Here is a 64,021-nt window from a genome sequence, read left to right as displayed (position 1 = left end):
GTGTTTTTATTAACAGCAGTGTAAGACAAGAATACCTACTGCCTGATATAGATCATAAAGGACAAGAATAAAATTTAATTTGCAATAACTCTTTGGAGCCAGAGTAATAGTTGCCCAGGAGTTCTTTGTCAGAGCATCTTGGCTTTCCATTAAGTACTCAGCCACTAAATTCTTTTCAACTCTGGCAGAAGCAGCCAGGGAACACTCTGGGAGCTCTATAAAAGGCATTCTCCTAATCTTCAAATCGTTGGAAAGACTCTTTAGCATCTGTTAAAATATTTTTTTTTCCTCCTAATCTGCCTGAAACTAATAGGGAGAAAATCCTGAGATGTTTCTTAATTAAGCAATAAGAAATGGTGACGGGTGGTCTGTGCTGACTTAATCACAGTTGTAAAGCACGAAAAAGGGAAAAGAGTCAAGTACCCCTACACCCTCAGGCATCTGGTATTTCCCTGAATGTGCCTTATCGCTGTTATTAAGAAGTCTTTTCTTATTTCAAAATAGGAAGCTCTAAATGTGGAAAAACCCAAAATCAAAGGGAGGGTCAGGGCTGTGAGTGATGCAGGAAAAAAGCCAACAAATTCTTCCCTGTGGCCTGGAGAGGAGAGGAAGGAGTGAGGAAGGGGCCAGTGCTAGGGCAAAGGGCCCTTGCTCCTGCCCTGTAATGACTTAGCCCAATGGCTGCGGGGGGGGGGGGGGGGGGGGTGACCTGCAGAACCGCCTCCTTGACCAAGCAGGTAATGCAATTGTAGGAACTGCAAGGTGAAAGGCAACAGGGAAGGTGCTGGCTGTGGCTAAGAAGCATGAGCCAGCTCCGCCCAAAGGAATTCCTCTGCAATGCCCAGGTATGCACTCAGCAGACAGCCGGTAAGGAAAACAGGTCTGAGAGCAAAACTCCTGTTCCCCTCAAAGAAGTTTGCAACTCCCTTTTATTTTCTTTATTTTAGGATATTATGGGGGTACAAACGTTTTGGTCGATTTTGCCACATCCAAACCATGATTTGAGACTTTCTCCCGCTATAACGCTCACTGCGTCCATTGGTTGCAAGTTTACTTGTCCCCAAGCCCCCTACCCCCAAAGAATATTACTACTGTGTGAGCACCTTAGTGTTGATCAGTCAGGGCCAGTTTGACGGCGAGTACATGTGGTGCCTATTCTTCCATTCCTGTGATACCTCACTTTGGAGGATGGGCTCAAGCCCTACCCAGGAAAATATAAGAGGTGCTAGATCACCGTTGTTTTTTTATAACTGAGTAATATTCCATTGTATACATATACCATATTTTATTAATCCACTCATGGATTGACGGGCACCTGGTTTGTTTCCACATCCTTGCTATAGTGAATTGTGCTGCCATAAACATTCGAGTGCAGATGTCTTTATTATGGAATGACTTTTGTTCCTTTGGGTAGATGCCTAATAATGCTATTGCTGGATCGAATGGCATTTCTATTTTTAGCTCTTTGAGGTATCTCCAAATTCTTTTCCACAGAGGTTGAACTCACTTGCAGTCCCACCAGAGTGTTCCTGTCTCTCCACATCCTCACCAGTATTTGTTGCTTTGGGATTTTTTGATAGAGGCCAATCTCACTGGGGTTAGGTGATATCTCATTGTGGTTTTGATTTGCATTTCCCTGATGATTAGAGATGTTGAGCATTTTTTATATGTTTGCTGGCCATTATTCTGTCTTCTTTTGAAAAGTTTCTGTTCATGTCCTTTGCCCATTTATTGATGGCGTTGTTTGACTTTTTTCTTGTTGATTTTTTTTGAGTTCTAGATAGATTCTTTTTATCAGCCCTTTATCAGATGTGTAGAGAGCAAATATTCTCTCCCATTCTGTAGGTTGTCTATTCGCTCTAATGATAGTTTCCTTGACTGTACAAAAGCTTTTTAATTTGATCAGGTCCCATTTATTTATTTTTATAGCTGCTATGATTGCTTTGGGGGTCTTCTTCATAAATTCTTTGCCTAGGCAGATGTCTGAAAGAGTCTTCCCTACATTTTCTTCTAGGATTCTTAAGGTTTCATGCCTTAGGTTTAAGTCTGTTATCCATCTTGAGTTGATTTTTGTAAGAGATGAGAAGTGGGAATCCGGTTTAAATCTTCTGCATGTAGCTATACAGCTTTCCCAGCCCCATTTAATATTTTACTCCAAGAAGGGGCCAAAATCTGATGGTTTGAAACACTACATTAAACACTAGAATTAAGTACAGAGCTGATGTTTTTGTAATCCATTATTTGTGGATTCCATATTTGCAAATTCACCTATTTTCCAAAATTCATGGCACTTTTACAGTCATTTGCAGACATGCATATGTTACAGAGCTGGGAAAATTTTGTCATTTGATGCACACATCCCAGCTGAGGCTCAACAAGGTAATGCTCTGCCTTCTTATTTCAACTCTCATAGTAATCCTAGTGCCCTGTCATGGTCTATTTATTGTCATGGTTTTTTTTGCATTTTTGTGCATCATGTTGATATTGCATTTTACAATGGGCCCCAAGCATAGTGCTAAAGTGCTATGTAATGTTCCTAAATTTAAGGAGTCTGTGATATGTTTTACAGAGAAAATACATGTGTTAGATAAGCTTTGTTTAGGCACTGTGATAGTGTCCTTAGAGGCAAGTTGAATGTTCTCTTTAAAAAGAAACACACACGAAACAAAGTTGTGTGTTGATCCCTTAATGAAAACGTTATGACCAGAGGCTTACAGGAACCTAGCCCTGTATTTCCCCTAGGAGCAATGAGTCCGTCTTCACTGCAACTTCATAAAACGTAACTGCCATGAATAATGAGGAACCAACTGTATCATCAAAAGTATTTGCCTCGTGTTCTTGGCTACTCAGCCAACTCTAACCAAGACTGATAACCATTGCAGGGGTCTGGAGGTTGAGTCACATCCATTTTAATAGAGGTGCCTCTCTAGTTTCCTCTTTAGCAACTTAGAGATTTTCTAAAGGTCTTCTGATCCCAACTACAACTAGACCTCCCCAAGGCAATGGTTTCCAGCCTCCCCTTCTATATATGTGGCTTTTGATGTCAACAAATGAGATTGCTACAGCCCAGAGGAGCCCAGCTCCTGCAGTTTTGACCAGTTTCATCCCTGCCCACAGCCCTGGGGCTGAGAAAATCACTATCTTGGCCTGTCTATAACTCCACCCTAAGGACAAAGAGGGAATAAAATGAACTATCATGAGGAATACTTGGGAGCCTTCTGCTAGACTTCCAACGGATATCCTGGATATTGCACTAATGTTATACCTGCTTTTGTAGCATAGAGTGAATTCTCTGACCTCAGTCAGTACCCAGCAGGCAAAGCTGTGTAGTTTACCAGGCCCCCAGAAAATGAAAATGTGGGTACCTTGTGCAGACAACAAGTATAGGTATAGGTACTACAATATAACCTTTTTCTTTCATAGTCCCTCAACTTGTCATGATGGGTGTTTTTTTTTTTTAATTTGCTATTTAATGCTGTTCTAAGAAAAAAAGAAGAAAGAAAGAAAGAAAGAAAGAAAGAAAGAAAGAAAGAAAGAAAGAAGAAAGAAAGAAAGAAAGAAAGAAAGAAAGAAAGAAAGAAAGAAAGAAAGAAAGAAAGAAAGAGTTAAAATATTAGCACAAATTTTATTCTTCATCTTTATATTGTGCACTGACAGTTTACAGCATTTAACTCGTATGCGGAAATCACTGAAATCTCACAATCTGTATTTCACAGTTTGCACAGGCATATGGATTCTGTTCTTACCAGAACAGTAAAAAACACTGCACAAAACTAACGTCAGGGTTTTCATTTCACTTCTTGATACACAGAGTCTACCACCAATGCGCTCTATCTTCCACTTAACCAATGAGTAAGGAAGAACTGAAAGGAAAGAAACTATAAATAAGAGTTGTTCTATTTTCCGTTTTTTTCTTTTTTAAATATCATCATTTGCAGAGTAAGTGGTTGACTAACAGGGAAGTAACACACATAAGGGAAAATATGGTAGGGTTCTTTGGTCATTTGTCTTACTTAGAACACAGTTGCCTTCTTTCTGCGTTGGAAGCAAGTGGGCTTTCAGATGGAAGCATGGCCCTTCCAAGCATCAACAACACCTGCACTTAGTCATAGCTGCGGCTTAATGGTACCCACTTGGAGTCTCACTAGATTCCCACTGGAATTTTGTGTTCATGGAGTGTCACAAATACTACATGTGAAAGAGGTGACAAGGAACAACAGACACGCATATTACGCATCTATTCTCTGCTCATATACATGTTACATTGTCCCATCAGACTTTATATACAAAGCACAAGTTCAAAGGTAAAATTATCAAGAGTTTCAAGCAGGTGACAATAAAGCATCGAAGTGAACCCCGGGCCCTTCTTAGCACGGGATCCTGGGCAACTATACAGGACACACACCCATAAAACTGGCCCTGGCACACACCCAAGGCTGGGCCGTGCAACTGAGACTCATGTGTGGCCTCTAGAGTTACTTATGGAAAATATTCACAAACCTAGATAGGAGAGTCTTGAAAACAAGGACCCATTTCCTGGAAAATAATGAACCCTTGCAATAGCGCATGTAGTCATTCAGCTTGGATAGTTGCCAGTTATCAAAACGGAAGCTCCGGACCTTTGCTTAGAGCGGGCTGAGCAAATTGCAGGAAGTCACTGAGATGATCTCACGTACAGAAAAGGAAAATCCGAGATCTGGATCTGAGTGAGAGGCCACACAGGCCAGCTCAGCTCTGAAAAATACACGCATCTTTAGAAAGAGATGAGTATTGGTTTCAAAATCGATGGTGCCTGCAGGGAGTGATCTGTAGAAAGAGGGGATTTCTGGCTTATAAAGTGGAAAACTGCTCTCAAGGCAGGAAGATGCAAGTCAAGGCAGGGTGGTAAACAGAGCAGGAGGAAGGAAGAAGGAAAGGAGCTTGTTTTAGAAGCGGCCACCTGAGTACCTCTGAGAATGAGGGACTGTAGATTTCACATGAGGTGAACAGCACATGAGGTGCTGCTAGTTGAACCTCAAAGGGGAGAATGAAAGTTTAAACTTTCAGAAAATGGGAGGAAGCCATTGCCAAAAACTGAGACTGCAGGTGGCGAGGGGAGAATTTAGAGCCAGATTTCCGCATCTTAGTTCAGTGTTCTTTCTGTTGCATCAGGCAGTTTCTCCCCTTGAGCGTGAGGGGGTCTTGAAGATCATTTGATCTCAATAACTCTCCCCCCAGTTTTACAGATGGACAAAATGAAGCTCAGAGAGATCCACTTGGTCATCCAAGATCACTCTGCCAGCACATGGAAAACGTGGGTTTGGATCTCCACAGTCTCTGTCCTCCCAGCCCACAGTTTTGGCCCTCCTCACACTCCCTTTCCTGCCTCCTTGCCATTTAGTCCTCCCATCTTCCTGATCTGTGGGACCATGTTGCTGATCTCATCACTTTTATTTTAACGGTTTGGGGATCGCTTCCTGCAAATGAGTTTCCAAACTAGCAGTTCCGGCTCTGAACTTCCTCCTGAGTGCCGGTGTACACCTTTAATTGCCTAAAGGTCACTAATTAAAATAATCAAAACTGTCATTATTTATTCATTCAATGATTCAGCCAATATACAATAAGTGACTTCTATATGCCAGGCACTGGAAATGAACAAACATCCATGTATTCACGTTGCTTACTTTGTAGTGTGGGAGACAGACAGTAAACAAAGTGAATAAGAAAAGGGATGGGTATGTTAGATAATGTTAAGGGCTAAGAAGAAAAAAACGATCAGAGAGAGGGATATACAGTGCCAAGGTGAGGAGCTGAACTTTTATATAGGATGGTCAGGGAAGACTCCGCCAAGCAGGTGACTTCGGGGTAACAGTATGGAAGAAGAAAGAGAGCAAGCCCTGCGTGTGTCAGGGAGGAAAAGTATTCCAGCACGTGCAAAGGCCCTGGGACAGAACGTGCTACTGAGGAAGAGCTAGAAGACTGGCATGGCTGGCACAGAGTGTGCAAAAAGACAAGAAGAGTCTTAGGAATGAATTCAGAGAGGGAAGGAAAGGGGCATATCACGTGGACCTTTTAAGTCATTGTACGGTTTGGGCTTTACAGCAACTTATAAAAGAGTGAGGAGAGTGATGGGTGTGGCCCGAGAGGGTCAGTGGGGATCAACAGGACGACTACTGTTGTCGTGGGGAGAATTTCGCGGCATATTGCATATTACATATTTCGCTTGTTTGTTTGTTAACTGTCTCACCCGTCCTCCTGAGCCCAAGAATGCATAAACATAAAGAAATAGATTTTTTCCTGTTTTGTTCATTGTTATATCCCAAGCTTCTAGAATAGTGTCTGACACGTGATCAATGCTCAAAACACAAATATGTAACACGTGCATGGTGTCAACTCTGTTGATCTTTTAGTTCATGGTTTCTAAATTTGGTGTGGTACTTAGAAACATTTCTTTCTCGTCATTACATTCTGAAGATATTAACTTATTTCTCTTCTAGCACTCTCATAATTTCATGTCTTAAATTTTAATCCATCTGCAATGTATTTTGGTGAAAGGAATAAAGTTAGGAAGCCAACTTTATAATTTTCCAAATGGCTAGCCATTTATCCAAGCTCCATTTATTATGTAATCTGACTTCCTCCTACTGAAAATCTGCTGAGATTTAGTTCTCATTCTGATATAGATATGAGCTATTAATAAAAAAAAACCTATTTCTTATGCCTACTATGCTCAAAAGCAGAAGCATCTATGTACCATATAAAGTGATTGACTATAGATTACTAACTAAATTATTAATACCTACAAACACAGTGAATAAGAGTTATGTCTTTTACTTTTCATAACCGACAATTACTCCCTTCTGATTAAAACACTGGGAGAAAGAAAAGGGACAGACAGGAATAGAAGGAGTCACAAAATAGCCTGTAGTCTACATAGGGACAAACTTAGGTGATTCACTTCTGCTTCTGTTGAACAGGAAGAAAAATCAAGCAAGAAGGTAGAAATAAGAAGAAGAAAAAATACCTTTTCTCCCATCCCTGTGAAATATTTCCATTTAACACTGAATATTTCTCATTTCATTGAAAAGAAGAAATGGGGAAAATAGCATAAGTGACCCATCAGGAAACAAAGCCTATGGGAGTCAAAGACACTTTGCTAGAAAGTCAATCACCAATATTTATAGAGTTCAGAAGGATGTAACAGTCCTGGATGAGATTCAGGATCCAAAATTTGGGTTGAGTTATAAAACCAGACACTCCATCAGAGATTTAATTTATTTTGTTGGCTTGAGTTGATTTTTTTTTTTTTTTTTTGCCTCCAAAGAGAAGGACACCTGAATATCTCTTGGGACATCCTAGGGAAGGTGAGTCACTGAATGGAGGTTTCTTTGGGAGTGGATGCAGGGTCCCATGAAAGACCTTGTTTGGCTTCTCTTGGAAATAAGAACAGGTGATGCCATTGACCCAGAAAAAAGTGTAATCAGGCATTTTGAGTTCTAAAATTTATGAAAGAAAAACTGCCAGGCCCTAAGGGGAAAACACCCCACTTTCTCCGCAGGAAAGAGAGGCCAAACTCCATGTTCCTGAGGCAGCTGGTACTCTGGGAGATGCCTGAATGTGACACAGCTGCCACCTGAGAAAGCCACATCTTGCACAAAGGGGAGGGGACAGCGCCCCTCAGAGGGTGACAGTAAACAACTATGCATGCCTCCTTTCAGAATAGAGTGCACCAGCGTGACCTGCTAAACTGTTTACAACCAGTTTTCAAAATCCACACGCTGATGGAATAATGAGAAGTAACAGCAAGAGTAGGTTAATAAATCACCGGTGCTTTTCTCTTAGGGGTGGAAGCCAGACTGAGGACCACACAAGCCCCAGGCAATTTTGAGTCACTCAAGAAGGAAAAGCTAAGAAAGAAATTCTGGATTTCTCACTAACATAGCAAGTGGGACATATTAATTGGAATCGCAATTAATTCGAAAAAAAGAAATGTGATCACGTCTGGACCAGGTTGCAATCTCAGTCATGCCTGTTACCTTTGGAAAAACCTTTCCAATTAGGGCTAGAAATATGATTTCCATTCCTTAGGTGTCAAATTGGTAACAGTAATAACCAACAAAACAGCCAAATTATTTCTGCCTTTGTTTCTTTAAATTTTGTTTCATGTGTATATAATCTCACGAAAGGGAAGAATGTAGCTTATTTTTTTTTTAGGTTTAACAGTTTAAATAAATAGACATTCTTCTGATATTTTATAGCCTAATGGAAAGAATAGTCCAGGCTGAGATTGTAGATTAAAATTAGCCTCAGCCAAATACCATGTGCCTGACAGTAGCCAATTCTATTAATAATTCTAATGATAGTAAGTATCCAAAGATGTTGGAGAGAAAAGTCCAATATATATTCCCAGGAAGTTTTAAAAAAAGATTCTAAAATTCCTAATTATACCTTATCATTTTGATATAATTTCTTTGTCAGAAGTAGAATACAAATTGATATAATTTCTGATGATATGTTTTCTGGATTTTGTATTATTCTCTCTATTCTTTGCTTTCACAATTAAACCCACAGTTAACTAGTTTACATTCCATTGGGGTTAAACCTACCCCAATGGGTTTGAGTTTCCATCTTTGTCCCAAATGTATTAAGTTTGTGAAACTTATCACTAGTATTCATCTTTCTTCTCCATTTTTGCTTCATTTTCCATTCACTTTTCTAAAATATTAAGGGGTAAACATTAAACATGCAGCTAGGCACACAAATACTGCGGGGGGGGGGGGGAGAAAAATCCAACAATTCCGTGGAAACCAAGCTGTGGGCTAGGCACACAAATACTGCGGGGGGGGGGGGGAGAAAAATCCAACAATTCCGTGGAAACCAAGCTGTGGGCCGGCAGGCAGCACCGGGTGCAGGATAACTCACAATGTTCCTGGGTTCAATGACATATGCAAATCCAATGTGCAGTCTGTAAGGCAGGCTGAGAGTGTCAGTGCATAATTTCTGGAAGAATGTGTTCAACTACAACAATCAAATGTGTGAAAGACAACAAACCAAATATGCATAGATAAAAACGACCTCCGGAAAGTTAAAATCAAAGCTGTAAAGGATTTGGATGTGTGCAAATCTTCTCACCTGGGGAGAAGGTGCATTGCTTCTCTTGCCTGTTCTGCAAGGCAGTAAATAGCTCAAGCTCCCGAGAGGTGGGGAGCTAGTCCGCTGGCTCTCTCCCTCCCGATTCCCCAAACCCCTCTGCTTCTCTCCCACCCCAAAGCTAAATCAAAGATGCAAACCAAGAAAAGGGCAGGCCCCGATGTATGTCTGCGGTAAATCCACCTGGGTCGCCATTCAAGTCGCTCACCTCTTAGCAAGAATTGGAAACCGGGAACATTTTCTCTGGCTTCACTAGCAGAAAAAATGAAATTGGTAATGAAGCAGAAGCACCATGCCAATTGCTTAAAGTTCACTCACATTTAACATTTCACACACCATTTACATTCCAGTTCTCTCTCCACCAAGTGGAAAAGGCAATGGTGCCCTTCGGGGCTGAGCAGGAGGGTGGGCTCTCCTTGAAGTGTCTTCTCTCTGTGGCTCCCTTCCGTCCCTCTGCTCCTCACTCGGTGGTGCGAGGGCTTCACGCCAGCTGAAACCACCCTGTGCCTCAGTGATCCACCTGAGCACCAAGAAATCGCACAGTGGCTTCCATCGCGAATAAAAGAGCAACAATCTCCCGGAGCCACGCCCTGCTCAGCTGTTCAGGTATCTGTACATGCGCTGCAGAACGCCAGGATTCCCTGTCTCATCTCCATCAAGGAAATTTAACCTGCAGCACTGGTTTCACTTACCAGGCATTCCAAAAAGATTTGACCAATAATATCAACCGTTATTGAGCAACTTCTCTGTTCCAGGCTGTTCTAAGCTAAAATGTGTCCCCCCCCAAAATTTATATGTTAAAGTCCCAATCCGCAGCGCCCCAGAATGTAACCATATTGGGAGGCAGGGTCTTTAAAGATGTGATTAAGTTAAAATGAAGTTGTTGGAGCAGATTCTAACCCAATCTGACTGGTGTCCTTATAAGAAAAGGACATTCGAACACACAAAGGGACACCAGGCATGTGCACACACACAGAGGAAATGAAAGATGGCGAAGAGACAGCAAAGGGGTGGTTATCTCCAAGTACAGAGAGAGCCCTGCCAGTGCCTTGATCTTGGATTTCTAACCTTCAAACTGTGAGACGTTAAGTTTCCGTTGTTTAAACCACCCAGGGTAATCTATAAGCACTGTTCTGAAGAAGTTACTTATATTAATTCAATGCATTCTTACAGTAGCCTGTGTGTGTGTGTGTGTGTGTGTGTGTGTGTGTGTGTGTGTGTGTGTGAAACAAGAGGACCATTATTAATATCCTTTTGCAGACAAGGAAACTAAAGCCCAGAGCAGTCAAAAGTTTAAAAAGATAACATGGCAAATAAACGATAGAGCTAGAATGCAAATGCCTGTTCTCTGTCTGCCTCCAGAGGCCACATGCTGAAGCGCTGCATGCTACTGTTCCTCTATACTTAAAGGTGTCCTTCACTATGTCTTGATACATTGCTCTGTTTCTCTTGCAATCTTTAAAGAACAAAGACACAAATATTTGTACTCGGTTGAAGACATGGATTACAGCACCTGGAATTAAATAAATAAGCAGGCCAGTGCCTCTGTTTCCTTGCTTTCTTTTTAAATTGCCTGAAGATGAGTTTATTATTAGCTAGGATTCTTTATATTGCAAAAGAACCCAACTCAAACTGGTTTAAATTTTTAAAAATAAAATAAAATTGGCTGCTTCAAACTCTCTCTCAAGTAGGTAAAATGGCTGCTGTGATTCCGGACCTCACATCTTCATACTGGAAGACTCAGAAGTGAGACCGGGTCTTTTGGCTTTATTTCCCAGAACCCTCAACAAAGATCCGTTTCCAGTTTTTGGCTTTCCGTTTTATATTCATGACTGAGACACTGCGGCCAAGGGTATGGAATAGAGTAATTAGTTTAAGACAATTGGGTTCCCCCCCAGATCTCAGAGCTGAGGGTCTCAGGATGGAGGTGGAAGGAACCCCCCAAAGCCTTGCTAGAGGTTGCCGAGGCTGGGGGTTGGAGGAGTGGGGAGTTATGGTTGATGGGTACAGAGTTTCTATTTGGGACAATGAAAAAGTTCTGGAAATAGATGGTGGTGACGGTGGTATAGCATTGTAAACATACTTAACGCCTCTCAATGGTACACTTAAACATGATCCAAATGGCAAATTTTATGTTACGTTTATTTATCATATTTCACCCTCAACGTGTCCCATTGCCTTGAAAATAGCCCATGAGAGCCCTCACTAACCACTGAGCCAGTGCCGGCACCAACAGAGAGAATGATATTCAGATTGCATTGAACACTGGCCATTAATAACTTGTGGCTGGGCTCAGGAAATGTGGTGTTATTCATGAGAGCTTCATGGGAGCCAAGCACCCTTATCTTAGACCTCCCGAGAGTTCATACAGGGAGATAATCAAGGTCAAACCACTTATTAGTGGTTTGAATGGGGGGAAAAAATAGTGGGCTCTTTAACTGATATTTTCCCCTTTTTTTTTTTCTTTTTTGAGACAGAGGCTCACTCTGTTGCCAGGGCTTGAGTGCTGTGGCATCAGCCTAGCTCACAGCAACCTCAAACTCCTGGGCTCAAGCGATCCTCCTGCCTCAGCCTCCTGAGTAGCTAGGACTACAGGCATGCACCACCATGCCCGGCTACCTTTTTCTATATATTTTTAGTCGTCTGGCTAATTTCTTTCTATTTTTAGTAGAGACGGGGTCTCACTCTTGCTCAGGCTGGTCTCGAACTCCTGACCTCAAGTGATCCTCCCGCCTCGGCCTCCCAGAGTGCTAGGACTACAGGTGTGAGCCACCATGCCCCGGCCTTTAACTGATGTTTTCTAATGGCATTTTGAGTATTCAGAGGAAGGGAACAAGTTGGGGGGTTGGGGGGGGCGCTGACGGATATAAATGGGAAATGAGCTGCTCCCCTAGAAGAATCATTGTCCTCACTGTGACTACGCACAGTTAGGTACAGTACTCAGAAGCCTCAGTAAACCCAGAGAGCACCAGGGGTTTTACCTTCTGACAGCGACAAGGGAGGTGAGCAGATTGCTCTGTGATAAAAGCCACTCATCTCGCAGGCAAAAAGAAACCCGACTCCAAGACAGCCATAATTGGATGTTCTGAGTAGCAGTTGCTTGCAAACAATGAATTTACATCCATTACTCCCAGCGTCAACTTCAGAATGATTTTATCAGGGCCTGCTTTTGTGCAGCTAAGCTGCCAGATGCGGGCTGTGACAGACTGGAGCAGAAAAGGAACACGTTTGCAAGTTGCTGGGTCACAGGAGCTCTGTGGCAGTTGGAGAGGCCCGGTAACGCTGTCAAGCGCCGGGCGGACACGGAGTGGCACGGGACACGCGCCAGATCTGCGCATCGGTGCGCTGACAGCAAGCGATTTAGAGTCAGCACAGGATCAAAGAGGTGGGGATATCTCCAGCAAAAAATGTTAAAAACACAAAGAAGCCTGCGTCTTGATAAGAGGAAGTCGCTGAGGAGAGACACGCTCGGAAAGGAAACGACCTTGAGTCTGTAAAAAAACGTTACAAGCCCCGGAATTGTAATATGCCTGAGATGAAAAGAAAATGTGCTGCTCAGATGTGAGTTTGCAAGCCACGAAAGGCTGAGAGCTGTGTGCCCGCCACAGCTGAGGAAGAGGCAAAGGAGCGCTAGCTCACCGCCCGGGTCACGATGGAGATGGACGTTTCTGTTTTCAAGACCGATTATTTGCTTGTATAAACACGCACACGCTTTAGCTGAGCATCCCTCCTTGACATGAGTTGCATGATTTGAAATATAAAAAAAAAAAAAGTTTTTTTTAAGAAGAAAAACTGATTACTGGCAATAATCAAGACAACGTTTGCTATTGGAAGAAGCAAATAAAAATATTGGAAATGAAACTTTAAGTAGGAATGACGATAAAAATTTTGCTGTGTTGGAAATTAAGTCTTCAGCAAAGCGCGCCATGTAACTGCACAGGTATCAGTGGGGAGCAAGTTGATGGTGGCCTTGGGGGAAGACTCCAGCATCTCCTGCCAGCATTGGAAGTGTTTCCAATCTGACTCTTCAATTTCTCCACTTAACGTTTTTCCTTTTCCTTACTCTCCATAAAATCAGCTACTATCGTCATGTCTGGAATATTCAGCCAGAGAAGGAGACTAGCAGGTGGACCCAGCTGGAAAATTAGGGCCCCAGTTTTCACACTTAAACAAAAAAATCCCAGAATAAGCAAATAAATGGCCTACCTCTGTTTCCCCTTTAATTTTTAATTTTTTTTTATTTCAGCATACTATGGCGGTACAAATGTTTAGGTTATGTATATTGCCCTTGCACCCCCACCTCGAGTCAGAGCTTCAAGCGTGACCATCCCCCAGACGGTGCACATCTCACTCATTATGAATGTATATACCCATCCCCTCTCCCCCACCCCACCTGCCCAATACCCGATAAATGTTATTTCTATATGTCCACTTAGGTGTTGATCAGTCAATACCAATTTGCTGGTGAGTACATGTGGTTTTTGTTCTTCTATTCTTGGGATACTTCACTTAGTAGAATGGGCTCCAGCTCCATCCAGGAAAATACAGGAGGTGCTATATCACCATGGTTTCTTAAAGCTGAATGGTACTCCATGGTATACATATACCACATTTTATTAATCCTCTCATGTACGGATGGGCACTTGGGTTGTTTCCACAACTTTCTTGTGTATATGTTCTAGAAGGGAAAGCTTTACAAAACATGGAGATCATGTTTTCTTTATCATTGCTGTCCCTTTTTCAATCACCTAATATAAAGCCACTGTGGGCTCCCAATAAATATTTGCTTTGAGCTGGGTACAGTGGCTCATACCTGTAATCCCAGCATTTTGGGAGGCCAAGGTAGGAGGATTGCTTGAGGCCAGGAGTTCAAGACTAGCCTGGACAACATAGCCAGACTCCTGTCTCTACAAAAAATGTAAAAACTCAGCCAGGCATGGTGGCACATGCCTGTAGTCCTAGCTACCTGAGAGGCTGAAGCAAGAGGATTGCTTGAGCCCAAGAAGTCAAGGCTGCAGTGAGCTACACTCACACCACTGCACTCCAGTCTGGGTGACAGAACAAGACCCTGTCTCTAAAAAATAAAAATAAAAAAATTATTTAAATTGCTTTTATCACCATTGTGTCAATAGTCCATTTTAAAAAGTGAATTTTCCACAGTAAAAGACATTTTCAGACTCTACTCACATCCATACTTGAATTTAAATATTTATATCTAGTTTTAATATACTGATCCAATATTTGTTTTAAAAACTTTCCCCCAATTTTTCCTCTTAATAACAGTTTTTCATAGAAAAATAAGCTACCCCAATCTCCAGCTGCAGTATGATCATATAAATAATATTTAACTAAATAATATTCTGTGCATATTTACCAAGGCTAAAAGAGTTTTGCCCGGTGGCCTGAATTGTTCCCCCAAACTTTTATGGCTTGCTGGTAAACATTTAACATTTCAAAATAGATTTAAAAAGGAAACTGTGAGACCCTGTGCAGGAAATTATTTCCTTCTAACTTTTGTGCTTTATCTGTTCTGATTTCTGAATTCATGGCAAATCTTCCAGCATTTCCCCCCCGCCCCGTGGCCAGGCAATTAAGCACAGTAGAGGAAAATAGCTGTGAGAAATTTACTACATTGTGCAATTTTCTAATAAAACACAAGAGGGCAGGTTTTGCTTTATTGTAAGCCTAATTTCACTCCAGTGGTAATCAAGATGGTCATTGCGCTAATTGCAAATTCAGAAATGCTCAATAACGTACCAAGTGAATGAGGTAATCAGGATGTGTAACTCTGGCAGTGAAATCTCTATTATTATAATAAAGAAGGTCAAGCTCAAGCATTTCTACTTAGCATTATTTACAACCAGAACAATTACACTTGGGATGCACCGTGATAGTTCTAGCTTATGTTTATAAACTGCCAAAGGAGCAGAGAAGACAGAAGGACCAAATTCAGTCATATTCCATCCAAGAAGTCTGACTTCAGTTGACGTGGCAAATAACACAGTGGGTTAATGGTTTCTACCAAGGAGATGTAGTCCTGGTGAAAATACGTAGAGCATACCAGGCCTTGTGTTTTTGTTTGCTTTGTTGTGTCATGTTTTAGAAAACTTTAAACTTATCCTCTAGCTCACGATTCTCTTGTGTGTTGTTTTCAAAATTTCATTAAACCACCTGCCAAAGCAAAATTAAATTCACAGGGGTTATTTTCAGCTTGAACTGCTGTTATAGCTAAAGTCAAAGCACCGAGTCATCTTTGGAGACTTCCTAAAGCAATGCTGCTTAAGCCATCAGGGTGGGAGAGGCACTGGTTTGCCTGACTAAATAATTTGCCTACTAACTGCTTCCACTGAAACAAAGTTTTTAGGATATCAAAAAATGGTGGCAGGCCCTAAAATGACATGTGTGAGAAATTAGAGGAGAGGTGGGAGAAATCTTAACTTTCTATCCTGGCCCTTATACATGGCAGAATCAAGGCCTACCGATGATGGAAAGAAGATGCAACTAGAAAGAAAATCCAACTGAAGAGCGTCCCCTTATGTTAGGTTGCATAGAGTAAAATTCCACCTAGCGTTTGTACAACTCAAATCTGAAGGACAGGTTGTTGCTAATTTCATGGCAGAGAACGAGAGTCCACTCTCGTCTATTTCATGCAGCCCATGTTAAAACAGATGCCAGAGACCCTGAATGAAAAATTCTACTTTGAGATTAGTTTATTCGCTCAAAGAATATTTATAGAGTGCTCAGGCTAAGCAAGGGACTAGAGAAATAGAAAGAGCTAAAAAAAAAAAAACCTTGCGTTTTGTCCTTACCTTGGAGAAAGGAATGACCTTGCACTGGGAGTGAATTGTTTATTTTATGCACCGATGTCAATCAACCACCACCACTTTCTGAGTACTTAAGGTAAGGTCCTTTGATATTAATATAATGGCAGTGTTGCTGTACAGGGTGATGTACAACTGACCTCTAACTTCGAGTCTAGATGCAGAAGTGAACACCATGTAACCATTACCTCGTTGGCTCTAACTTCCTCCTTCTGGGTTCTCCACCAAGTTGACTGATCTTGAAGGATTACCTGGATGATCACAAGGTAGTACCCCTCCTCTCTGGCCAGTGACTTGAGGTAGCCCACCACTTCCACCCCAAGATCAGTCATTAGACTGTGGAGATATCACAGGTAACTTTACCTGTGAAAGGTTGGCATCTCCTTTTCCAACCTGTACAATAGAGACCCAGGAAGTAGTAATTACTTAGGGACATCAGAAAATAGAATATCCGTTTAAGAAGTTATTTTCAGAAGTCAAATAGTTATTATGCATTTTACATGTATATATATATATATATGTTTAGATAGATTTGTCGAGTACTCAAAAGATGGGAACTGATAAGTACAAATGATAAGTACAAATTAAAAAACAATAACCCCAAAAGATGAACAATAATCTGCAAAACATTTATTTTTATCTTCTTCTTTAGTAAGTTTTCTACTTCTTGTTAATGTGAGCTTAAAAGTATTCATTAGAAGTCTTATAAGTAGCAATGTTAAATTCTAAGCAAGATACAAATGACTATCAGAGAATTTTTGAATTAGAAGGGAATTTAATTCACAAAAGAAAGATGTTTTTGAATTTCATTTCTGAATTTTAGCTTTATACATGCATCTCTATTGAAATCATAATTCATATACCTATACTTTTTTAATACTGAAGATATAAGCATATAAAGTGATCTGTTCATTTTCTTCAAGGTTGGATTTTTTCCCCTTATCATTGAGAAGTATGGCACTGCAATGCTCAGTGACATTTTCTGAGTATATTTGCATAATATTCAATGTAAGTAAATACCAACTTTCTATTCTGCAGGTTTATCATACTTTTAGATTTGTTAAAAGGCATTCATAATTGATTTATTATAAGGTTAGAAAATGCTAGAAAATTGTATTCCTCTTATATGAACTACAAAATTAGAAAATTATTTCTCTTAGGAAGATATTATAAAACATAATACTTATAAAAAGTTGCATACACTATAGATAAAAGTAGCTAAGTGTACATGATTACTATTTATTTCTACCTCAGATAAATCGTGTTTTAGCCAAATCTTATGAGAATATGATGTATGAAAATTTTGATATACTTGAAAAATAAGCTAGAGGTGGTTATTTGCTTTATAGAATTATTCATAATAGTTCACCTATAAAAAGTAATTTCCCCTGGTGCTTTTAACATATAATTGATTTATACATAACTTTTCAGGAACATATTGACCATGCACAATTATATCTTTATTTTCATGTATTTCTCTTTTGGTTTAAAAGCAGGATTTTAAAATGTATTCTCCAACAACCCTGAGCTCAGAGCATAAACCTTCCAGAGGGAAGCATGTTAAAATGACACACTGTTGTATTTTCCATGAATACTATTCATGGCAGGAATTGAGATTTATGCATGCAACTGTAGCTAAAAAGCCCAGGCAGGGCTTCACTCCATGAAGGACTCTGGGCAATCACAATTCTCCTTGCTGTGCTGAGCCTACTGTCACATACGCCTGTCACTTTATGACACTCAACCTCAAATTCAGTTCCAACTGGGCTTTGTCCGCTTCCCTGGCTTTAGCAGTCCTATTCCAGGGGATAACACCAGTTCTTGGTGAACTTTGCACTCTCTAGTCCACTGGGATGCAGAAGGCAGCCCCAGGGCCCTCTTAACAACCATACTTTACATACATCCATTCCAGTAAGAGGGGCCAAAATGAGCCCACAGACAGGCCACCCTCTAGATGCACAGATATCAAATATGAGCAGATGAAATTTGCCTTGAAATCTCAATAACCATTGACTTCTCAGAAGTGGGGCCCATCAAGATAAGTCTGAACATCGTAATACAGATTGCCTCATTCTTATTTCTCATGATGGGATGATTGCTTAGCAGAACATCGCCATTTAATTCTCAATTGTCATATTGTGTACAGACGATTTGCTTTCCAATGATAAGACTTCATTGATTAGCATTCCTAAGTAACTGTCAGTACAGTGCAGCATTAATGATTCTAAAGTCGACTCTTAAAAATAAGCCAAGGGAATTACATGGGAGTAATTTTTCATGTGAGGCTACCTAGCAAAGGAATTGATTCAGGATCAGCCGAATGAGACCGCAGAGTAATGGGACTCTAATCAAATTGTCTCAAGTTCAGGATTATAGTCTCACCAGCCTTCTCCAACCAGCCGTCCCTGAACAGATTCTATATTTGTTAATAGATTTAGAACAGTGTATTAATTAAGCTCTATAATTGTATTCTTTTCTCTGTTTATTTATCACTATAGGATCAATGTTTATCCAACTATTCGATCTTGTAATAGGTCTAATGGTTAAGAACTCCAGATTTAAAAAAAAATCTGTAAAGTCTAATTTACACAATAGAGCTGAATTTATCCTTCATTTAATCATTTCCCCATCATATATGGAAAGAAGGCTATTTTTGTCTTCAAAGCTGGAGGGAAAAAAACTAGGGACCTTGGACAATCATCTAGCTCCTGCCACCACCTCCTCCTCCACGCCATTACAAATGAAGACACAAGTGCTACGAACCGGATCATGGTCTTGTCCAGGTCTCAAATTACACTGACTTACAAATTTAAGTGAATCCACTCAATTTTTTTTTTTTTTTTTTGGTGCTTTCATAACATGAGGAGGCTGAATCCATATGTGGAATTATCAGATATCACAAATTGTCAACTCTATCTTTATTTGATGATAGAAATAGTAGCCCCATGCACTTTAGCTTTTGTTTGTTAAACAAACAAGCAAAGCAGAAACTAAAGCTAAGCATCTTGTGTATTTGGGATCACCATTACAATAGCAGGACCCTGCCAAAGATATTCAACTAAAGGAAGAACAGTGAGGATTAGTTTGTCTATTGTCAAGGTCAGACCTATGGCTTGGCCAGCTTCTTCTCTGTGTAAGGCAGGAACACCCTAGGCTTCTGTGTATCTCCTGCTGCTTAAATGTGTCTCCATCAGGGGTGAATATCCTTTTCGAAGTCTTCTATATTGAAGGAAAACCAGCAGCACAAAAAGGCCAGCCAAAGCCACCAGTATCACCATAACCACCGAGAAGACTGTGGTCCAACCTGGAACTTGTTTGACTAAAATGAAAACAGAAGAGAAGGGTCTATAGTCAGAATTTTCATCAGCTGAATCCTCTTCAAAAGAAAAGAATAAACTTATTTGCCTCGCACATTCTTTTTTTGTTGAGAAAGCAAAAACTACTCTTGCTAGAATAAAATTTATCTTCCCCTTTCTTACGATTTATCATATCCACAATTGTTTTTCTTGAGCGAGTCAGAAATGGCATTCTATTATTTAAATACAGCTTATTGCATTTTTAAAATTTGTTATAACAAATGCTTATGCAGACTAAACCCTCCAAGGAAGTATATAACTACTTTTGTGAGTTAGAAACTCATTTGTAAAAGTGCATGCTAAAATGGTATCTGGGGAACTGCAAAATATACAACCCTCAGGTAGAGAAATTCTGCTATTGTCTCTGCCTTTTTTATAGGATGATAAATGTGTGAGAGGAATCTTATTGGCTATTATAACAGGAGACATTCAATAATAGAAGCGGATGATATTTGCACCCATTTAAATAGTTGTGAATAAAATCTGGATCTCCACATAATAAAGCCAGTCCTCTATTCAAATATATTTTAAAAACACATTTTCACAAAATTAATGGATTTCATTTTTAAGATATGCCTATCTGGCATTTCTTTAAAAATTATCTTTTCCTTAGCCAGCTGTTTTTAAATTCCTCTGAATTTGTTCTACAGCCTACACTCATCGAAGTACTAAGATTCTCTCTCTTGGCCAGGTGTAGCTGCTCATGCCTATAATCCCAGCACTTTGGGAAGCCAAGGCGGCAAGACTGCTTGAGCCCAGGAGTTGTAGACCAGCCTGGACAACATAGCAAGACCCCATCTCTAAAAAAAAAAATTGTTTTAATTAGCTGCTCATGGTGGCACATGCCTATAGTCCCAGCTACTTGGGAGGCTGGAGCAGGAGGATCACTTGAGCCCAGGAGTTTGAGGTTGCAGTGAGCTGTCACTGCACCACTGCACTCCAGCCTAGGTTACAGAGCAAATCTTGTCTCTTAAAAAATAATTATATTAAGATTCTTTTTCTGGTTCCTTTTCCTCTAGTCTCACAGAGGGCCCTGTCTCATCCTGATGGGATTCCTCCAAGAGGATTTTAATTTGTCTCTTCCTGCTACAATCTAGTAGCACCTGTTGCCAATTTCATCTTCTTAAAATACAGATTTTTTAATTCTGCCATTTCTTTGCTCAGCAACCCCAAATGACTGCCTTTTGTTATTGTCCAAATCCCCTGTCTAGCTTTTTCAAAAATTACTTTAAAAAAAAAATTGTGGTAACATGCATGTAACATAAATTTACCATCGTAACCATTTTTAGGAGTATAGCACAAGGGCATTAAGTCCATTTCACATTGTTGTGTGACCATCACCACTATCTATCCTCAGAACTTTTTCATCTTGCAAAACTGAAGCATTATACCCACTAAACGGTACCTCCCTATTCTCCCCTCCCTGCAACCCTTAGTCACCACCATTTTTCTGTCTCTATGAATTTGCCTATCTTCTATTCTCATATAAGTGGAATCATGCTACATTGTCCTTTTATGTCTGGCTTATTCCATTTAGCTTAATGTCCTTGAGTTTCATCCTTGTTGTAGAATGTATCAGAATTTCCTCCCTTTTTAAGGCTGACTAATATTCCATTGTAGGTACATACCATATTTTGTTTACCCATTCATCCACTGATGGACACTTGTGTTGCTTCCACCTTTTGGCTATGTAAATAATGCTGCTATGAACATGGGTGTACAAATATCTCTTCGAGACCCTGCTTTCAATTCTTTTGGGTATATGGATCATATGGTAATTCTACATTTAATTTTTTGAGGAATCCCCATACTGTTTTCCATAGTGGCTGCACCATTTACATTCCCACCAGCAATGCACAAGGATTCTAATTTTTCTACATTCTCAGCAACACTTGTTATTCTCTGGTTGTTTTGGTTTTTGTTTTGTTTTTACAGTAGCCATTCTAATCGATGTGAGACGGTATCTCACTTGGCTTTCTGCCAGTGTGTAAGACCCTGAGCTCCTAGGCTGTTTTGCGGATCTGACCTTAATTCACAGTAATGCTCTGTTCAAACCTTCTACCACAACCAGGCTAGAGATAGATTGAGCCCAGAAAGAGATAGATTGAGCTCAGAAAACATCTGGATTACTTTACAGGGTGAGACTTAGGGGAGACAAAATAGGCACAAGTGGGGAAAAGCCACCAGCAGAGAGGGTGTTTTTTTTTATCTTCTTGAAAAAAATTCAGATTTTCTTTATTGTTTAACTTTTCTTTTCTCAACCTGCCCTAAGATTCTCTAAATGGCATGTGGAGCCAGGCTGGGGCCTGGGCCAAAAAGAAAAATGTGTGCCCCCATATATACTTAAACAAAATATCCCCCCATATTTTGAATCAAATGGGAAAAATCAAAACAAGATCTACAATTTTAAAATATGACTTAAAAAATTAACTCAAAAACCACACACATAGAGTCGAATGTCGCCCCATCTGTGGCCAAGCCAACGTCAACCCTCATAACCCTACCCAGCAGGGGGTGGGAGGAGTTAATTGGAAACAACTGACCCAGTTTCAAAATAATGTGAGTGTGTAAAACAAATAAACAACAACAGTCTGACTTTATTTTCAAACTTCAATGGTGTATTATTCACGAATTTTTTCACTAATTTTGATTTTTTTTAAATATTGCATTATATTATTACTTTCTCCAATTACTGAATTTTCTGGCCTCCCCTTGAATTTTGTGCTTGAGGCAAATGCTGTACTTTTCTCACCTGAGCCCAGCCCTGCCTTCCAGGAATGGTCTCTAAGTCTGGCTAGTTCCTGTCCACAGATGATTAGTTCATTTTCACTTTATTGATTAGGCATTTCAAACCGCCATAGGGCCGTTGTTGATTAATTCAGAAAGAATCATCAAATCAAGTGTAGGATTAAATAGTTCCTCTGGGGAATAATGCCTCTCAAGAACTTTCAGTTTTCTAAAGCAACAATCAGCTAAGTATTCTTTTTCTGATGCTTAATGGGTAGTTTAAAGGCTCATTTTGCTAAAAACACATATTCTAGAAAATGGCCAATAAACTTAACTAGACCTGAATGCTTCAATTAAAGGTCTTGGTTTACATTAAAAAGAAAGAAAAAAGAAAGCTGCTCTAGAAGATGAATGAATCACCCATTTAGAAGATGTGTCAGTTACCTGGCAGATCAATGGCATAGCTGTAGCCAAGTTGGTCCGCAGTTAAAAAGAGTTCCTCGTTCGTCACCGGAGGGAAGAAAGGAACCATGTTGTACATCCGGTTGTGACCGATGGGCGCCAGCTCTTGAGGCCAGGCATTGGCAGGAGGATCGAATCTCTTCATCCACTCATCAAAGATGGCGTCAGTAAAGGAATGAAGGACCTGCAAGAGGGTCAAACATGGTGTTTAGGCCGGGCGCGGTGGCTCACGCCTGTAATCCTAGCACTTTGGGAGGCCGAGGCGGGCGGATTGCTCAAGGTCAGGAGTTCGAAACCAGCCTGAGCGAGACCCCGTCTCTACCAAAAATAGAAAGAAATTAATTGACCAACTAAAAATATATATACAAAAAAAAAAAAAATTAGCCGGGCATGGTGGCGCATGCCTGTAGTCCCAGCTACTCGGGAGGCTGAGGCAGTAGGATCGCTGAGCCCAGGAGATTGAGGTTGCTGTGAGCCAGTCTGACGCCACGGCACTCACTCTAGCCTGGGCAACAAAGTGAGACTCTGTCTCAAAAAAAAAAAAAAAAAAAACATGGTGTTTAACATCGATTAGTCTGTTCCAACCAGACCAGCCTGACTGGAGCGTCCTGTACAATGGAATGGAGATCTTCTCCACGAGAAGATCTTCCAGGTACCCAATCCAACCTTGATGGCATATACACTGGCATTTTTGTTAACTTTTCAAGGATGTACGAACGTATCTTTCCAAACAGGAGAAGTGAACAAATGAAAGTTCATGTTGCAAATGTAACATCCATTTGGGAACATTTGAGCCCTTCAACATGTACGTATTTGTTATTGATTTCAGAAAAAGGCAAGTATGGTAAGATATCCATTCCAGTCAATGCTCACATGCTTTGGTTTAACAGGAGAGAAAGAAGAAGATGCATTTACAAGTTGAGTATTCTAGATGTAAAAATCTGAAATCGGAAGCCCCAAACTCCAAAATTTTTTAAGCACTGACTTGACGTTCAAAGGAAAAGCTCATTGAAGCATTTTGGATTTGGGGGTTTCGGATTAGGGATGCTCAACTGGTAGAATGCAAATATTCCAAAATCTGAAAAAGTCCAAAATGCAAAACACTTCTGGTCCCAAGCATTTCAGATAAGTGACATTCAATCAGTACCAGTATTATAATATAAATGGACAGTAAGAAAAAAAAAAGAGAAGGAAAAAAATCTCCAAATTGGGGTTTCCAATTTTTCTCACTGGAAATTCCCGTCTATCTACTCATTTTATAACCCTCTCACTTGAATTCTTGGTGTTATGCCAGCGAACGAAAGTCTAAAAATGTAATATGCACACTGCTCATTTTAATTTTCTCAAGGAAGTTGTTAAAGTCCTTTTAAAATACAGTAATTATTACATATATTAAAACATTAACAGCAAAATTTCCACATTTATAGCCCTGATTTTGCAACAGGATATAAAAGTGAGAGTTCGGCCAGCCTTTATGTCTGGCTGTTAGAGCTTCTCTGTCATTGCCAGACTGGAAATTCAAAGGAGGCCAGGGAGGGGGTCAGCCTTCCTTCCCCCAGGTCACCAGGGCTTGTCGCTGCCGCAGGGTGTCTCAGATGGAGGCGGGGAGGTACTTCTTTTGATAAATACTTGTTCAATGAATTCATTCCTCCTTTCACCACTGTACCCTGCACCTGATTTATAGCACTGATCAAATTATACTATAAGATATTTGTATATCTGTTTTCCCTAAACTGTATCTGTTTTCCCTAAACTGTATCTGTTTTCCCTAAACTGTATCTGTTTTCCCTAAACAAGACCCCTAAACTCCTTAAGGTCAAAGATAAAGACTTTGAAGTCTCAGGCTCAGCATACAACCTGGGCAGAGTCAATGCTTAATAAGTATTTATTGGCTGATGACACGCTGTCATGCAAAGTTGTTTTTATTTATTTAATTTTATTTGTTTTAGAGACAGAGTTTCTCACTATCGTCCCGGCTGTAGGGCAGCCTCGAATTCCGGGCTTAAGCGAGCCTACTGCCTCGGCCTCCCAAAGCACTGGGGTTATAGGCGTGAGCCACTGAGACTGACCTAAAGTAGTTTTATTTGCATAAATGGTTTACCTTTATTCACTTGCTTTCCCATACATTCTTAATCATCTGATTCTGCTAAGAAAGAAAGAAAGAAAGAAAGAAAGAAAGAAAGAAAGAAAGAAAGAAAGAAAGAAAGAAAGAAAGAAAGGAGGGAGGGAGGGAGGGAGGGAGGGAGGGAGGGAGGGAGGGAGGGAGGGAGGGAGGGAGGGAGGGAGGGAGAGAGAGAGAGAGAGAGAGAGAGAGAGAGAGAGAGAGAGAAAGAAAGAAAGAAAGAAAGAAAGAAAGAAAGAAAGAAAGAAAGAAAGAAAGAAAGAAAGAAAGAAAGAAAGAAAGAAAGAAAGAAAGAAAAAGAAAATTCTTTCCTAATGAATTGGTAGAATAACTCTTCAGGTTTTTTTGTGTGTGTGTACGTGTGTGTACAATTCAACCTAACATTTCTAGCTGAAGCTGTTTCCTCAGTCTGCAGTGCCTTTCCTTCTGTTTTCTGGCATCAGAGTCTTTGTGGTCCCGTCCTGTGACAGCATCCCTAATCGCCCCCAGTCTGAATGCTTTGCTTTCCGTACTTCTCAGTCTCTTTAACTGAATTGCCCTTCTGCCTTGTATGACTCTTGTTTATCTTGGTACCTATTTTCTTTCTTTCTTTTTCTTTTTTTTATTTTTATTTTCATTTTTTTTTTTTTTTTGAGACAGAGTCTCACTCCGTTGCCTGGGCTAGAGTGCCGTGGCGTCCGCTTAGCTCACAGCAACCTCACACTCCTGGGCTCAAGCAATCCTCCTGTCTCAGTCTCCTGAGTAGCTGAGACTACAGGCATGCGCCACCATGCCCAGCTAATTTTATGTATATATATTTTTAGTTGTCCAGCTAATTTCTTTCTATTTTTTTGTTAATAGAGACCAGGTCTTGCTCTTGCTTAGGCTGGTCTTGAACTCCTGAGCTCAAACGATCCACCTGCCTCAGCCTCCCAGAGTGCTGGGATTATAGGTGTGAGCCACCGTGCCCGGCCCTATCTTGGTACCTATTTTCAAATCTCATCCAAGGTTCCTTCCCTCCTTGCTTTTACTTAGTTGCCCTATTCCCAGCAGCAGGGAGAGCTTTCTACCTGTGTTGTCTCCTAAGGCTATATTCAGGATGGAAAAGGGAATCAAGTGACTTACTGAAGGGATTTTTTTTTCCTGAATGGATTTCTAAAGTTCATAGCGAGGTAATCATCTAAAAAACCAAAGCATCAAATTATAAAACCTGGGCTTTTGGAGAGATAAAAGACTTTTGAATTCTAAAATCTTGGCTTTGAGTAATGGAAGTCAAGCCCCAAAGGAAGAAAGGCATAGAGTTTATTGCACAAGCATCAGCTTTGGAGGAACACATGATAATGGAAATGGTCAAAGTTTCCCATGGGTAGAATTAGAAAAAGTTATCTTTGCTGAGGGGCATCAGTCCTGGAAAATGAACTAAGCATTAGTTGTTGATGTTGGTCCCTGAAAAGGGTACTCCATGCCATGAACTCTAGGAACTCCAGATAGGATTGAAAGGTTTCCAGAAAGGGAAGTTGCCCTTCATCCTCCATGTATAACCTTGGAAATATGAAAGCCTCAAAGAGAAGTCTGGCCTGAAGCCTGGAGGCCAAGCAATAGAGGTAGAATGTGTAAGGGTGGCAAGCACTGTTGGTTGTTTACCCTATATCCATTCTTCCCTTTTTCCCCAGTAATTTCTTTTATATTTTGGGTGAGGCAATGTGCCAAACTACCCATGAGATTTAGATGCAAGCCACTGGATGGAACTTCTAGGAAAACTTTATAAAGGTGGTTGCCTCAGTTGAAAAATGACCCTGTTTGCTTTTCCATTTCTCCTTGCTGCTCCCTGGAACATGGGTGTGATGGCTGGAGCTACAGCAGCCATCTTACAGCCAATAAGCAAAGTTAAGAAAGGAAGCCACTCACCAATAATGGTAGAGCAAAAAGACAGAAGGTGTTTATGATGACTGTGGAGATACTGCACCAACCCTGAACCGCCTACCACTGGAGCTCTCTTACATAAGAGAAAATTAAATCTGTTTTATCCAGGCTTCCGTAATTCGAATTTTCTGTTCAAGTGGCTGAACCAAATCCTAAGTGATAGACAGAAAAAGTGCCTAGGGATGTACACAGGAGTAAATTTTCCAAACAAGGCCATACAATATCTCTTGGCTCACATGCTCCTCTAGAATCTTGTCACTCCCTCATCAAGGGTTGGGGTTCAACTGGTCCTTCACTTGAAACTGGATGAATTTCTGACTCTCTTATAATAAATAAAATGCAACAGAAGTGACATTTTGTGGCTTTTGAGGCCAAATGATAAATTATACTTGCGCCTGAGCCCTGAGCCAACATATAAGCAGTCCAACTGTCCTGAGGCTGCCATACTGTGAGGAAGCCCAAACCAACCCACACAGAGTGACCACATGGAGAATTCCCGAGATTTCAGGAAGAAAGAGAGATGGCTGGCCAATCCATAGCTGTTCCAATGCCTGTCCCCAACTGACCACAACTGCATTGAAAGACCCTGATCCAAAACTGCCCAGTCAAACCCTTCCCAAATTCCTGACGTACACAAATTACGAGAAATGAAATTGTCATTGTTGCTTCAAGCCACTAGGTGTTGGGGTGATCGGTAATGCAGCAATGGATAAACAAAACAAAGGGGGAAAGCCTGAGTATAGTCTCACAGGCTCACATGTACCCCAGAATGTGTAGAGAAGGTTCTCAGCCTCGATGAGAGGGCAGAGGTACTGGGAGAGGGTCAGTGATAAGGCTTAAGGTGAGAAGGACACAGCCTGTGGACATGAAGACCAGGGATCACAGAGATCTGCAAACATCTACAGCGGACACCAATACATGGCAGTTGGAAAGATAGAGAAGATAATACATATAAAGTACCTAGTACAGTGCCTTTTCTGTAGGAAATGTTTATGAAATGGTTGTTATCACTATGATGATACCATCAGTACTATCGTTATTTTAACTAGAGACAAGGACTTGTGGAAGAAGAATAAAGGAATTTGTGTTTTTCAGGTATGTGGGGCCTACTGGTATCTCTGAAATCACATGCTCTATACATATAACCCGTGTAAAGCTAGGCATTTGGGGCAGCACGTGGCACACGGCTAGCATTTAAGAAATAGATTCATATTTATCAGTGCCTGCTCTGTGTCAAATACTGTTCTAAGCACTTTGCCAATAATAACATATTGAAGCCTCAAAACAACCTGATCTGGTAGATAACCATTTGCACTATTTCGCTCAGACTCCTGCAACAGAACACCAACGACACAGGTAGCTTAAACAACAGGTACTTATTGTCTCACAGCCAGAGACAGTTGTCTCACTTACAGGAAGGGAGAAGTCCAAGACCAGGATGTCAGTAGGGTTGGTTCCTTCTAAGTACTGTTAGGGGGAATCTGTTCCATGTTTCTCTTGTAGTTTCTGGTAGTTTGCTGGCAACCTTCAGAAATCCTTCCCTTGTAGACCCCTGCCTTCATACTCACACGTGAGCAAGTGTCTATGTCCAAATTTCCCCTTTTTGTAAAGATACCACTCCCTCCTCCAGTATGACCTCATCTCTATTTAACTAATTATATCTGCAACTACCCTATTTCCAAACAAGGTCGCATTTTGAGGTATTAGTGGTTAGGAATTCAACATATGGATCTGGGGGCACAAATTCAATCTGCAACATTATTATCCTGCTTTATAGATGAGGAATATAAGGCACACAAGTGTTAAGTGGCTTGCCCAAGATCACACAGCTGATATGTGGTGGAGCAAGAATTTGAACCCAGGAAGTCTGGTTCTAAAGTCAGAGTTCTTAGTCAACATACTTTGCTTTCTCTAACCACCACTCTGTAGAATGATCATTAATACAATTCTCAGGGGCAACCAGAATAAGAAAAATTGACTTTGAAGCCATATCCCCAAATCTTAACAATAGGGAAAAAGTATGGAGTTTGAACTATGAGTCCTAAACTGATCATGAACTTTTAGATACTGTCTGAATTCAAGTCAGAGATCAAATTGTGATTAGAACAAGAGACAGGAGACTCTCAGGATTTAAGAAAGACGCAGATTTAGTGCTGCAAGAGGCAAATAACTTTTGGGAAGTACAAGTGTACTGTACAAAGTGTAAATAATTAAGGAGGAGAAAAGACTCCAAACAATTCATAAACTGGAGAAATAAAAGAATAGGGGAAAATAATGAGAGAGTACAGCTCTCAGAAGGGCTATAAAACATTTTATTAATACAATAAATGCTCTAGTAGGAACTATATACAGAGAACCCAATTTATAGAATGTAATTTTTTTTAAAGGCTGGTGTGTGCTAAGAAGATAAAAGAATACAATAAACGAAACTGCTGCAAGCAATAACATATCTACAGGCTAGAAAGAAAAGTAGTACAACCTATAGAATAGGTATTTTTGTTAGAGTTGTGGACATTGTTTCTCAGCAAGATACTTTGAGTTGCTCTTCAGAAACTAATTGTATCTTTGTTACACACAAGTTGAAAATAAGCTCAGTTAATATCTCTGTAAAGGTGAAATGTCATTTGAGGATAAGAAAGAAAAGCAAAAGTTAAGTAAAAGTATATTGTTACCTTTTTCTTTTTAGTGGAAAAGTAATATTGTTATCTTTTATCTGCTCTAGAGATACATAGCTATATTTTGGTGTTAGAAATTGAGTGGTTCAGAAATTAGGTTCCTAATTTTGGTATACAAACCTCTTCCAGCTTATGTCAACAAAATAAGGATAGGTACACGAAGGAAAAAATACTAGATTTCAACTTTGGGGCAATATTGAAGAAAATGTGATGACATGGGCTTTCAAAGTAAAAATGTTTTAATGTAACCCTTGCAGAAGAAAGTAATCAATCAAAAAATATTGCACTTGCAAGCATAAATAAAATAAAATACAAGAAAGCATACATCTCTTTTTCAAGATAATCAGAGGATAAAGTTACTATCAAAGGGCCTTCACCTAGATGGCTGTAAATTCAAATTCCTGTCACCCTTGTGAAAGAGAAGAGACTCTGCACCTGGAGAAAAGGGGCCACAGAAATCTTATCCTGCCTACAAAGATGTGTGCACATTATCAAAGAAGGGTACACTGTGGTTTTCAACCTCTTGAGTTCATGCCTTACTATCCAAGAGGCATCATTTGTAATCAGACTGAATCTGATTATGGTACCATGATACCACTCTGGTCCTCTGAGAATCAGAACTGAGAATTCAGGTGTGATCACTCAAAAGTTACATGGTAGCTGGGCGCGGTGGCTCACGCCTGTAATCCTAGCACTCTGGGAGGCCGAGGCGGGCGGATTGCTCCAGGTCAGGAGTTCGAAACCAGCCTGAGCAAGAGCAAGACCCTGTCTCTACTATAAATAGAAAGAAATTAATTGGCCAACTAATGTATATATATATAAAATTAGCCTGGCATGGTGGCGCATGCCTGTAGTCCCAGCTACTCGGGAGGCTGAGGCAGTAGGATTGCTTGAGCCCAGGAGTTTGAGGTTGCTGTGAGCTAGGCTGATGCCACGGCACTCACTCTAGCCTGGGCAACAAGCGAGACTCTGTCTCAAAAAAAAAAAAGTTACATGGTAGACATAGACACAGATCCATATGGAAATCCAATTTAAAACTCAAGGTAGAAGGCATAAATAAAAAGTTGGGTCAGAATTTCTAAATGAGAGAGTTCCTACTGGCATATTTCTAAAAATCATATTTAATCATGCTTGTTATTTTATGGAGATATTTATTTATTCTTGTCTTGTTCTACCAAAGAGTTGAAGGAATGTATAATCAGGATGTTAGTTTCACATTCCCTAAATAAGTCGTATGTAAAAGGCATGAAATAGTGAAGCAACACCCAGGCTCTACATAGTTGGCTAGGCTCTGTCCCAGGAAGGTGGGCACTCCACAGAAAGCATATTTTAGTGACAGATGAGAAACACTCTCCTATAGCTTGAATGTGTGTGCTCCTCCCCTCCAAATTCATATGTTGAAATCCTAACCCCCTTTCAGCCAGCTGATCAAACGGCAAATAAAAAGAAAAAAAGAGAATTCCTAACCCCCTGATGTGATGGTGTTAGGAGGTGGGGCCTTTGGGAAGTAGTTAGGGCATGAGGGTAGAGCTCTCTCGAGTGGAATTATTGCCCTTATAAGAGAGACCCCAGAGAGCTCCTTCCTTTCAGCCATGTGAGGACATAGAAAATGGCCACCCATGTACCAGGAAGAACGTCCCCAATACCGAACCTGCTAGTGTCTTGATCTTGCACTTTCCAGCTTCCAGAACTGTGAGAAATAAATGTTTATTGTTTGAACCACCAAATTTATAATGTTTTTGTTATAGCAGCCTGAACAAAGCAAGACTCAATCACAGGAAAAAAAGGACATTTGAATTGTAATAATGTCTTCTAGGCAGTGTCCAACAAGGATGGTGGGTTTCCCATTTTGCTATAATTTTCTTTCCCTATCCTCTTATCACACCCTGGGAAGGCAGAATGGAGCTTTGCACAGTGGCAGTATCATACCCAATGAGGTTTATCCGAGGCGCGATTATTGCTAATTGAAAACTTTTCCCAATGCCCCGCCATGACGACTTGAAATATAGCCGGCATTGGCAATTTTTGACAGTCTCTACAGAGACTGAACTAAAAATATAAATAAATAAAGACAGAATGGAAAGTATTTTTCAGGCATTTTAGGAGAGTTTACGTAGGACACACCCTCTTACAGAGATTTGTATAATAGCATTGTATGCAAAACATTCATATGCATACATACAATGTATACAAGATAATGTTGTATAAAAGATATAATAGCATATGTCTGTAGCAAGAGTATCAGAGCATTAGAAATTCAGCTGCTAAACCTTTGAGGAAGAAAGCTTGTACTTCAAAGATTAAACTCTGAACAGATGTAAACAGAAGACTACAAGCAGGTTCTGCTATTAGTATGTCAACTTTAAAAGAAGGGACTAAGCAGACAGTACATTTTGCAGAGAGAGAAGCAAGGTGATGTTAGAGGAGATTCTAGATGGAGACTGAGCTACTCCCGGGCTGTTTATGGCTACAGAATCATTAACACTCTAAGAGAGAAGAACTCAAATCAATGCTAGAATCGCCTTAGATTTGTATATAAATGTAATGGTTTGCCATTATATTTACACTTTATCAATAATGAATTATAATGCATCCCTGACTATAGGTTTAGTTCTTCTCAATAGAGTATGTGTTTATCCTTAGAAAGCCTAGAGTTGAAAAGAACCCGTTCAGGTGACATTTAGCACCTGTTAAGTTAAAGAAAACAAACCATTGCTCAGACTGAGTCCAGATAAATCCTGCCACTCTGGGGCCCCTCCAAACCGGTGGTCAGTCACCCTCTCAGATACCTTGGCTCTTACAAAACTTACCAAAGTATCCTAGCACTCTGGGAGGCCGATGCGGGAGGATTGCTCAAGGTCAGGAGTTCTAGACCAGCCTGAGCAAGAGTGAGACCCCGTGTCTACTAAAAATAGAAAAAATTAGCTGGACAACTAAAAATATATAGAAAAAAATTAGCCGGGCATGGTGGTGCATGCCTGTAGTCCCAGCTACTCGGGAGGCTGAGACAGAAGGATTGCTTGAACCCAAGAGTTTGAGGTTGCTGTGAGCTAGGTTGATGCCATGGCACTCTAGCCTGGGCAACAGAGTGAGACTCTGTCAAAAAAAAAAAAAAGCCAAAACTTACCAAGGTGTTATGCTACTTAGGAGGTTGTCTCTGTATATCTGTTATTGTAAAACTGTATATTATAATAAATAAGTAAACATGGCATTTTAAAAACATAAATACATGCTCAGGATAAAACCAATGGCCCTAACATTTCAAAAACCATGCAAAATTATTCAGACCTGCCCTTCGACAATCAGGGTTGATTCCTATTAACATGCTCTCACAGTGCTAAATTTCCTCAGCTATAATGAAAGCAATTATAAAGGGATTGAGTTAAGAATTGTCTAAATTGACAAAAGGCAAAATTGTAGCTGAAAGGCTAGACAAAGGGAAATTTTTTGAGTACGAAACTTTTCTTATAATGTCTGATCAGCCACTTAACTATTTGGTTTGACCTTGAACACATTTCTTATCCTCTCTTAACTTTATTTTCCCCAAATTTAAAACAAGGAGACTCAGACTGGAAGATGGTGTTAAGATTACAGAAAAATAAATAAATAAATAGATAGATAAGTAAACAAATAACAAGGAGAGAAGTCTAACATACACAGCTCTGTGCAGTTAAAAGATAAAGTTTGCATAACACCCAGCATAGAGGCTGCCACAGAATAAATGCTCAATAATAGAACATCTTCTGACAAAACTTTATGGAGCATTTACTAAATGCCAAGTATTGTTCTAGAGGTTGAATATGTTATCAGTGATCAAATTAGTTTCCTATAACTAATGAACACTAAAAAACACATCTTTATATGGTGAGATTATGAGGTTTTCCAGAAAAGTAAAATATCAATACAGAATGTATTTTGTTACTCCCTTCCATAGAGAACAAATTACTTTCGCTAATTCTGACTTCTTTGAATCGTTAGGTTTTTTTTTCTTTTTCCAGAAGTCATGATCCTACATGAATAGACAGATCACAAAAAAGGAAATGCAAATAGATTTTTTAATGTGTAAAAAGCATACTGACCTTCACTTATAAGAAAAGAAATGCAAATTAAAACTCACTGAAATACCTCTTCACACAAAAAAAGGATTTCTTTTAAATAGCTTAGATTACATGATTGCACATTCTGGTTTTAAAAATTTGATCCATAACAAGAATTTTCTCATATTTTGAAATAATTTTGGCAAATATATAATAAAATTTAATACTTATACGATAAAAAAAAAAAGAAATACCTTTTCACCTATCAGATTGACAAAGATGCGAAAGTGTGACAACACAGGGACAAAGAGCATAATGAGCCAGAACAGGGAACTGCTGCTGCTCGGATACATAGATGTTAGGAGGGAATATCGTTCAACCTTCCGGAGGCAATTTGGAAATGTCTATTAAATTTCAAATGCATTTATTTACCCTACAAACCAGTAGTTCTATTCTCTTTATTTACCTTACATGTTCAAGGTTATCCATTGTAGTGTTGTTTGTGAAGCAGAAGATCAGAAACCCCCTAAATGCCCATCGATGGGAAACTGGTTAAAAAATTTTAAATATCAAAATTAAACAATTCAGGATAAATCCATGCAACAGAATACCATAGAGACATAAAAAAATGAATGAGAAAGCCTTTTATGAACTGAAATTATTTAAAATAAGTAAAAAAGAAAGAGAGAGAGAAAGAAAGAGGGAGGAAGGAAGGCACAAAAGTGTCTATAGCATGCTATCATTTGGATAAATATACAAACATGTCTGCTTATATATTTATAAAATATACCTGAAAAATTAGAAAAAATGATACTGGATACCTGGGAGATAGCAGTGATACAGGGACTTTATTTTGTATCTTTTACATTTTGGACCTCTTATGTGTATTATCTTTTTTTTTTTGAGACAGCGTCTCCCTCTGTCACCTGGGCTAGAGTGCCATGTCATCAGCTCAGCTCACAGGGCTAGGCTCAGAGTCCTGGGCTCAAGCAATTCTCCTGTCTCAGCCTCCCGAGGAGCTGGCATTACCGGTGCATCCTACCATATCTGGCTAATTTTTTCTATTTTTAGTAGAGACAGTATCTCGCTCTTGCTCAGGCTGGTCTCAAACACCTGAGCTCAAGCGATCCTCCCACCTCGGCCTTCCAGAGTGCTAGGATTACAGGCATGAGCCTCAGCTCCTGGCCTTGTATTATCTATTTTAAGATTTTAAGATTAAAAGATTTCATCATACAGATGGCCCTCTATATCCATGGATTCCACAGTGGCAGGTTGAAAATATTTTTTAAAAAAATTTAAAAAGCAATATAACAATAAAAAATGATACAAATTAACAATACAGAATAACAACAATTTACATAGCATTTACACTATATTAGGTATTATAAGTTATCTAGAGATGATTTAAAGCATATGGGAGGATGTGCATAGTTTATATGCACATATAGGGAACTTCAACATCCTCATATTTTGGTATACAGGGGCGGTGGGGGTTCTGGAACTAATCTTCAGGACATTGAAGGATGACTATAATTGTAACTGTATAAAACATGTTGAGAATATGAAAGGAATAAGCAGAAAAATTGAAATGGAATTATAAGCAGTTTAAAACTTTTTCACCAATATTTCTGTAATCATAAATAATATAAAAGCTATTAAATCACTAAAAATAAAAATTTGACATAAAACTAATTTTATTTTAATTTCTAAAAATATTAGCCAAATTATGATTTTTCTTATTTAAAGAAGAACAAAATGGATCCATTTTTAAGTGCTTCACTCTTGGGGGCAAAAAGCAATGTCCCATACATTTTTTTAAAAAATTTCAATTAAATTCTTAATAACTCAGTAGTATTTTATACTTGTTATTGTGACCATTTTATTTTATGAACTCTATGGTAGCCTAAAACAATAGCATCAGAAGGGAATTGTGCAGTTCATTAGAAATTTGTTTTTTAGACATTCATTTTCTCTTGCTGTATATTCCTAAAGTGATGGGCCTATCTTATCCAATCAAAATTAGCAATATTAAAAAATACTAATGGTAATCAGGCTACCTCTATGTCCTAATCCATTTAGAATTTCAATGTTCAAAGTGGAAACCAAGCACGGGCTGTCCAGTGAGTATTAACTGTGTAACTTACAGACCACCCGTAAGTTTTAGAATGTACTTCCTAAAAAATAACATCCAAACATACTCTTAAGAATAGTATCTTTAGGAATCAGGAAGAAAATTCCTAGTGCCTAACATAATTTGTTTCTTGGCAGTTGACTCAACTATTTAACTTTGCAGTCTGTTGGGTTTTGTTTTTTTTTTTTTTTTCATTTCTGGATTATATCTAAATTTAATATTGAAGACAGCACTTAGCATTTCTGTGGCCTAATCTTATTTCCCATGATAAATGTGTGCATTTGCTCCAATTACCTTAGGAATTATTAGAATTTCAGAGATTGGTTCAGAGTTTTTCCTGTATTTTAATGTTCTGCCTGCTTTTGCTCATTATTGTGATCACATACAACTTTATACCTCTATTGCTTGAAGAGATTTCACAAAAAATAATTTTAATAAATGTCATGTGCAGTATATTTGCATGAACTGCCTCATGAATTTGAAATTCCAGAAGCTATAACTCTGTTAACTGAAATGCTTTAACCTGGATCTCAATATGTGAAAAATCATTTAAGGCCAAATTGACTTCAACATAAAACTCTTTGAAAATAGCCTAAAGTAATGGTGAGTTCTGGAACTAGTGCCAAAACATTATTCCTTCTGTGTCTTCAAAAAAAGGCTGTGGCTTTTTGTTTATTTATATGTGTATGACACATACTACCAAAAAACCCACAACATTTTAAATATTAAAGACATTAAAAGTAATAAAGACAAAGATGATTAAACATCTAACATCCTTGAATCGCATGTAAGTCATGGAATTTCTCATCCATAAAGGTGTAATGTGGGCTTCAACCTAAAGAACAGGAAGAGAAAAGTGACTAAAGAGATATCCCTACTACAAAGATGAAACATTGATCCCTTAGAGCAGGGGTTGGCAAACTAAGGCCTGAGAGCGAAATCAGGCCCACAGCCTGTTTTTGTAAATAAAGTTTTATTGGAACACCACACTCAATAGCTTATGTATTATCCATGGCTGGTTTCATGCTACAGCAGCAGAGTCGAGTAGTTGCAACAGAAACCATCTGGCCTGCAAAGTCTAAAAATATTTGCTATCTGGCCATTTATACAAAAATGTTGTCAGCCCGTGTACACTTAGTGCACTTCCTAAAAAGAAAGAGACAAGATTTAGCAATCCTGGAGACTTGAAATGCTGAAAATCAAATTACTAACATCACCGTTAGTGGGAGAGAAAGGTTTAGAGTATAATCCTCAAATTATCAGAGGATTCCACTGTTCTACCTATAATATTTTAGAGAGTACTAAATAAGGAGTATTTCTGACATTTTCCCTTATGACTATAGATTGTGTGTATAAATTATATATTTGGCAACATATGTTTTACCAAAAATTTAATTAGAGATGTATAGTATAGATAAATACATGTACAGATACATAGCAAAGAAAGCAGACACCAGAAAGGCTTGGCATAAATTGATGGCTGAAGTAGTAGCAAGAAAAGTGATCTGAAATATTAAGTTAGAACCATTGAACAATGCAGGATCCCAGAAAATAGCAAAAATAGCAAACTCTCAGGTAAGCCCTCACCTTGTTAGAGGCTGGGTCCATACTTCTGACAACCCCTTTATTTATTGCTTCCACACAAATATGAGGGGAGAAACTTTTTTTTTTTTTTAGAAGGAAGAAACAGCTCTACCAGCTGCTTCCATCTCAGGATTTCTTGCATCTCACCAGACCACCCTTTAATCTACATGGGAGCCCCAGAAAGCCACTGCACACCATCCTTCACACCACCAGGCGAGCTCAGCATCATTGGAAGCTACACCTTTATTCTCCCTCTTCATCGCTCCTTCCTTTGTACCCTGGGTTGAGTAAAAAATAGTAAATCATCTTTGAAATAACTCTGACTTTGTGCTTGTTAGTGAATCGCCTTAGGACACAACTGTCTGCTTTGGAGAACCACAGAAGGAAACTTAATTAAGGTTTGGAAATTCAAACCCAACACACACGGTTCTCTAATTCTTTCCCACTGACTACCATAAAACACGTTATTATTTTTATGATAGCATTCACAATGTACTTGACAGTCTCTAGCGCAACTTCATATTGCCCTAATCTACTCGGAGTCAGTTTAATGAGCACAACACTCTCACCACCAGATCAGGTCATGAGACCTGTACTTTGCCGAGTGGGAAACAGAGGCCCTGCATAGTTCAATTACATTCCCAATATTGCACAAGTCAGTACCAAATAAAACTGATTTGCCTCGTAATTCAGTACTCCTTTACTATGTCATGCAGCCTCCCAGGAGTCCAAAACCAAACCGCCTGACGGTTTGAGTGTGCATTGTGCTATGTATGGACTGAACTGTGTTCCCCCTAAATCCATATGATGAAGCCCTGACCCCCCAAGTGTAACTGTATTTGGAGATATGGCCTGTAAGGAGGTAATTAAGGTTTAAAGAAGTCATAAGGGTGGGTCGTATGAAAGGATGAGTGTCCTTATAAGAAGAGACAGCAGGCCAGGTCTGATGGCTCTTGCCTGAAATCCCAGCACTTTGGGAGACCAAGGAGTGAGGATCACTCTAGCCCAGGAGTTCAAGACCAACCTGGGCAACATAGTGAGATCCTGTCTCTACAAAAAAATATGAAAAATTAGCTGTGTGTGGTGGCATGGGCCTGTAGTCCCAGCTACTGGGGAGGCTGAGGCAGGAGGATGGCTTGAGCTTCGGAGCTTAAGGCTGCAGTGGGGTATTATCAGACCACTGCACTCCAACCTGGGTGACAGAGTGAGAAACCCTGTGTCTTAGAAAAAAAAAAAAAAAAGGGAAGAGACAGCAGAGAGTGTTTACTCCCCCCCTTTCTCTCCAACACTTGAGGATACAGCTAGAAGACCCAGGGAAAGAACCCCTCCCAGGAACCAAGCCAGCCACACCTTGATCTTAGATGTCCCAGCCTCCAGAACTGTGAGCTATGAATTTCTGTTGTTTAAGCCATGCAGTCTGTGACATTCTGTTATAGCAGCTTGAGCAGACTAAGACACACTGCTAAGATTAACATTAAGGTGAGGAAATTTCTGGGGAAAAAAAATAGCCTTTTTGACTACAGTACAATCTAAGTGGATAAAAATCTAAACTCAAAATACTAGCAAATAATAGGAAAAGGAAAAGAGGTAAATTTTCTTCTTGTAATTGCTCCAAAACCATCTATCTAGACATATAACTATGAAGACAGACAGTGTCAAAATAGATGACGGTGAGTCAAGTGTCTCTCAAGCAGACACGGTGTTCAGACTCAGCTGCTGGAACAGGAATGTTTATGTTGTTTAAACCTCCTGAGCCAACTCCAGTGAGCTGTACTTAAAGAAGAGGAAAAGCAGCCCCATGCGCTGACATACGGGAGCTGGCCTGGTACTATTCAATATTAACCCGTCCTCCTGTTGGACATAAACAATTTCATAGAACATGAATATCAGACAAGGCCATTCTGTGATCATGATGGATCAGGCAAAAAAGAGAGAATTTAATAACCATGCCTGTAAAAAGTTGTTGAAGGTGTTTGTCATTTTTGTCTGTCTAGCACTCCTTCTCCCTCCTCTTTCCCTTTTTTTTTTTTTTTGTTTTTGTTTTTGTTTTTGTTTTTCTGAGACAAGGTGTCATTCTGTCCCCAGGCTAGACTGCAGTGGCATCATCATAGTTCACTGCAACCTCAAACTTCTGGGTTCAAGCAATCCTCCTGCCTCAGCCTCCCTAGCAGCTGGGACTACAAGCCCACACTACTATAGCTGGCTAATTTTTTAAAAAATTTTTAATAGAGACAGGGTCTTGCTCTTGCTGAGGCTAGTCTCGAACTTCTTGGTCTTAAGCTATCCTCCTGCCTTGGCCTCTCAAAGTGCTATGATTACAGGTGTGAGCTCAGACAAAATATGAGCATTGGCCAAGCCACAAAAGGCTTGACATCCTCTTTCTTGGCTAATTTGAACAACTGGCTTCTGTTTTACCAGTTGCAGCTTTAGCCTCAGTCTAGTCTGCCCTACCTATGGATGCGAATTACCATGTTGAGGTACGTGATCATAGCTAACCCTGCTTCCTCCTGATGGCATTGGATCCAGAGCAAAGCTTCCTAAAATCCTCCCCAAATCACCCAGCACAAGCCCAAATCCTTCCAGTTCTTTCCAACGCCCACTGACTGAGACCCTCCCTGGTCCTCCATTCTCTCCCCACGGGGAGTAATGACCCCAACGTGTTCAGCTGCGGCTGTGTTCACAGAAGTCTCTGGCCCGGGGCATTGATGGGGTAGCTGAATGACGCAGCCCTGGCCTGCACTTCCTCTTTCGTTTGCCTTAGGAGAGTCCCTGGTGAACATATTTTAAAGCTAATAAAGCTCAGAATTCTAAAATTGACAATTTCATTGTCAAGGGTTGTTCAAGTTTTTTCTTTTGTTTTAAAGTGACACAGAAATCAGACTCCAATCTACCAAGGGAACGCATCACACTGAATTTTAAGCAACCACAAGGCTCCTCCTGAGTCAACAGCAACACCCTCTACCAGCTGTGTTTCATGTCAGAGGTATGAATCTGACTAACAAATTAAATGGCATCAAATGTGAGTTTTTGTATTAATGCCATTGTTGAAGGTATTTGCCATTTTTGCCTGTCCAACACTCCTTCTATCTCTTCTTTCTGTTTTTTGTTTTGTTCTGTTTTGTTTTTGAGACAATGTCTTGCCCTGTCACTGGGGCTACAGAGCAGTGGCATCGTCATAGCTCACTGCAACCTCCAACTCCTGGGCTCAAACTATTCTCCTGCCTCAGCCTCCCTAGCAGTTAGGACTACAGGCACACAACACCATGGTTGGCTAAGTTTTTCTATTTTTAGTAGAGAGGAGGTCTTGCTCTTGCTGAAGCTGGTCTCAAACTCCTTGGGCTCGCTCAAGCAATCCTCATGCCTCAGCCTCTCAAAGCGCTATGATTACAGGTGTGAGCCACCATGCCCGGCCCACTCTTCCCCTTTTCTAGCTAACAGAACCTTTCTTTCCTACAGGTAACATTGACAGTGGTTTTTATGGGTTAATGCACGACAACACCACCAGCGAAAAATCATTTATCATTATGCTAATTTATGAATCCACCTCTGGACTATAAAGTCTTGTCTAAGGTCATCCAAAAGCTACCCATCCTTGAAGCACCGGTTTCTGATTAGGGGCTTCAAACGCTATCTAACCATCTCTACAGTGTAGATTAAAATTAATTTACATTTGCATACATGGCATTGTTCACACAGAGAATAAAGCACCACCAAACCTTAATCTTATTGAAAACCAGATAAATCTAACATAGTACGTAGAAAATTTTTCATCTATTCTGAATCTTTGAACATACCACGAAGATGGGGTCATTGGCAGCTGAATGTGGCAAAGCACTTGTCCCGTTCAGGAAGGAATGAACCAAATTATGAAGGCTCCTCACTTGAGAGTCCAGTGTCCCGTCTGCTTTATCGAAACCTTCCAGGGCATTCCTGGGAGAAACCAATATGTCAGTGACAACAGGCAAAGATAAATAAAGGTCTTTTTGTTTCCAGCCTACAGGATAATCTTCCAAGTTGAGATTGGGTAAGGATATGGGAAGCTCTGTCATAGCTAATAAACTAAGAATCCACCCCAACTTTTAATGATAATCCTCTATAAGGGAAGGGAAATTTTTTTTTTAAACAGACATTGTGGGTCTCACTCTGTCATCCAGCAGGCTGGAGCACAGTGGTGAAATCACATCTCACAGCAACCTCAAACTCCTGGGCTCAAGTGATTCTCCTGCTACAGTTTCTTGAGTAGCTGCAACTACAGGTGCGTGCCACCACGCCTAGCTAATTTTTTATTAATTTTTTGTAGAGATGGGGTCTCACTATGTTGCCCAGGCTGGTCTCTAACTCCTGGGCTCAAGCAATCCTCCCCCCTCAGCCTCTCAAAGGGCTAGAATTACAAGTGTGAGCCACCACATCCAGTCCAGGGGAAGGAACTCTTCTTAATCAATGCTATTTCTGAACCTGCTCAGTTGAATTCTATCTCTCTTGTTTACTATATGACAATTATTTACCTTCATATCTGTCTTTCATGCCCTGAGAGGGCAGGGTCTGTGTTTTCCTCAGATTTTTTGTTCTCATGGCTCAGTACCATGTCCAGCACATGGTCTATGATCAATAAATAGTTTTTGATTTAGCATATAATCTTATATTCCTATTTCTCAACTAAATAGACCTTCAGCTTGACTGAAGTGTATACAGCATTCTAAACATACCCCCAAGCTCCCCTTCTCCTTCTCTCTTTCTCCCTCCCCATTTTCAGGAAATTCTAATTATTTCGTACTCTAACTTGGTGATCCTCCAATTTCAGAATCACTGAAGAAAAACAGATATTTCATGCCCCACTCCCAGAGTGTCTGAGTCAGTAGGTACAGGCTGGGTCTTCACAATTTGCATTTCTAATCAAATCTCAAATGTTGTCAATTATGGTGGTCTTGGCACCAGATTTTAAGAACTACACCCCTAACTTAAATCTATCAGGAATGCAATCTGTTTTAATAGAATTTTGTCATAGCAAAAAACTAACGAATACTGCTTTTCAAATCAATCTTAAATTGTATGCTTTATCTACCTTTGACACTACTCTGAGGGCTGTGTCCAATCCCAGGACAAACTCTGAGCCCTGATACACTTAGCACAACCTCTACATTTGAGTTCAGCCTATCCTACCCCTTGCCCCATACAAATTGCATAATTTATACACAGTTAGAGAGAAAATCTAGTTTGGGAGAAGACCATGAATCTATGTACCACTCCTTTTTGGAAGCCCTATCCACGTTTGTTTAAAATCTTATTTATATACATATTTCTCACCATTCTTAAAGTCTTTTTTGGTGTTAGAAAGTTAATCGTTGGTTTTTAAATTTTAAGTATTGTAACATCACTGCTATGCTATAATTTGAGTTGGCTTTAGTCCATAATAATCCTCTGAGATCTCAGACCCCAATATTAAAGTCTGTGGCTCATAAATTTCTAATGCCAACATTTAAAAAAAATAAGAAAGAAAGAAAAATAAAAAGCATGGGTATTTAAAAATTATATTTAATAAAGTACCCTTGTTCCACAGATTATACCTGTGTATGCACAGAAGTTAGAGATACAGAGGATGGTTTTGACCAGCTAGGTTAGAAGATATTAAAACTACATGGTTAGTTACAGTAGATAGATAATGATTTTCTTAACACTAATTCCTTGCTAACCTCTCTTATCAAGCCTCGTTCCATTACTTAGCTTTGTACATCCCTCAGAACACCTGGATTTCCTTCCTGTCTGTTACAACCATAAGCATGAAAATCTATAAGTATTCTAAGTGTCAGTCCCATAGAGCTCAGGGCACCCACCTAAAACTGAAGGTAGAGTTCTGGAAGAAAGGAGGATTGTCAAACTTCTGGAGAGACAGACAATCTTGTATGTCTTTTAAGGTTGGCAATTTCTCACTGTTTCTTCCCACTTGATTTCTTCTCAGCAAACCTTCATAGGTTCCATTGCACAGGGTGACCCGGCGGTTGTAGTCATCCAAGCTAAGATTAGTAAGAGGTTAACAATAATAGTAAAGTGGATAGGATACTAAATTTGGACCAGGCAAACCCATCAAGCTCATAGTCATGGGAAAATTTTATGACAGTTACCTTACAAGGGGCAAAAACATGTAGTAAAAATACTACCCTCCAAAGTCATGATGATGGATCAAGACATTTCAAAAATGTAGGTGTATCAAATATGAATATAGGCATACATATAAATAATAATTACCATTCCACTGGAAAGACATTGAGAAGATGTACAAGGCAAGATAGTGATGCCAACTGTGTGCATTTGAATGATGAGTACCAGAAGAGAGAATAGGGTGGCCCATGGTATGCGGAGCTAGACCAGTTTTGGGAAGTGGTCTGTAAAGCTAGGAAAACATTTTAGGCAAACAGAGGAGGTCAGAGTAAAAGCGGATGGAACCATATAGAGGCAAGGGATTAGAAGAAATATCGTGTTGGAAACTGTTCCAAGGCAGTGGGAGATCAATAGTCACAAGGTGGCTGGGCGAGGTGGCTCGAGCCTGTAATCCTCACACTCTGGGAGGCCGGGGCAGGTGGATCGTTGGAGCTCAGGAGTTCGAGACCAGCCTGAACAACAGCGAGACCCCGTCTCTACTGAAAATAGAAGGAAATGAACTGGACAACTAAAAATACATAGAAAAAATTAGCTGGGCATGGTGGCGCATGCCTGTAGTCCCAGCTACTCGGGAGTCTGAGGCAGGAGGATCGCTTGAGCCCAGGAGTTTGAGGTTGCTGTGAGCTAGGCTGACGTCATGACACTCTAGCCCAGACAACAGAGAAAGACTCTGTCTCAAAAAAAATAAATAAATAAAAAGGTCACATGGTGAGCACAGAGCTGAGAAGTTTCCATGCCCATAAAACATTATATCCTACATGCGTATTGTGGCCCAGAATTCACCGCCAGAACATTATTTCATTGGCAGAGATAAAATTTTAAAGATGTTACTGTGTGAGTTTTAATGGGGGATGGAATATAGAGGATAAGAGAGAATAGAATCGACAGACCCTCGAGGATGAAAGGGGCCAGGACCTGACACTAAGCAAGAAAAGGCCTCCAAGGCTGCGGTTCCCAAAGTGTGTCCCAGGGAGGTGGGCTGTGACATAAGAGTTCCAGAGTCAGGTAAGTTTAGGCTCCTCTTGAAGAAAAAGAATATTGTTTATCTATGGAAAGCTCAAAGGCATGCTAAAAACGTTTAGGAACCTGTAAAACTCAGTCTTCTCTAAATGTATTTGATCACAGAAATCTCTTTTCACGTACCACCTATTCCTATCCCGAGGCATGATGGGAAATGGCGCTTTATGGAATTAAGCTAGGTCAGGGAGAAATGGCGGCTGACGTCCCTATGCGTGGAGCGCTGTTCCCAGGGCTGCAGGGAATGTGAGGTTGTGGGAAGTGACATCCCCGGCTAGCTGGGCCCAGGCCCCTCAAAACACGAACTGCCGCTGGCAATGAAGGCCCAGGGTGAGCAGGACTCTGTGCCCAGGAGGACTCTAAGGACCCAGCAGGGGAGGCAGAGTAGTGGGGTCAAAAACGTGGGCATTTTAGAGGGAAAAAATATGGAATAAAAGAAGGCAGGAAAGCCTCCTGGGGAATCTTTCTCTTAGATGGATGCCAGGACAGAGAAACAAATGCAAGGTGTCTTTCAAGACAGAATTCTTCATGGGCTGCGGGCCACCTACCTACCTGCTCATGTGGTCTTTTGTGGTTCAGAGACCAATCTTCCCCGGTCCCATGCCCCTGTCCTCTTCAACTAACCAGTGTTCTGTGGCCCAGCCATACCAGGCTGTTTCCAGAGACTTTTCCAGCTTCATACATGATGTTCCTGCCACCAAGGCCTCATCCACCACCCTCCCACTCTCCTCATCCTCCCCTACACCTGCCTGAGGTCTGAGGCCCTTTCCATCTCAGAACCACTGTCTCTGCCTCTTGTAGACGTGCCCTGACTCTCTTGTCTTTGCACACATATCTATTATAGCACTTTTCACACTGAATTGTAATTTGTTTGCAAGAACTCTCTCTTTGTTAATAGCCAGTGATATTCAAAAGGGAGGCTCTATTTTATTCATCTTGGTATCCTCAGCAGTATTCCATCACCTAGAATATGACTGGTGCTTAGCAAATGTTGGCTGAATGCAGGAACTACTCCTAAACTTAAAACAGTTATCTCAAATTGATGGCCAAGCATATTCAAGTCACAAATGTGATTTTGAGACACCTATTTCTTTTGTTAGAGCTTAGAATTTTAAAAATCCCACCTCTCACAGGAAAACTGTTTTCAGAAACATGAAAACAGAGCCCCACATGCATGCGAAATAGAACTACTTCTCCATCTCTCAGACATCAAAAAAGACAGGCTCCGGATATCATTGCAGGTACACAAATGTCCTTACCTGTCACAGACAATTTCCCAGCCGGAGAATCTTGAGTTCTGACTAATCAGAGTCGGATCATCTTCTCTGGCTGCCCCAAATAGCTGGTCTGTGCACACGTCACACTCGTTCCTCCCGGTGGCAAAGTCCCAGTAGGGCAAAGCAAAGGACTCATTGCCAATGAGTCGCTAAAAGCAAAGAGTAGACCTAGTCATTTAACTCAAGCCATCACATACAAGAAGAAAGTATATGAGGCCAAGACTGATATGGGTCTCCACTAAATGTATAGCAATATTAAAAGTATCAGATGCATAAATGAAGAAATTGTGGTGTGCATGTGTGTGTATATATATATGTATATATACACATATGTGTGTGTGTATATATATATGTATATATATGTATATATATATGTGTATATATATGTATATATGCTGTATGCAATGGAATATTATCCAGCCTTTAAAAAGGAGATCCTGCCATTCATGGCAACATGGATGAATCTGGAAGGCATGATGCTAGGTGAAATCAGCAAGACATGGAAAGAAAATTCCTGCATGATCTCACTTATATATGGAATCTTTAAAAAAAAGAAAATGAATACATAGAGACAGAGAGTAAAATGGTGGTGGTTACCAGGGGCAGGGAGAAATGGTAGGAAGAGGTAAGTAGGCCAAAAGGTACAAAGTTTCATTGATGTAAATGAGTAAGTCTAGAGCTCTATGTACTACATGAGGACTACAGTTAATAGTACTGTATTGCATACTGGTAATTCGCCAAAACAGTAGACTTTTGGTACTCTGACCACCCACAGACAAAAAGGTAACTATATGTGATGCTGGGTATGTTAATTTGTTTGACTGCAGTAATCGCTTCACTATGTGTATGTAGATTAAGTATATCAAAACATCATGTTGTACACCTTAAATAAATACAATAAAATATTTTTAGCTTCAAAGTACTAACTGTATGGTTCTGACCAACCTGGAGATCTCTTTCCAGCCACAACAAATGGTACCGGTGCCAGGTAACAAAGGCAGGTCCTTGGTGTGAGAAATCTATAGCCTTGTAGGGCCTCCCTGGTCCTGAAACAATCGGGAAACATATTAGAGACCACAGAATAGAATTTCTTAAATGTTAAACCTTACCTGGCATTACATCTACAGAGCCGATAAATCCATGATGTTTTAATAAGAAAACAATTTTGTTATTTATCTCTCCAAAAGCAATAACAGTGACAGAGGAATTTCAGAAGCAACTAGCACTTTTAGCAAAACTCTCCTTCATCTCCCAAAAGTTTGATTTCCAGCAGAAATCTAGGAAATTCAGGTCACTTTCAGTGTTAAGAGCTCCTTAATTGTTTTAAGCAAAAACTCATTAAGATGAAATAGACTATCCAAAAGAATAGATCTAAATGAAAGACCTAAATGAAATATATTTTTAAAAGACATTTTCTAACCTAATCCTTACAAATATATACATTTGTGAGGAGGGATTAATTAATAATATAGCAACTTCAACCACACTTAGTCCTAAGGTGGCATTTATATAACCAAAAAGAACTTCCATGGATTTTGTTTCATCTATCCATCAGTTACAACTACTGACAAGCTGATAAACCTGGTCACTGAGACCAGAAGAGGGAAAAATACATTCAAACCATTTTGGCTGGCCACTGGAACTGCCAATTTTAGCAAAAAGCTTTGGACGATTTAATGATCTCTTTACTGCCTGCTCCATCCTTCTTCCCTCTTTCATGACAGCTTTTGATGGTTATGTAGAAACTCTAGCTAACTTGAGTTCTTTTTCAAAGTACCTATAATAACTTCAGAGAGCTGAACAGACATGAATATAAATTTAATTCCTAGGTATGACCAGAAACTGTAGTTTTCTTTTCCTCTTGAGAGACTACCCTCTCATAAAGCAAAAATGCCTCTGAATGATGACAGGAAAACTATAAAGGTTTATAGCCAGAAAAGCCTCCTTATCTATCGATAAAGAAAGACAGATGCTTACCTGTGAGGCAAGTTTTAAAAGGCTTACACTGAGAAAAGAACGGCTGTCATTGATGTTGGCTACACAGCCCTTTTTTAATGTTTAATCCAGAGCAAAGTTTCAAGTGCTCAAAACATAAGGATAAGGGGACATTGAGTGAGAAGGAACAAGTGATTGATTAACACAAGGACGAAAAATTCCAAATGAGAATCCCACTATTCAAAGCGAGTTCGATGTCCTCAGCCATCCTGATCCCAATAAAGGACCCCAAAAGTGAGGACAGTTGTCGATGTAACTACATGCATTTAGGATGGCTAGGAGAAGAATCTAGAATGGATTTAGGCCTTCCTGGAATAAGCTAATGTCTATTGCTTTCCCTTGACTGAAAAATGACTAAAAAGGACAAAGCTGAACCTATTAGATCGATGAAGTTTATAACAGACAACTCCCTATTCCAAGTCCTACCCAGGCCCCAATTTTAGGACCTGGAAGGACAGGACATCATTTTCTCAAGAATCCAACATAACTTTGGTTCAAAGGGCTAAGCAGGAGAAAGTCTACATGCCTCAGCTTATACTATTCCTTGATGATACAGTGAATGATTATCTAAAAGTCTATCAAGTGGTAGACTCCCTAAAGTCTACCTGAAGTTTATCTAGCATGTGAGTTTAATGAGATACACACTTCCGACATGAACACTCTAATTCTGCACAAAGAAGCTTCATGTGCTTTGGCGCATGTTCAGTTAATTCCTCTAATTCGAAGAAAAGGTCAGAGAGGGTTTCCACAGCCAGATTTACAAATGTTTTCTTCTGGAATCAAAAGGAATTCGCCTTCCCTTCACCAACTCATGCCTTTGATGATTAATAGCTTCATAGGGAACAGTTTAGACTTTGAACCAAGAACATAAAGTGGAGGAGAGAACATTTAAAGTGTCTGCAGTCAACATACGGGAAGAAACTACTCTGTTCTAACTTCAGGCGGTGTTTGATAATTCCACGACTTTCATAAACCTAACCCTGCCTTGAGGTTCTCTCTTCTTAATTAACTTGCATGAAATTACTTCCCATCACCATGCCCTCCCCCAACCCAATCACAAACCTGTAATAATATACCTTGAGCCAAGGGGGAAAAACCCACCTAATAATGTATCTCTAACAGAATAATAATGGAGCCACACAAAAAAATCATAAATGCTGCAGTTGGCAATCTGCGGCTGGGTCCCATTGGGCCCTAGCAGGCCCAGCCAGTGCTGCGTGGTGATGACGTAGTCGAGGTGTACGCTCTTCTTGGCAAGGTCTAAGGCGCCCAGGAACTGCTCTCTCTCCTGAGGAGTCAAGGAATGGATATTCCGCCGGACAACCGGTGGTTTCTTCTGATCGCAGTTGGGGCCGGTCCAGCCAAACTTGCAGTCTCCACAATTATAGCCAGCAAAGTTTCCTAGTTTATGAAACAGGAAAAGATGGAAGAGGAAGTGGGTTTATGTCATTTGGAAGAAATTTCTAAATTTGTATTCTGGGGTTGAATAGAAGAGAAGACGAAGGTGCTTACAGAGAAAGTCAATGTCCAGCCTGGCGCGATGGCTCACGCCTGTAATCCTACCACTATGGGAGGCCAAGGCGGGTGGATCGCTCAAGGTCAGGAGTTCAAAACTAGCCTGAGCAAGAGCAAGACCCCCATCTCTACTAAAAATAGAAAGAAATTAATTGGAAAACTAAAAATATGCAGAAGAAATTAGCCGGGCATGGTGGCCCGTGCCTATAGTCCCAGCTACTCGGAAGGCTGAGGCAGGAGGATCGCTTGAGCCCAGGAGTTTGAGGTTGCTGTGAGCTAGGCTGATGCCATGGCACTCACTCTAGCCTGGGCAACAGAGTGAGACTCTGTCTCAAAGAAAAAAAAGAAAGTCAATGTCCTTCCATTGGTCTCTTCAATGTTTGTATTCCAAGGGGTCTAACAACTAGACAGTTTCCCAGAAACACCATTAGCAAAGTAACAGGATACGGAGTGCATCATATGCTGCCATGCACTGAACCATTTCCTCCCAAAGTCCTAAACCCCGGTACCTCCATATGTGACAGTATTTGGAAACAGGGTCTTTAAAGAGGTAATGAAGAGTAAATGAGGTCACTAGGGTGGGCCCTAACCCAGCATGACTCGTGTCAGTGAAAGAAGCGGAAATTTGGACACAGCTCCAGAGGGAAGACCAGGTGAGGGCACGGGGGAAGATGTCCAACTGCAAGCCTCAGGGTGGCCGAGCAGCACAGCCCTGCTGTTTCTGTGTCACACACAACAGGACTGACGCAGAATAGGTGGCTGATTTAGAGAGGGAAGAGAATAGACACCAAGCGAAATTAATAAATACATAAGCTGATTTCCCAGGAATTCAGATGAAATCTCATGTTTAAAAAGCTGGTTTATTTCACAAAGGAGACAGGAGTTAAGACAAAATAGATGAATGCTGGCAGGCCATAAAGGTGAACCGGCCAACGCGATGTCAGGAAGTGCAAATCACTGCGGGGTTTCCTGTGGGCTGCACGGATGTCCATGCTCTGTCAAAGCCCTGGAGTGAGTACAGGACCAGGAATACCAAGTCAAGCATCTCTCTGATTAGCATCTAACGTTTAAATCCTTTTCGCTCGCCCTTGACTTTTCTCTTCTCAACCTTCCGGAGGGCTGCTGCTTTGGGCACGGCCGGCACCTCGTTTTTTGGGTGGTGATAAGCCACAGAGTAAAAGTTTAAATATTATTGGAGCAAAAGCTTGAAACAAAAGGGGTAATAACACTTATTTCCCAGAAGGCTAAGATTAAAGGGGTTATGTAAGCATGTAACAGGGGACCAGCTCATTTAATCTCCTCCTCCTCCTCCTCCTCTTCCTCCTCCTCCTCCTCTGCCTTATGCCCCTAGGCCTGAGCACTTGCTTTTCCCTCTGCCTGGAAGCCATTTCTGTTGCTGTCTCCCTAAATTCCTCTTTGCCAGGTGACCTACACCCATTTTAAGCTTCATAGTGGATAGTGGGGTGCTCTATAATGTCATTTTTTTTTTTTAACAGACACGGTAGGTCGCTGTTGCCCAGGCTGGAGCACTGTGCTGCGATCACAGCTCACTGCAACCTTGAACTGCTGGGTTCCAGCAATCCTCCTGCCTCAGCCTCCCAAGTAGCTGGGACTACAGAACCACATCCTGCTAATTTTTTATTTGTTGCAGAGACAGGGTCTGGCTGTGCTGCCTAGGCTGGTCTCAAACTCCTGGCCTCAAGCGATCCTCCTGCCTCAGCCTCCCAAAGTGCTGGGATGACAGGCGTTAAGCCACCACTCCTGGCTGTAAGGTCATTCTTGATGCCACAATCAAGATGCTTCCTTGTACCCACAATTCCCCTTTCATCACATTTATCACATGGATTGTCAACATCTCTACATTTCTTTCTGCCCTGAGCAGTGCCTAGGCCTGTGTTTGGCCTTGTACAAAATAGATGTTTGTTGAGTGAATGAAGGAAGTTAAAGCATGTAGTAGATGAAGCAATAAATATACATTTTCTCTCCCTTTCCTTGTGGATTAGCAGCAAAAGCAGCCCCTGTAAATAATTTTGATAAAACTATTAGGACCAAATAGAGGTGAGTAAAAAGTGCTAGGACCATAGGAAAGACAGTGTTATTTCCATCTCTCAAGGAAAAGAAAATTTTCTAATAGCATGAAAACAAAATGATAAAGGTTTATACTCTGTAAAGAAAATGCACAGGCTTTCTATTAACCTAATGGATGTTTTGATGATTAAAGAAAATTTCCTTAAAAATACAATTAGGGAGAATTTTTAAAATATATATATAATTGTTTAATTGGGCTCTATGTTCTTTATAATATGCAGAATATTCTACCTACCCTTACCATAGCTCAATTATCTGTATTTTCCTATTTCAACACCATATGAGAACATAAGTAAAAATACATAAAAAGGAAAAATTCTACCCTTCCCAACACGAAAATTATGTTTTTGAATAGTTTGAGTTAAACATTAAAATGTTGCTGGAGTGAAACTACTAAAGATAAATTAGGTATTTAACAAATATTTATTGAGAAGCTACTACAACATCAGATGCTAGCATCCAATGATATAAGATGTTTCAGGTTTTATAGAGCTTGGAATCTATTTTCCCAGGGACTACCTTACTAAAATTCTATAATATCTATTTTTAAAAAGGCTTTGATTAAAACATATCACCGACTCTGGTAGCTTTTCCAAGAATAGAGCATTTGCTGAAAAGTGATTGAACAAAATGCTGTGTCTGAATAATAGTAACTACCCAAATTAAATTTCAATACAACTTCCAGCTGCTTGTCTATAGTTAGTTGATTGGAGGTACGTGTATGGTCATCTCTCTGCAATAGCAGACTAACTTCTTGTTTTGAAATACTAAGAAATTTGGGTGATAATAATATGTTAGTGTAGGTTCATTGCAGCAAATGTGCCGCTGGGGTGGAGGATAGTGGAGTTGGGGAGGGGCAAGGACTCTCCCATACTTTCTGCTCAATTTCCCTGTGAACCTAAAATTGTTATAAAAAGTCCATTAATGTTTTAAAATAACACATCTACATTTTGTGACAATGAATTTGATACATTCCTACATTTAAAGGCATAAAACTTGTTTTGGAATTTTGGGGTCTGATTGTTGACATTGAGTAATTCATAACTTCTGCCATGAATTTTAAAACTACTCTATTTTCTCTACCATAATTCTTGTTGGTTGGTAGAAACAAAACTGTCAATAACTAACTGTCTGTCTCACTTAGTTATTCAGCAAATAATTTATTAAACCCTTACTACCTAGAAGGCATCGAAAACTACACATGCCTTAATGAACCTCTGTACTTTTGAGCCTATTTTGCCATCAACCTAAACCTGCTCTAAAAATTAAAGTCTATTTAAAAAACCAATATGCTTTCCTTTATGCTTCTGTAACTTTTTATATTATATATTCAGACAGGTTGCCTCACCCGGTAACTTTGGACAGGACCTCTGAGAGCCTGTCATGTTGGGATAAGAGTTCCATTTCATAGAGTTCTTACGAAATACAAGCACGTTACTATGGAGCACTTAGAACAGTGTATGATCTATAGTAAGTCCTGTGTTAAGTGTTATTACTAGTATCATTTGATAGTTTTAAGAGACTTTAAAGAGACATTTTATCAGATAGTACAACAATTATTTGTTTGCATATCTGTCTTCCTTCTCACTACACTGTACACATCTGAAGAATCATGTCAGTTTTTCCTCTTCTCTGTACCTGATATGCCTAATTGGTGCTAAATAAATGTTGGCTGGGTAAGTGATGAAGGAATCAATAAATAATTGAACAAAAGGCATTAAACAGCAGGAAATACAAACACAAACGATCCCCAACTCATGATGGTTCAACTTCTAATTTTTCAATTTTACCATAGTACAAAAGAGAGACGCAGTCAGTAGAAACTATTCTCCAAATACCCATACGGCCATTCTATTTTTTACTTTCAGTACAGTATTCGATAAAGCATATGAGATATTCAACACTTCATTATACAATAGACTTCGTGCGAAACTATTTTCCCCAACTGTAGGCTAATATAAATATTCTGAGTGCATTTAAGGTAGGCTAGCTAGTCTAAGCTATGATGTCCGATAGGTTAGGTGTTTTAAATGCATTTTCAACTTATGATATTTTTAGTTTATGATGAGTTTATCAGTATGTAGCCCCACTGTAAGCTGGGGAACATCTGTATAAATAAGGCACAATGCCTTTTTCTATTGTAAATGAAAGACACGTGCACAATGAAATATCAACACAAGTCCAACAGTTGAAAAGGTGGGAGAAGTGAAAACAGAGGAACAAACCAAGCTCTGTGGGACGAAAAATGACAAAATGATTAATCCTCACTCAGAAGATCAGAGATGCTTCACAACTATGGTGAACAAGGAACTTTAATGTAATCAAAGTTGCCCCCAAAAAGCGATGTACCAGTACTAATAAGAAAGCCTGTGTCTGAATGTGAGCTCACTTATGACCCAGAAATGTATTCAATTAAGAAATTCCTTTTCCACCATGTCTTTGAGAAAATATGCCAAAGCTCAGCATTCAGGTCCCTTTCGTTTCTGAGCTTACAAACACGGCCTAAAGAATTTGTTAAAATGCCAAAGACAACTGAAAAGTGTAACAACATGAAAGCTTATTGCACAAAATGTTTATTTCTAATTTGGGTTTCCTAGTGGTATCTTAACATTAATTTAATATCAGTTATTTTTTCCCCTTAATCAACCAATAGTAAATATATACAAAAAGGGACATTTTAGAAAGAATTGTGTTATTTTATTTGGAAATGAAGAGAGAGGAGAAAAGGATCCCTAGATGATATCAATCTATCTACCACCAAATGCGTCCTTGAGCAAAAATTAAATTTGAAGAGTCAAAGTCTTATACCTACTTAGGACTGGAAAGAGAGTGAGAACATCTAAACACCACATGTTCCTACATGAACTGCATCAGCTAAATCTCAGAAAGCCATTAGACTAAATAATCTTAAAGACTACCGATTAGTGAATTTACAAGGAAGTCTAAATAGCCTATTCCTTTTAATTAGAGATTCTATTATTTTAATAACAATACTTTATACTTACATAGGTCCTTTCATCTACAGAGCTCAAAAGGACTTTACAAGTGTGGTTTCATCATTATCCCCATTTCAGAGATTGGAAAATAGAGGTACTTAGTCACTTGTACAAACAAGAAGTTCTCAGCCAACTGTTCAAAAACTATTCGGTGCACAAGTTTTTCAAAAGCCCAAAGACACAGCTGCCAGTGGTGTATTCTCATAAATGCCAACTGGCAGGTAAGATTTGCAAGGTGAATTGCTAATGTCAGAGTCTCTTAAAATTCAGCTCTTCCTGACAACTAAGCTCAGTAGCCTTTATGTTTCAGTGTATCCCTACAGAGGCTAGAGAAACGGTCTGTAGAGAATTTGAGAATTTAGGGTTTTTTCTTCTTATTTAAAACCTCAGAGTTTGTATCTGTTTCTATTTATTATGCAAAAATTCTTTCACCAGCTTCATGACTGTGGAAACCATGGAGTGTTTATTTTCCAATGAATTAACAAAATTCAGGGTCATCAATATTCTGGTTGTCAGAAGCTAATCTATATCTCTTCCTTAAGACATTTTGGATGACCTGAGTGTCTTAGGGACTCCATTTGCAAAAGAATCACAAGGCTACCAGACAGGAGGGTCTTTGGGAGGTTCAAGATCAGAAAATCATGGAGAGAAAGTGAGCTACAGCCTGGGATTGGGGTCCAGGGGCAGCCACGGCCTTGACAATGACTGCAGACAAAGACCATCGGACTTGAGGAAGCCCTGCGTCCTTGGACTGGTCTTTGGACGTCTGATTTCCTTACAGTCTGGACTTACAGGACATGCCGTATTTCTACCCCAATGCCTTCTTAGAGCAGGGGATCTCTTTTTATGTTTTGAAAGTAGGCGTCTGTGATCCTAAGTTCCTGTCACTTCTGGAGCAATATTTATAAATATTTCCTCAGCAAAGGGAAATAGCAATAGTTTCTTCTGCTCTACTGTTCTCTATTCTTTCTATCCCCACCTTTTTTTAAAAGAAAAAAAAAACAACAACAACTTGCTAGCCAGGTCAAAAGTATAAAGGAAACAGTGATAAGAAGAGTCAACAATTAATCTGATTTCCTAAAATCTTCTGTCTCAGGATTCTATAAAATGGGGATTTCCTTCTTTCAAAAGTGGTGGCAATTTATCAATGATTGACATAGAAATAATTGTTCTAGAAATATTTTTGGGTTTTGGACAAAGGAGTTACTGTGTTCGTGTGGTTTCTAGGTAATATGAAACCACCTGTTCTGAACTATGAGAATCTATTATATGAGACAATGTCAATAGAATCAAATTTTCAATATGGCCTTAAAAATCATCATCATTAATACCCGGGGCAAAACTAGGACCTAAAAATTCCTTTGCATCACAGAATTAAAAATGTGACTACAGAATGGTTATAAAGCCAGAATATTTAAGGAAATAAATCTAATGTCATTCCTTCATCAACATCACAGGCCTTTGTGTATTCCCTTAGTAAGACCTCTTCGTGGCCTTGCATAGCTCAATATGTCTTCTCCTATATTCCAGCATCATATGAGAACAGAAGTAAAAAAGATTTTCAAAAGGACTAAGTCTCATGCAGCCGGCCACCACTGAACAGCGTCCAAGGGCTCTGCAGAAGTTGCCGCTTGTGTTTCTTGTATTTCAAATGGCTGGCCAGCCTTTGAGAGTTTAGCCCTGCTGTGCGTGGCTGCTGAAAGCCAAAAGGAAATGTGACTGAAGAGGGTTTGAGAAGGCCCGGAAGAGCCGCAGGAACATGAAATGCACAGAGATTTCAAAGAAACAGGTAATAAGAGAGACCGGGGGCTCCAGGACGGACATGGGGCAAATTTTGTAAAGCCCGGTTCAAATTCAGATAAGAGTGAAAGAAAGCCATTGTTATCTAAGAACAAGCCCCCTTTCCCAGCTCCCTGAGAAAGCTCTGTCTTGCCGCATCTCTCCAACTTTGGCAAAGTTACAGCCCAGTCATAGCTTTAACGAGAAGGGTGCATCCTGCTTGAGATCTGTTCAAACCATTCGAAATGCTGAGACCAGCACTGCAGAACACCTGCCTTCGAGTCCTGCCTTCTGAATGCCAGGCCTCACCCACCCTCTCTACGACAAGTGCAAACCCATTTCGGGGAGGGGGGAGTGGTGCACCAAATCCATCTTGAAAGGACTTGCTCTGAGTTTCAAAGCTGCCTCTCAAGCTCTTTAAGTTCCCCTTCCAACAAACAATCCTATGTGTGCTGGCATGCGTTCATATACCCAGGCTTGGCCCATGGAAATATTTATTGAGTTTTCGTAACGAGATGCACTACAGGATGTGAAGGATCTATCCGACCGACAGCAGCCTCACTGACTATGTTTCCCACCAACACCCAGTAGTCTCCACTCCTCCTGAGAAGGGGGTCCTTTCCCACAGGGCCCTCCCCACCAAGCATGCAGTGCGGGCTGGGCGTGCACACAGGGGGCTCACCTGTGCACTTGCAGGTCTGGTTGAAGAATTTTCTTGGCCACTGCTCACGGTCATCCTGGTTTCGCAGGACGTAAGGACCACTCCAGGGCCTGGTGTCGGCTTGCACCTCTGTGCACTGCCCCCGGCCTTGCAGAGAGCCGCAGATGTTGGCTACGTCCCCGCCCAGCGGCGGGCAGCACTCCTTCTTGAGCAGGCCGGCGACCGTCATGCAGACTCGAGGGAACTGAGCCCAGGCTCCGGGCAGGATCCCGCAGCCCAGGCAGCTGAACAGAACCCCCCAGCAAAGGGGGCGCATGGCTTTAGTATTGCGAGATCTCTCTCTCCTCTCTCTTTCCACTCCTTGTCTCTCTCCTGCCTTTCTCCTCGTCTTCCACTCCTGAGTTCTCGAATATTCCCTCCATCTCTTTTTTTCCAAGTATATATTTTTTTGCATTCTATCCCTCTCCTCTTAAAAAAAGTATCGACAGAAATCACAGAACCTACACGTGTGCACGTGTGTACATGCACATGCACACTCTCTTTTATGGGATTCAAACAACTAACACAAAGTTAATTTCATTAGAAGTGCTTCTAACAACCGAATTTAATGAGGGTAGCACTTCTCACCATCTTCCCCCGTTAAATCAGGCTTTGTCTAATTGCGTTAATTTACAGAGCACCCAGTCACACTACTTGGGCTGCTATTTCTAAACCTCCTCCTTCCCTCCCCAGCTCTTGACTTTAATTGCCTTGAACTCAGTTCAAAAGCCAAACGCCGTGCTGCCTTTATTCTGCCTGGCTTGCCAAGCCACGGGGCCCCGTGGGGTTTGTGTAAGGGCTGGGAGAAGCCTTCATTAGGGGGATTAGCATTAGAGAAAATCCTCATCGTTAGCACATGACCCAAAGTGCACAATGAAGGAGATAAAGTTTCTGGCTTTGTTTCAGGAGGGCAAAAACATCTTCATTTGGGCTCATGTGCTCCAGCCAAACTTGTGACCTCAGACGTCCTGCAGAGTCAATAGATGCAGTGAGCTCTCCGTCAAAGGCCCTTTACAGATGAGCTCACGTTGCTAACTTCAATGCACTCATGACTGCTCGCTGCTGTGTGTGCGACGAAGACCACCACGAGGTCATACAACTTCAAAAACAAAGAGACATTTATTTAGGACTGGTGTACAAGGAATTGCTGTGTTCCACGATTAGGGGTCTTCTTTCCTCCAAATAACGACTTTCTCTTCTCCTAGTCAGCACATCAATGCAGCAGGCTCTTTTCTTAATAATGACATGAAGTAGCACGCCACCAGAAAGTCACCGTTGTCACTATATGATTCAATGGAAGGCACAGGGACGATTTGCATGCCAATATTTTGATTTATATTAAAGCTCAGCATTATCAAGCTTCAGTCTAGAAAGCAGTGCTTCCGGGGGCAGCAAGGGGCAAGGGGAGTGTACAGATCAGCAGCCGTGGCCGCCGGTCACAGTATCCATTTATCCCTTCCTGGTGGAAACAGGACTTAGTGCCATAAGGGTGTGAAATACTTGGACATAAAGACATACACATATTGTCATGTTTCAAAGTGAATTCCTAAGGCAAAAAAAATTTATACACCTATTCCTACCCCATTACTTCTGTGCCATCCCCATGATATTAAGTTGGTGTGACTAATTAAATGGCAGTTCTTACATCTAACTCCACCCCCATGCCAGCCTGTACCCCAGCTCCATTTAATCAGAATCTCGGAGAGTGTTCCAGACATCAGCATTTGTTATCAAATCTCTAGGCAGGCCAGGTGAGGTGGCTCACACCTGTAATCCTAGCACTCTGGGAGGCCAAAGCAGGAGAATTGCTTGAGGTCAGGAGTTCGAGACCAGCCTGAGCAAGAATGAAACCCATCTCTACTAAACCTAGAAAAATTAGCCAGGTGTGGTGGTGTACAGCTGTAGTCCCGGCTACTTGGGAGGCTGAGGCAGGAGGATCGCTTGAGCCCAGGAGTTTGAGCTTGCTGTGAGCTAGGTTGATGGCACAGCACTCTAGCCCATGGAACAGAGGAAGATTCTGGCAAAAAGAAAAAGAAAAAGAAAAAAAGATCAGAAATTGAGGGTCAGCATTGGGAAACTCTCTTAGCAGTTTGACTTTGGCACAACATTCAAGCACATGATTCTTCGTCTCTCATTCAAGAGGGTAGAGTCCACCTGAGGGGGGATGTCAAACTTGCATGCTGATGACCATGTGACAGAGACTAAAAACTAGTCACAAGCACATGTTGGTCTGTGGCTGAAAAGTTTCATAAAAATCCTTTACCATAGATTTTGTAAGATCCTCCGTGGTCTGTCCCTAACCCGTCTCCCTTTCTCTTGTTCTGCCGTGGCAGAACACGACAATCACTCTGTTTCTCAAATGTTCCCCCTTCATTTCCACCTTGGCCTTTGTCCTGCCTGTTTCCTCTGCCTGGAATATTCTTGCTCAGAATCTTCCCCTCCTGAGAGAGGCCTTCCCTGGCATCGTAACATGTCTACACCCAGCAACGTGCTCTCTACCACACTGCATTATTTTATTTTCTTCATAGCACTTACCACTTTTTAAAAATGTCCTAGTTACCGGTTTACTTGCTGAAAGTATGCCTCCTCAACTTGAGCATAAGTTCCAGGAGAGCAACACCCTTAACTGTGCTGTGTTTTCTCAATGCTTGGAACAAGGCTTGGCAAGTACAGGCTACTTGGTAATAGTTGAGGAATTAAATATCCCCAATTCGGGCCGGGCGTGGTGGCTCACGCCTGCAATCCTAGCACTCTGGGAGGCCGAGGCAGGCAGATGGCTCAAGGTCAGGAGTTCGAAACCAGCCTGAGCAAGAGTGAGAGTCTCTACTAAAAATATAGAAAAAACTAGTTGGACAACTAAAAATATATATAGAAAAAAAAAATAGCCAGGCATGGTGGCGCATGCCTGTAGTCCTAGATACTCGGGAGGCTGAGGCAGGAGGATCACTTGAGCCCAGGAGTTTGAGGTTGCTGTGAGCTAGGCTGATGCCATGGCACTCTAGCCCAAGCAAAAGAGTGAGACTCTGTCTCAAAAAATAAATGAATAAATAAATATCCCCAATTCAAATTTCTATGTTCATCAGAAGAGCCTCATTATTATAGTGATTGGCTTTATACAAATTTAATGCTATGAATTTAAATACGTAAAATAAATTGTGAGTAAGAAATATCACTATTACACTGGGAGTTCCATGTAAGATTTTGTTAAACTGCTGGAAATGTTTGAAAGCCAACAGCCCCATCCCACACCACACCCCTGACCCCATGTCACCAGCACCCACAAACTCCCTCCCCAATATTTCTGACAGGACATCACCAGTGTCTACCTAAACCTCTCTGGTGAGGAGAGTCTCACAACATTCCAGGAACAGTTCTAAAGGTGAGGAAAGTCCTCCTTTTTAATAAGTATTTAATATTAAGTGTAATTTAAATGTAAATTTAAATACATATGCTTTTAATAAAAATTTTATCCGCCAGTACTTCCATCAAAAGCCCTTCATAATCCCTTCAGGCCCCACTAGAACAGGTACAGTCCATTTTCCATAGACATTTCTCCCTTTCTTCTCTCTCTGTCTCTTTTTTTTTTTTTTTTTTTGGTCTACATGCCTTCAGTTCCTTCCAATTTTCCTTCGTAGGACTTAGTTTTAAATCCCCCCACGAGCGTGGTATCTCTTTTTGCGGACAACCCAGTTTTCTATCTGACCTTTTAATGCATGTTTCCCATGACTTCATTCCATATTGCTGAGATGATCTAAGCAAAGATGACCCGGGAAAATATTGCCATGTGAGCTGTGCTTGAGAGTCACATGACCTCATCAACTTTGTACCCATCGGCTGTCTAAGTCATGCTGCAGTTAGGAGCTCAAAATGTCATTGGCTTATGAAAGAAATGTTTATTCCTTCACAGGCTCTATGCCGGCCACACATATCTACACCACTGCGTTCCCGTCAGGAGTCTGGGTGAAGGAGCATCTTTGTCTTGTAGCAGGAAGAGGACAGATGGGCCACTGCTTGGAAGTCAGTCACCTCACTCCCTCTGCTCACGGTCCGTGGGCAAGAGCAAGCCCATGGCCTCCAAGACAGCCGCTCTCAAGGACAGGGGCTCTGTAAGGAGGGCCTCTTTAGGGAGAGTCAGGAAATATTTCAATTCTGCTGCATTTAAAAATCAACTTAAGTCTCTCATTTTCTTTTTTTTCTTTTTTTGAGGGGGGAAGGAGGAGAGAGGGGAGGAGAGGGGAAGGGAAGGGAGCAGGAGAGGAGAGAAGGAGGGAGGGGAAAAAATGTGTCCAACTTAAGTCTTTACGTCCAACTTAAGTCTTTACGTCATTTTCATACGGCCTTGCCATGGCTGCTCTAAAGTCAGAATCCACTTCAGTCCCTATTCCTCTTCTGTTCTTAAGGAATTGCTTTGGGGGCTCTATATTAGTTTGCTAAGACCGCCATAACAAAATCCTGTAGACTGGGCGGCTTGAACAACAGAAATGTACTTTCTCACAGTTCTGGAGGCTGAAAGTCCAAGGTCCAGGTGGGGGTGGGGTTGGATTCTTCTGAGGCCGCCATGCCTGGGTTGCGGGGGCTGGCTTCTCACTGCCTCTCCACAGGGTCTGTCCTCTGTGCACGTGTGCACCGGGTGTCTCGTTGTGTGTCCAAGTTTCCTCTTCTTATAAGGACAACAGTCGGGTAGGGTTAGGGCCTACCCCACAGCCTCACTTTAACTTCTTTATAGGTGCTCTCTCCAAATGCGGTCACATTCTGGGGTTCTAGGGGTTAGGACTTCCACATATGAATTCGGGGCACACAGTTCAGCTCATAACAGGGCTCAAGTGCAAGAGTTTACCTTTGCCTCTATTCAATGTTGTCCTATTAAATTGATGGGCCAAGACAATGCGATTTCTCATTCCTGCCTTTGGCTTAACCGCACATTGGGCCGGCCTGCCTTCATTGTCTTCATAACCCGGTTCATTGATGAAAATGAGAAAGAGAGTCAAAGCTGCCCATGGGAGGACCTTGGGGACATGCCACTCCAACAAAGGTCTCTCACACTGAGGGAAGGAGCCACAGGATGGACTTCAGGGTGGTCATTGAACATCCTGAAATTGTATGGGAAATTTAGCACAAGTCTTTTTCTATGAAGAAGAGTCATAGCCTTTGTTAGCTTCTCAAATGGATCCATGATCCTGTCCTTGAAACTCCAGCATAGGTACGATCTTAGGGTTCTCTAGGAGAGATCCTAGATACACTGGACACCACTGGTGCTTCCCAAGGGTGTTGTGGCCATTGGCACCAGTCTGCTCGTCCACAGGAAAGGAACTTATGCAGTTTACTGCCTTTCTCCTAGAATGGCAGAGCCCCAGAGCTCTCCTGTACTTAGCTGGGCTTACAAGAAAAGACTTAAATATTTAATGGAAAATGCTTAAATGAGGCTGCAACCCCATCGGCCTTGCACAAATATAGCATCTAGCATGCATACCATGTTTCCCCGAAAATAAGACAGGGTCTTATATTTATTTTTCCTCAAGAAGACACCCTAGGGCTTATTTTCAGGGGATGTTGTGTTATTTTTTTAAGTATGGCACAACAATCTACATTTATTCAAATATAGTTGTCTTCTCCTGGAACATCATCATCTGGAACTCTCCCCAAATTCCATCCTGAATTTCTTGTGACTCTATTTCCTTTAGAACCATTGGCCCCAATCTCTCATGTCAAGCACTAGAGCTCTCATGAAATGAGCAGGGCTGGCTTATTTATCAGAGATCCAGGGAGCACTGGGTCCAATCTGCACAGTGGAGCAGAAGTGATCTCTCTGGGCTCAGTAGGAGACTGCTTGCTGAAGTTTTCCCCTATCCCCTGGTGTTTGTGGGGGTGAGAGAGAGGCCCACAATGCTAAGTAAAATGGCAGCCACCGCTTTCCTTCTTCCCCCTGGGGACACACAATACCTAAAGCAGAGCGTCCCGTTCCTCACTTCACTGAGGAGACTGTCTCCTCAAAGCCTCAGCTTGCAGCACGCACAGGATGGCCGTGACCTGACAAGGGGAGCCCACCTTGTTGGTGGGGCTGCCCACACCTTTCCGGTCACCTCTCAGATAGTAGCTGTCACGATGGGGCAGATGAGAAGGGCTGCCCATCACTAGGTCTTATAGGGCTTATTTTATGAGTAGGTCTTATTTTCGGGGAAACATGGTAGGAAGCACTTTAAAAACATTTGTTGAATAAATGAACCTTCATCTGGAGTGTCCTCCCCAAATTCACAGTCATTCCTGATACAAGCAAGTCAATCTTCTTCTCACGGAAACACCTAGTTCGAGGTCCCACACCTTGAAAGTGAGCAGAGGAAACAAAATGAGCAGGGGAATAATAACGCTGATGCTTGATGGGTGAGAAAGGGCAAAGCGTATTGATGATTTGACCAAGTGCAAAATTGCTAAGAGGTGATTGAATGATTTTTAAAAAGATTTACTTTGGGTTTTGAAGGCTAGAGCTGCAGGTTATGTATATGTTGTGATTTGCTCAATGTCATTGGGTTTTGTGGTCCTTTTTAGTTCCTATATGTTATTTGAGTCCATGGGTTTTTATTATTATTATTATTTCAGAATATTATGGGAGTACAAACATTTTGGTTACATATAGAGCCTTTGCCTCGCCCAAGCCAGGGCTACAAGTGTGCCCCTCCCCCATATTGTGTGCTCTGCATCGACCAGTTGTGAATTTACCCACCCTCCCCAGCCCCCTTCCGCCTGACTGGCACCCAGTGAATATTACTATCATGTGAGCACTTTAGGGTTGATCAGTTAGTGCCAATTTGATGTCGAGTCCATGTGATGCTTGTTTTTCCGTTCTTGTGATACCTCACTTCGAAAGATGGGCTCCAGCTCTATCCAGGATAATATGGGCTGGGCGTGGTGGCTCACACCTGTAATCCTAGCACTCTGGGAAGCAAAGATGGGAGGACTGCTTGAGCTCAGGAGTTTGAGACCAGCCTGAGCAAAAACGAAACCCCGTCTCTAGTAAAAATAGGAAAATTAGCTTAGTGTCATGGCATGCACTCGTTGTCCCAGCTACTCGGGAGGCTGAGGCAGGAGGATCACTTGAGCCAGGAGTTTGAAGTCTCAGTGAGCTACAATGGCGCCACTGCACTCCACCTGGGGCAACAGACCAAGACTCTGTCTCAAAAAAAGAAAAAAAAAAAAAGTAAGAAAGCAGCCTAATGTGTTAAATGCCTGCTGTGCTCCAGGCACTAGGTAGGGGTTGGCACGTAATGTTTCTAGTTATTTATTCACAAGTTATTATCCCAATTTTACAGAAGAGGAAACAGAGGCTGCCAGACCTTGAGTAACAAACCCTGCCAACAGAGCTGTGTTTTCCAGACTCCGTAGTCATGTTCTTTTCACTTCGCTGAGTTGCCAAACTTACCACCTTCTCCGGGGAAGTCACCACAGTGCCTCCCACTGAGCTGCTGCCGGCAACTTACATTTTCTTCTGCCCTGTCTTGGCCAGGCAACTGCGCTCAGCCTGCTTCCCTTGCCTTTTGTTAGCTCATTTACGTTACAA

The 64,021-nt window shown here is 40.8% G+C and overlaps 1 protein-coding gene and 1 non-coding gene across 2 annotated transcripts; one reads left to right on the top strand and one right to left on the bottom strand.

The window, feature by feature from the left end:
• Positions 1-18,292: 18,292 nt before the first annotated feature.
• Positions 18,293-56,865, bottom strand: DCT (dopachrome tautomerase). The gene is made up of 8 exons (XM_012769761.3): positions 56,452-56,865; positions 48,493-48,792; positions 46,342-46,442; positions 45,379-45,545; positions 42,778-42,957; positions 40,741-40,876; positions 22,478-22,679; positions 18,293-19,269 (listed from the first exon to the last, which is right to left on the bottom strand). Exons 1-8 carry the CDS (start codon positions 56,744-56,746, stop codon positions 19,100-19,102), a joined length of 1,551 nt encoding a protein of 516 aa, XP_012625215.3. The 5' UTR covers positions 56,747-56,865; the 3' UTR covers positions 18,293-19,099.
• Positions 31,098-31,238, top strand: LOC142875258 (U4 spliceosomal RNA). The gene has a single exon (XR_012922656.1). It is a non-coding gene; the product is annotated as a U4 spliceosomal RNA (small nuclear RNA).
• Positions 56,866-64,021: the final 7,156 nt, after the last annotated feature.

This window comes from Microcebus murinus, chromosome 13, assembly GCF_040939455.1.
Source record: "Microcebus murinus isolate Inina chromosome 13, M.murinus_Inina_mat1.0, whole genome shotgun sequence".
In the NCBI taxonomy this organism is placed as follows: Eukaryota; Metazoa; Chordata; class Mammalia; order Primates; family Cheirogaleidae; genus Microcebus; species Microcebus murinus.
This window is presented reverse-complemented; position numbering and strand designations above follow the sequence as displayed.

What these genes read in the sequence shown, in the direction of transcription:
- DCT (XM_012769761.3), bottom strand. Translation starts at nt 56,746, where the DNA reads ATGCGCCCCCTTTGCTGGGGGGTTCTGTTCAGCTGCCTGGGCTGCGGG. An exon ending in TGTTAGAGATACATTATTAG is followed by an intron (nt 46,443 to 48,492) that starts GTGGGTTTTTCC and finishes CGATTGTTTCAG; the next exon opens with GACCAGGGAGGCCCTACAAG. An exon ending in AACTCTACCTTCAGTTTTAG is followed by an intron (nt 40,877 to 42,777) that starts GTGGGTGCCCTG and finishes GGTTTCTCCCAG; the next exon opens with GAATGCCCTGGAAGGTTTCG.